The sequence below is a fragment of the Coptis chinensis genome, chromosome 4 (assembly GCF_015680905.1).
Source record: "Coptis chinensis isolate HL-2020 chromosome 4, ASM1568090v1, whole genome shotgun sequence".
NCBI classification, from domain to species: domain Eukaryota; kingdom Viridiplantae; phylum Streptophyta; class Magnoliopsida; order Ranunculales; family Ranunculaceae; genus Coptis; species Coptis chinensis.
Genome location: NC_141459.1, coordinates 58,274,041 through 58,346,129, shown reverse-complemented (window position 1 = coordinate 58,346,129; position 72,089 = coordinate 58,274,041). Strand labels below are relative to the sequence as shown.

Sequence of the window (72,089 nt, the reverse complement as noted above, 5' to 3'; positions counted from 1 at the left end):
GAAGGTAGCATTCGCAGCCAGAGAATTGAGGTCAAAATTAGGTAGGCGGAGACTCAATGCACTATTAGCAGCATCAAGAATCTCATCCAAAGGCATTGTACCACAACTCCTAAGAATGTGGTCCTGAAGCTCAGAAGTTTGAAAACGGGATGCCACAAGAGCAAATGTAGAGACATCAATGGCACAATAAGTGCTGAGCTCGGAGACCATCACGGCCACAAGAAGTGCCTTTCGGAAACAACCTAATGCATAACAAAAGGGTGTCTCTCTCTACCAATAAAGGGGGCTCAACAAAGGGAACAATTGGTCTCACAGGTGGTTGTCGCATTGGGTGTTTCTCCTCTAATGCTTGAATAGTCTCCGCCGAGTTAAGGGCAACTCCTGATGATGACTATTTTTACCGCTGCCGTAAAATGCCCATCAGCAACCTTTTGTAAGCATCGACGCACATTCTGAGTAGAAACAGATTGCTGGGGTGGCTGGATTGAAGGAGGCTCTACTGCAGACTCTAAGAGGGCCCATCAGCAATCTTAAAAATTAGATTATTACAAAAATAAATAAATAAAAACACACACACACTGTTCACGTGAATAGTGTTCTTTTTATTATTTTTCATTAAAGAATTAATTTTTAAGATTAATTAAAAATTCTTTTAAAAAAAATCACGTAAATAGTGAAAACACTGTTCACGTGAATAGTGAAAACACTGTTAACGTGAATAGTGTTTTTGTTTTTTTTTTCCAAAATTTGTTTTTTTGGAAAAAAATATTATTCACGTGAATAATGTTGTGTGAATAGTACTAACGTGAATAGTTCTAACGCCGTTAGTGAAATTGAAGGGAAAATTAACTGATGTACTAAATTGAAATAAATTGAAACTTCGTGGTACGAATAGGCGAGAAACAAAGTTTGGGTACTATTTAGTAAAAAAAAACGAAAGTTCGTGGTACTAAACGGTTATTTTCTCTTTTCCCCTATTCTTTATAGGGACTTTTTCTCGAGCCTGCAAAGCAAATCATAGCTATTTGGGGAGTGGGTGAGAGAGAAGGGGGAGGGTGCTTTATGTCATTTGGCACATTGTTCATAAGCATAGTAAGCTTGGGTATATAAGATTTCTAGAAACCCACTTGAGTGTGGAGTGAAATAAATAATGACACTGATCCCATGCTGCCAATGGAGATGGTATTTTGGGAAGTTATTTCATAAAAAAGAAGAACATGCGCAGTCATCGTGTCTAGAGTGCCGACTGGCACAGAGATTCACTAGTATATATATAGGGGAGGGATACCGGATACGCCCACTCCCAATTTCACCCACTCCAACCCACTCCAAATCTTGCGCGCTCATCTCGCCCACTCCATCTCCAGATCTAACGGCTCAAATTAAAACAAAAACAAAAACCCTCAAACCTATCGTCTCGCCCACCAGCAAAAACCAAAACCAAATTTATACAAAACAAAAACAAATCTCCAGTCTCACCCACTCAAAATTTTATCAAACCAAATTTTCATTTCTCTACAAATCGAAACTAAATTCTCAATCCAAATTTTCAAACGAAATTCTCTCCCTAGACCCGCCGTGAGATATCTTCTGCACTACTCAAATAGAGTTCAAGCTGTTTCAGGCAAGTAAAAAAAATTTGTTTTCTTCTACATAGCCTGCATTGCTATAGTTTTTGTTGTTTTTTTTTGTTATTTTGTTTATCCCAATTGTTCTTGTGGCCTGTTTCATTATGTATTGAAGTTTGTGGTTATTCAAAGTGATTGTCTAGTTATCATTTCCTACATTACTACCATGAGAATGTTTCGATGGAGAACCTTTGCAGGCTTCATGGATAGGGAATTCGTGAGTCTCCACGGTGTGTCTTTGATGCTGTGTTGTTCAGCAATGAGGTTGACATACTTACAGTTCGATGGAATGAGTTGTACCCTTACATTACACAATTTGTTCTCCTTGAATCAAATTCTACTTTCACTGGGTTGCATAAGCCGCTTGTGTTTTCCGCTCATCGAGATGATTTCAAATTCATTGATTCGAGATTGACTTATGGCACTATTGGAGGGAGGTCTAGGAAAGGATAGAATCCATTTGTTGAAGAGGCATATCAACGTGTAGCCTTGGATCACCTTCTCAGAATAGCAGGTATAACTGATGATGATTTGTTGATAATGTCTGATGTTGACGAGATTCCAAGCAGCCATACAATTAATCTTTTGAGATGGTGCGATGAAATCCCTCAAGTCCTCCATCTCCGGCTGAATAATTACTTGTACTCTTTTGAGTTTCTCCTGGACAATAAAAGCTGGAGAGCTTCTGTTCATAGATATCAGACGGGTAAGATAAGGTATGCACATTATCAGCAGACTGATTACATTTTATCAGATGTGGGATGGCATTGCAGCTTTTGCTTCCGCCGTTGTAGTGAGTTCATTTTTAAGATGAAAGCATATAGTCATTTTGATATGGTAAGGTTCTTGCACTTTTTAAATCCCCAAAGGATTCAGGATGTAATCTGCAAAGGGGCTGACCTATTTGACATGCTTCCTGAGGAGTACACATTCCAGGAGATTATTGGGAAGATGGGACTGATTCCTCATTCTTTTTCAGTTGTTCACCTGCCGACATTTCTTTTGAATAATGTTGAAAAGTATAAATTTCTCTTGCCATGCAATTGCAAAAGGGAAAGTGAATAAGTCTTATAAAGATTGGAGTGTTTACATTGTAAATTTAGACACAAATGCTTAATGCAGTTGGGTCATTGCGGTAGGTGATGAACTTTAAGGTGGCCGTGGTATTGGATTTGGTAGACCAGAGATCCAGTTAGATGTAGACCATTCTTTTGAAACAAGGTTGGAGAGATTTGGATGTCTTCTACACTTCGGAGGTGACATTGTACATTGTCTTAGCCCTTTTTGTTTTGTTTCCTCAAAGGTGGAGCGGCCATCCATTTATGTTAAACAAGAAGCTTGCTTGTTGGTGTTAGGGGGGATGAGGCCCAGCTATACTTCTGAGGATACCTTGCACATAGTGCCTGTTGGTATACACATAATCCTTTGAATGTGAAACAAAACAACATTTTTATGCCCGATTTTTTGTTTTCATTGAGACTAATTATTCAAACATTCTTACAACTCATTTAGGCATTGTCTTCTACTCGTTTTTGTACATTTTTATTGCTACAGACATCTTCATGATAATGCCATTTATTCTTTATACATATGTCTGTTGATGGTGAAGTGGTTATGTTTGTATTTGGAGTGGTTATGTTTTTATTTGGAGTGGTTATATTTGTTTGTTCTTCGATTTGGAGTGGTTATATTTGTTTGTTCTTCGATTTGGAGTGGTTATGTTCGTTTTTGTTTGTTGTCATTTTCCGAAGACAACAACTATTTTTTAAATTACCTTGTTACTAATACTTGTTTATTACTATTTTTTGTAGTAATAATGGCTCCTCGATCAAAGAATGTGAAGAATGTAACGAAAACCATCTATCACAGTCTTGAAGAAATTGCTTAGTGGCGTGAGTAGTAGTTGGTCATCTTGACCCTTTGAAAAAAAAAGGAAGAAGGCCCCGCGTCGGCATCCGCTTGAGATTCCCGAGGAAGCAAGGAGATCGTTCCACGAAGCGGAAAACTTGACCCGGTGCAAATTTATTGGTGGGTGGTACCGTCGTGATCGTGTTTAAATTTGGAGCTTTGAAGTTGGATTAGGGTTTTGTTGGATTAGGGTTTGGTTAGGGATTAGGGTTTGGCTAGGGTTTGGTTGGAATTTGAAGTTTGAATTTATATGTTTGAAGTTATTAGTTATGAATTTCGAATTTGAAGTGATGTATATGAATTTGAATATGAAAATGTGTGTTTGAATTTGAAGTTGAATTTGAGTTTGAGTTGGAATATGGTTTGATATATATGAATATGATTTGATTTTGAACGTGAATTTGAGTTTAAATTTGAATATGATTGTATGTATATGAATATGAAGTTGATATTATGTGCATATATGAATTTGGTTTGGATATGAAATGAACTAAATCAAATAGTAAATTTGCTTTGATTTTGGTCCAAACGACCCACCCAGGTCGTACAACACCATAGAAAACGACCCCCACATATTGTTCACAGATGAAACTGACCTTAACGACCTCTTCAGATCGCTGGTCTATAGAGTCAAACGATCTGATGGGTCGTTTAGGTCAACATGAAGCGGTCTGAAGAGGTCGTTTAGAGTGACTCCGAGCGGTCTGCCAAGATCGTTTAGAGTGATTCTGAACAGTCTGCCAAGATCGTTTAGAGTGAAATTTAAATTCAAATTCAAAATGTCAAATGTCAAATTCAAATTCAAATATGAAATTCAAATTCAACATCAAATTCAAATTCAAATTCAAATGTCAAAGTCAAATTCAAATGTGAAATTCAACGTCAAATTCAAATTCAAATGTCAAATTCAACGTCAAATGTCAAATTCAAATTCAACGTCAAAATATGTAATCAGCACTAATTCACATACATCAAAACATGCATAAATCAACATTAGATAACATTACGCAACAAAATACGTACAAGCACTAATTACAAAACACATTAGATCTTGAGATAATCTCGCAAGGTGATGGGGTCATCTAAGGCAAATGTATACATGGCAGGGTCGCTTGGCTGAATACCTAAACGATCTGATGGGGTCATTTAGGTCTAAAGCCAAGCGGTCTGCGTGGGTCGTCAAGGGCAAATATCTCTGGAAACGATTTCTTTAGATCGTTTTGAACACTTCTATGTAGGGGTGGGAATTTGGCCCTAACGACCAACCCTACCCCGACCCTAACCGACCCGACCCTAAGCCCTATAAAACCCTCACAACTAAAAGCCTCACAGAGTTTAGGGGGCCGCCCAAACCCCTAATGCCTTCTAGGGCGGGGCTAGGGCTAAGATTCTAAAACATAGGCCCGACCCTAATTCAAATTTCTCATTAGCCCGAATACTAACCAAGCCCTAACCGCCCCGTTTCACACTTTCACTATAAATACACATACCATAATTGTTCAACTCTTTTGTTAAATATTTTCAATTAAAATAACATTGTCCTTTGTAATTTATCACTTACACCCAAGGGTACTTCCAATAACTTGTCTTATATAACAAAAACTTGTCAACTTAATGACCATGAAGAACAATGAGCACTAGCCTAATAAAAATAAGACTTTATTCCTTTGATCATCAAGTCAAAGTCCATAATTTATTATTCTCAATTTCTTTTCTCACTTATTTCTTATAAATTATATTTTTATTCACATCCAAGCCAAGTCTAAAACTAAAGATTTCCTTCCACACCATTAAAGCAAAATACAGAGCAGACATTTGTAACATAGAAACCAAAAAACAACCTTTGTCAGAAAAATGACATTTGTAATTTCAAACCTTTCTCCATCACTTGTTCAAAAGCCAATATTTTCATTTCCATATACAAAGCTTGAATCACTTTTAAATTAGAAGAAAGGTAATATTATATTTGTTTGAATCTATTATAGAAATAATTTATGATATTACAAATAGTTTAACAACTTCCATGACCCTTAACCAAAACTATTATGTTTCTTCTTTATATCTATTACTTCTTCCTTTTAAAATGATAATATAATTATTTGTCTATGTATTTCAATTTAAAATGTAATTTTAGTGAGGTTTGAGTACAAGGAAGAACAAATTCGAACTCTCGATGTACTTGATTTCATTAGATTGTGGATGTGCATTTTAAATTTTTGGACTTATACTGATTATTACTAGATTGGTGGGACTTTGAGTTTGTAGATTATTGTACATTTTTGTAATATAAATGAGTTTTAAAACTGATGTAGTAAATATGTATATATATATATATATATATATATATATATATATATATATATATATATATATATATATATATATATATATCCGCCCCTAAAGCCCGGCCCTAAAGCCTTTAAAGAGGGCTTAGGGTAAGGTAAGGGCTTGAGGTTTAGACTTGTGACCCGCCCGACCCGACTCTATGCTGACTTTAGGGCCGGGCCGACCCGGCTCTAATATTTGAAGGGCTTTAAATGTTTAGGGACGGGCTAGCCCGACCCGGCCCATTGCCCACCCCTACTTCTATGCAACCTGACTGGGTTGTTTGGAGCAAAAACTTGCAATTTTCAACTTCAACTCAAATGAATATGGATTGATGTATATGAATATGAATTTGAACGTGAATTTGAATATGGTTTGATGTATATGAATATGAAACCATCAAACCATATTCACATTCAAATTCATAACCAAATTCCAAATTCATATGGGGCCCCAATTCATATACATAACTTCAAATTCCAAATTTTTATTAAAATAACTTCAAATTCCATACATTCGTATACATCAAATTTACACCCATACATTTGTATACATTACTCTAATCACCTACACCTACTACATTACTCTAATCGGCATAATCCGCTTGTCGTGTCGATCCCCTCTACGGACATATGCCGAGGTTCCTCTTCCTTTTTTTTTCTCAGGCGGGTCACCTCGACCTGAGCTACTACTCCCGCCACTAAACAATTTCTTCGCACCTATATCGATTGTTTTCGCTACAAAAAAAAATCATAAACAAGTATTAGTAACCAAAAGTTTCAATATAATAATATGAAAACAAGCTTCATCAATAAAACGAATACGAAAACGAAACATAATCAATTAGAGAGAGTTTCAAATATTACCAAGGATGACGAAACAAAACAAGACGGGTTTCAATGAAACTTAATATTAAGAGCATCACCAATGGGATTGTGTAAAACATTTTAAGTGTAAATCTAACATCCTACACTTTTAGTTTAAAAATGTGTAAACATTGCCTTGTAAGACAAATCCAACTTTGATTGAATGGCATTAGCCAAAAGTTGAATTCCAAATTTGCATGTCAAAGTTCGTGGCAATTTGAAAACTATTACAATGAAGAATCATACCTTTCACCCCCAATTCCGACCATTCCAATCACCTATCACTAAGTTCAAAGCAAAGCCTTCAAGACCACCAGTATCCGAGTTCCTACTTCCTTCTCTATCTCTATGCTCATTAGACTTCATAAATGATGCAGCTCCCTTTCCATTGCTCAACAAAAGGACTTGGCTCTCCTCCAATTACATTCTCCACCTCAGCATTCTTAGACCCATCCTTAATTTCCTTCAATTCAATATTATCAACTGAACCGAAAGGTATCAGCTCTACATTTTCAACAGTCTTATTCCAATGACAAACCAACTCAAAACTACCGCCATTTGGCAGCTTTAAAACTCAATTATCACCTCTTTCCCAATTCAAATTCTTGTCACTCTTTACAACAACAAATTTAAACTCAACAGGGACACCTCCTCTTGATTCCACTTCACAAACCCACCCATTCTCAGTCCAATTCATCTTAAAACTTTTCTTCCATGATCCTAACTCCTTTAAAGACCCAAACATTGCCACGGTCTCACCAAACTTAACTGGGTGATTCAAATGAACCTTAATCATAACTTTCCCACTTCCTTGTTTTGACATATTTTCTCTATTAACATATTTTAGTCATTTGTCATTAGTTATACACAAAACTATCAAAAGGGGTTAGGCAAAATTGAGGAAATGAATGAAATATATACTTTGAAGTACCTATTAGCGAAGGAAACACCAGTGCAAGTTGATAAAATGAAATGAAAATTTGGTTTGATAAAATTTTGAGTGGGCGAAACTGGAGATTTGTTTTTGTTTTGTATAAATTTGGTTTTCGTTTTTGCTGGTGGGCGAGACAAAGGGTTTGAGTGGATGAAAAGTTTTCATTTTTTCTGTTTGTTTACTTCAGTTCTGTTTTGTTTTAATTTCGACCTTAGATTTTTGAGATGATCTCGCGTTTTTGAGTGGGTGAGATTGGGAGTGGGCTGGAGTGGGCGTATCCCTCCCCATATATATATATATAAAGGGATAGTGCCACATTATTATGTGCACATTATAGCCACATTTTCGACATACAAATGCATTAAGACTTGATTTTTTGTGGAGATGATCTCCCCACCAGGTAACCTCTCAAAACTCCTTTCTATTTCATTCGTTTAATGAACTTTTTTTATGTTTCAATTTGATACACTTATTATATTCTCCGTTATTCACGGTTAAGTTCGATTTAAATGACGTGTCATTTGTTACTATATATATGGGGAGGGATAGAGCCACATTCACTGTAGCCACATTGTAAACGAATTCAAACAAATTTGTGGACTTAAAAAGTTAAAAGTTGAATGAAGTGTTGAATATTTGTAGATAGGATCTCCCCACCTTGGAGAACATGCTCACAAAAATGTAGCTCATTCAAAGAACTTTAACCTTAGGACATGCTCACAAAATTTTTGGAGCATTTTGAGAGAGTGAAGAGGCACAACTGACTACTGAGCTCAAGCCTCAAGATGTGTTCACCGATCTTACTATATTAGAAAAATATGGGGTAGGAAGAATAGTGTTTTGGTGTCACATTTGTGTCCGTCACAGGGGCAAAATGGTAATTATCTGATTTTCAAAGACTTAAAAAAAACAAAATTGATGGAATAATGGTAAATATTTGAATGTTTAAGTCTTAAAGATAAAAACAGTGGGCCAAGAATAATAGTGTTCACACTTTTTTTTTTTTTTTTGTCATTTTTGGTTTTTTTTTATCTCTTCTGTAGACTAGGGGTGTGCATCGTACCCAATTACCCAAACTGGAACCGAAACCGTTTATAGCAGTTTTGGGTCCTAAAATGTTAGAACCATTTAAAGTGGGTCTTCAAGAACCGAACCGATAAAGAACCGAAATCGTTAGAACCGAATAGTAAAAAACCGATGGGTACCCGAACCGAAATCGGAACCGATTAGTATGATTTTGATATATAGAATTTAGTATTATATTACACTAAATAAAGGCAAACCCAAATATTATTATTATATATAGTCTATATTTGTTAGGTGTAAAATTATACTAAATACATATAATATTTTGCATAATAGTGAATTTGTGTTATTAAATGCATTTTTTATAATATTACATTAAATATGTGTATTATAAATATTAATAATAATGTTTACGTGTCTACGTCTACACGTATAGTCGTATACTATGAATTAACTAATGCACTGTCTATATTAACTAATACATAAACATGTACGTGCTTGATATATTGCATGTATATATATTGGATAACGAATACCTGCAATGCTAACTGACAATTGTAGTACATGTGGTATTTATTCTATATATGACGCATTACGGGATTTAAAATATATACATACGTATAATATATAATGTATGAGAATGTATTTAAAATTTTTAGATAACTTTCAAATACTATTATTGAATTTAGGACCATTACTTCTTATGAGAGGACAAAAATATCGATGACAAGTGTTATAGTCGCCGTAAACCAATTTTTATATCGGTTATATAACTAAAAATAATAATTTTAACAATAAAAATGTATAACCCGAGATGGAACCGAAACCCGAACCGGAACTGACTTAATTAATGGGTATGGGTTTGGGTTTTCAAAATATAAGAAAAAACCCAAAAGAACAGAACCCAATGGGAACTGCTAAAAATAGACACCCCTACTATAGACCCTACTAGAATAAAATAATTAAAAAATATAAAAAGAGAGGGAGACTGTTTTTTCTCTCTCTAGCTGTGATATTTGCTAGTATATTGAAAATATTAGTTTGATATTTCAGACTGAAATATTGAGGTCTATCAATCTATGATAGTTTGAAAATATTGGATCCATTCCACATTATACCAGCCAATAAATCAAGCATATTGAATGTTTTTGGATCACGCACCAGTCTTATGCAACGGATTGACCAGAGACCAACTACATTACCAAAGAAAAAATATTTTTTGCCTCATTTTAGTTTGAAGTTTTTTCATGACTTCTCTTCCTTTCACATGTACAACTACGTAAATATACCACTGCTAATATATGACACAGCGAAAAAGTGTGTTACATCTCTGACTAAGTTCTTTTATTCAAAGAACTTCTTATTCTCTCGGCATTGCTCAACTCCATCGGTGACTGTTTGTTCCTCTATGCAGTGTTTTAAACATGAAGAGGAGACTGACTCACAACCATTTTTCTCTATATGAATAACTAACAATGTCTTGGCAACACCACCTTCAAGGCTAACTGTGGCATGAAGGTCGGGCCATGCAAAGCAAGTGAGCATTTCTACTACTATTACATTCGATACAAGGACAAAGATACTTTCAGAATGAACAAGAGAAGGATGATGACTCAGAGGCCACAAAGTCCACACCATCTTGAATTCCTCGACCTCACAACCCAATTTTTGCTTTCCATGAGAATGAGAATAGGCCTTGTAAGAAATTGGAAATAGGGCTCTCTTTGACTTCATCAACTGCCATACTTCCTCAATATTTTGGAAGCAGTGATTCTTCCCAACAATCTCAAGACATTTTAAAGAATGGTACAGGTAAAAAGCTTCCTCCAAACTCAACTCATACCATTGATTATCTTCATTGTCTGTGATAATGGGATGACCAAAACACGCTCTATTAAGTAGATCAGCTTGTTCAAGCCCCACTTGAAGAAGTACAGCAAAGCCTGCAAGCAATCCACATGCCTTTGACTGGGATAGAGAAGATTGAAGTTGTGCAACAATTTTTGACATAGGATTTGCAAAAGCAATAGCTTTTGAACCCTTCCCCTTCCATCTTGTGTTTAAATCCACCATCATTGGAGATGGGGAAGTAAGAGTTAGATTCTGACAAACTGAGAACTTGTTGAAATGATAATGAGGAGACCTTTGGACATGATGGATAGCATCACAGAAGGTCCTGTCCCAAAAATAGATTAGAACAGACATAAGGAAGATGCACCATAGTTATTTGATTTAAAAATCATAGACTTCCAGGAATTGTTTTACTTGATAATTGATATAAAGTTTCCTATACTGACAGAAAACTAGCAGAAATTATTTTCTAAATTACAGTACTTACTCAATTCCATTATCCGAAGTTGTATGTTCCTCGTGACATTGCTCCGGATTCCATCTAGCAATTATTTGTTCCTCGACAGTGTAATGCTCGAAACATGAAGGTGAGACCCTATTGTGAACATTATTGATGTGAAGAAGCAACAATGTTTTGGCAACACCATCTTCAAGTCGTAACGTGGCATGAAGAGAAGGCCAAGCCATCAAGCGTGTTATATCCTCATTGCCTTTCAGTACAATCACCGCATATTCAGAGTGAACCAGAGAAGGATGATGATGGTACGCCACAAAATCCACGCCATATTTAATTTCAGATTTCACAACCCAGTTTTTCGCTCTAAGATGAGAATAGGCCTTGTAGAAAATCGGAAACAGTTTTCTCCTTGATGTCATAAACTCCCATAGTTCATCATTCTCGAGACATTTATCTCTCCATACAACCTCAAGACACTTTAAAGAATGGCAAAGGTAAAAAGCTTCCTCCAAACTCAGCTCATAGTGTTTCTTATCCTTACGGTGTGGACAATGTGACAACCAAAGCAGGCTTGATCAAGTAAATTAGCTTGTTCAAGCTCAACTTCGAGATGTACAGCACAATATCGATCACAGTGCACAACACGATCCAGGAGCAATCCAAATGCTTTTGATTCAGTTAGAGAATTTTGAAGCCTTGAAACTATTTTTGACATGGGATTTGACAGAGCAAAAGCTTCAGAACCTTTTCCCTTCCATCTTGTCCCAAATACAACCATCGTAAAAGATAAAAATGACGACGGTAATAATGGTGTTAATATATGACAAGAATTATTCCTGGGGAAAAAAAAACAAGCAGGGTCAAAAGGTTTCCCAATACAATTTCCACTAAATACTGAGGTTCAACATCATAGTTTTCAATAATATTCATTTGATTCTCCACCCAATGTTTTCATTGAAGGATTTGTACGTACGTTATACAAAATTGGATACAATCAATTACTGAACTCAAATGTGTAAATTTTCACTCCAAGAAAAGAACTTTTTTGTAATAGCAATTACGTCATCTTTGGTATTAGGAATGTGTATAGTTCAATTAATTTGGGAAAGAGAGAGAGTACCTGTTCCTTAATAACTGATTCCACTTCAAACACGTTTTCCATTATTGCTTTCAAGTAGTTGAGACTTGTTGACGCGAAAGAGTGGCGAGAGAAGGAAGTTTGAAAGCGGAGGTAATTTTTTCGCGTTTTCTTGTTAAGTTAGGTAACTCTTATTTTCTCTACGCACGTGCCGGAGCAGTCTATCTGATGGTCCAGGGTCACAATCGCTGCTTGTTGATTGACTTAAAAGTTAAAATTATATATCTTTGTGGCAAAATGTCTAAAAATGCATATGGTCTAGAGCGAGTCTAAACTCTATAATAGCATCTCCAATGGGGGGTGTAAACCGTATAAAGTGGAAAATTTATAGTCCAAATGTCAAAAAACTCTTTCCAATGGAGCTGTAAACATTTTTATTAAATAAAGAAAGAAAGAAACATTTGTTTTTGGCTTTTATGTTTCTAAATTACTATGAAAAAAAAATATAAACTATAAAACTACTAAGAAAAATCACTATGACGAAAGTGATCCGCCCAATAGAAGGTGCTTAAAATTTAGTTATTCTAATTGTGAACCATCTCATGGTTTGGCCTCCCTAGATCCCCCACCTCTTGTTTTGCAAGTAGGCAAATCTAGTGAAGATGACTAGTTCTATTTCTAGATAATCTAGTCTCTCCTCTTATACTCTCTAGTTAGCCCTAGTTAAAGCCATTCCAACCAGAGAGAAAGACGAAACTAGAAACAATTAGAAATCACCCATAGAAGGAAAAAGTTTTTGAAATCAAGGGCTTCCAGCTGCTAACTATCCCACGGTATGACATGCCTATGGAAGACGAAACATGCTAAACAACCATGAGAGACAACCATAAGACACCTTCACTCAATCTCCATCGCCCTATGCTTTGTTTCACATATCTTCTTTATAGAGGAAAGACTACTCAGCGTCAAAGGTGAGATTGAAAGAAAAATGCTTATGTAAGACATAAAATGTAAAAACAGAAAGCAGGGATATTAAAATAAAAATAGGAGTTGTAAATGACAGGAATTTTAAAGCTATTCTAAAAAGAAGTGTAAAATAAAGAAAAGAAAATTTGTATACTTGCTCCATAAGGGTACACTACTCAAATGACAAGTAAAAGTGCAAACGTGGAATGCGCAAGATATACTGTGGACTTAAGGCTTTGACACTTACAACCACACCCTCAAAGTGGAGAGGTCCGGTTACCTTATTGATGTATCCCCTCAAAGGAAAAGATGGAATGGAATGGGAAAGGAATACATCGGAAAAGAGGAGTCAATCCTAGTAGATGGGATGATTAAGAAAGAGTTTTAGCGCTCCAGCTTTGTTCACATCGCTTGTTGCTTCAAAGGCTGTGTTTGTTGGTTTATGATTAGGAATAGCTTGACCTAGGAACACACCTTTCTGGGTTTTATCTTGGGCTAAAAAGTTCAGAGATTGTTGCATGGATGCTAGGATTTGGGTTTGTTGTTGCATGACAAATAGCATTATTTTGGTAGGCTTATCTGTTTGGACACTAGTTGATGGTGTAATGGGAACTAGGTCTCTTTGGTTGTTGATAGGTGGGTTTTGATAGTTCTGGTTAAATTGGGATGGAACTAATGCTTTGTTCTGATTGTTATAGGTACATTGTCCTTGTCCTTGTCTGAATGTATTTGTTGGTTTGTTGAAACCTGGTGGTGTTTGGTTTTGTGGAATGTTGGTCCATGCGAAATTTGGATGTTGTCTCCATGGTGCATTTGGTACATTGAAAGCACGTACTTCTTCTAGCTGAAGTGATGATAGGTTTGTGATCAAGGGACAAGTGACATCTATATGATTTAAGCTTAGACAGAAATTGCATGGTGAGGTATTTACGTTCATGACAGGATGAGGGGTTTGGTTTTTTTTGTTTGGTTGTGAGGGCATCTATCTTTCTTGTGAGGGTTTCGATTAAGGTTTCGATTAAGGTTTCGATTTCAGGATCTAATTTCACCTCAAAAATACCACTAGCTTTAGATGTACTGGGTTGGGTTGTTCTGGAATTGTTTATGTCGCCCCAATGGGTACTCTTTTTGACTTGGTTTTCAAGAAAGGTTAAGGCTTCAGTTGCACCTCTATCCAAAAAATTACCATTACTCATAATGTTGAAGGTTACTTTGTGTTATGGGAGAAGGCCTTTGAAGAAACATTGGACAAGAGTGGATTTTTCTAGTTTATGGTGAGGACATGAATGGAGTAGGTTGGAGAATCTATCCCATGCTTCGGAAAATGTCTCACCCGGACTCTGTTTGAATAATTGTATCTTGCTTCTTATCTCTTCTATTTTCTTCGGCGGCGGATAGTACTTCTTCATGAAGGACAACACAACCTTTTCCTATGTATCGAAAGAGTCGGCCTTCTATGAAATAAGCCAAGCGTGACTCTTACCAGCCAGAGTGAAAGGAAACACTCGTAGCTTAACCTGATCGTCGGTGACGCCCGGATGATGAAAGGTATTACATACTTCATGTATCCAGCGTAAATGCTCGTACGGTAATTCGTGTTCTAACCCATGGAAGATGGGTAGAAGATTGAACACGTTCGGTGGAATGCAAAAATCACTCATGAGTGGTGTGAGTCGTATACAAGATGGAGGCCCATCTTACAACGGTGTGTAGAAGTTGGAGAGAGGCTTTTTAGCTTGCATTACTTCGTCAGCCATCTTATGAGATGGAGGACTAGAAACAGGAGATTGTCTAAGGTGATGAACTCTCCTACGTGAGTAAGTTTTATTCTTACTAATACTAGAAGTGCCTGAATGCAGTATCATACGCTTTTAGCAAGACCCCAAAACTATCCTAACATGCGCAAACGGTGCAATGTATGCTCAAGAATTCAAAATTTATTTTTGCAAGTACGGAGTTTTGAAAACTTTGGTTTTGGTCTATATTTTACTATGCCCTGTTCAGAGGAACAATTAGGCGCGAGACTAGTATGGCTCTACTACACGTCTCAGAAGAGTATGTAGTCACTTCACTAAGTGGTGTGCTACCAAGAATCTCACTCCCGATGAATCTAGGGGAGGGGAGTGAGGAAGGTAGTTGGTCCACCGGAATCTAGTAACTAATTACTTTAGCTAAATTCTCGTGGCTATATTTTTGTCCTTTTCTGGAGGAGCGTGACTACTTTGGGCTCTAGTTGATTGATTTTAATTAATTTATTTTTTTGGTCTAGGGCTTTTAAGAATCAAGCAATGCCCAATTTACCTACATTGGGTAATGACTTCCCAATAGTTATCATGTGGCTCGGGTTCAGCCTTATGTGCGAATGTAAATTGCAGTGCGGAAAGTAAATTTCAAACAATCATGTAAGCATGCTTGAACACACAAGTTATCCTCTTACTTAGGCTTTGAGAAAGTTTAGAATTTACCTCTCAAGCCGTGCCTACACGCTGCTTGAGGAGAAGGCGACGTCGGTTGTCACGTGATATGAGAATCAGGTCCAACCTTTCGAGCTTTACCCTGTTTTAAGTTACAATAAAGGCCCACTTAAAAAGCCCACAAGTTGGGTTTTTGACAATTTATACAACTTTACCTTCAAGGGCCCAAACTTAAAACTAAACTAATATTATACTAATCTAATTAACTTGTTTTATATAGATAATTTAGATTAACTAAAGTCAAATGGACTTAGAGTGTTGATTACCAAGTTGATTCATAGTGTGTGAGCTACGATCCACAACTTGTCTCACACACTTGAACTTCCCAAGGCAATTAAAACTCTAATCCCTTGGTATGTATATAACTTAAACCAAGTTTAACTCATGTTCATCATACAGAATCAATAAAAAACCAATTTTTCCTAATTTTTTTCGTTTTTCTTTTTATCTCTAACTATTACAAGCAAGTTCCACTGACTTCTCCTACTCTATTACCTACTCTATTACAAAATCTGGGCTCAGAGTACAACTATTCATCAAAAACCAACTAAGATGCCAAAAAATTGGACCCACGTCTCTGGAGGTGACTAGGTAGTGGCCCTTAGCCCATTCGCGGTCGCCCGCCAGCGCTGATGAACTTTAGTCGTCTTTTGGCTTTGTCTTCAGCTCCTTTCCAACTTTGTTGTCCCACAACCTGATTTGTAAGAAGGTAGATCAGTACTGAGAAACAATAAAATAAAATGATGAAAAATTGAAAAAAATAGAAATGGAGGGATGAGAATAATGCTCCCTTCTTAGATTCTCCACCAATCACTCTCACTCCTTCAATCCATGACGGTGGCGCCATTTGAAGTTTTAGATAGTGGTGGTAACTTCAAAAGAGTTTGTTTTAGAAGTGAGGTTCATCCTAAATTATTTAGAGTTTGAGTAAGGGAGATGTGAAGAAGAAAGGTAGACTCTTGTATGGATTAGAATGGTTTTAAGCTAATGAAAACATTGAAAGCTTTAGTTATTGGTATTGAAATGCCTTGAAAACATGGAAGGAAAGATTGATTAAAACTTGAAATAAGAACAACAAAATGAGATTGAAGATTGAAACAAGAACAAGTAAATAACAAGTGAATATAGAAATACGACCAAGTAAATAACAAGTTTTGATTAAAAGAAAATAAAACAACAATAAAGTAAAAATATGAATTGAAAAACTAGACAAGAAATTAAACAAACCAAATGGCTTGGATTCTAAGACAATGTATGGTTTCTCTCTCCCTTACTTTTGGGTTATATACCTATACTTTTGCCTTTTACAGATTTGCACTTCTCCATTGCAAATTAGACACCTCACATTTCACTTTTTCTTTTGCTTTTTGGTTTCTTCTTGACCAAGGTAGGTTTTAGGAGAATGTCATATTTTGAGATAAAGGCCTCCATCTCTGGTTTTATGAATTAAGGGATTTAACCTTTGACTTTGATCGTTGACTTTGACTTTTTCAGCACTTTTCCATAGCAGCTTCTGGTCTTCATAATAATCGTAATTAAGGTTTATTTTGGTGCTAAGATGCAGCTTTTATGATAAGTGGTCTGAAATATTCCTTACCCTGAAAAAAGTAATAAAAACTATGAGTTGTCTTTTCGTTAAGCGAAAGAAAGGTTGTAATGCAGCAATATATGGATAATAAAATGCACATTTGGGAGCTGACCATTTAGCATCCGTCAGTTAAGTGATGATGTGTCTATTTTTTTTTTAATTTCGTTTTATTTGTATTTTCCACTCAGCATACCACCTCAGCACCCGAAACTTACCCATATAACCCGTTTTCATCATCTCTTTCATCCATTTTCAAACCCATTTACATATATGATATGGCAATTAGGTTATATAACTCAAGTAATATGCGTATGTCTATATTCTAAGGATGTACATAATAAGTTACATCTAATGAATCTCTACTTTTGTACTGCACCAGGGATCAGTCTCCCAATTACTACGCCGATTAGTATAGCCCAAAGTCTTAATAGGTGAAGACGTGGCATAACTAAAAGGTGACCTCTGATTAAATAACTTGCGATCATAATCAGCTCTTTTCTGTGGATCTGATAAGCGTAGAATAAGCGGCGTGGATCTTGATAAACTTATCGGCTGACGTGTCTTTTTGATCCATTGAAACAACATCTGGATGACAAACTCGAGCTAATTTTTGATACGCGATCAGCTCCCAAATGTGCGTTTTATTACCTGTATATTACTGCATTACAGTCCTCTCTTACGCTTAACGAAAAGACAACTCATAGCTTTTACTGCCTTTTTCAGGTTAAGGAGTATTTCAGACCACTTATCATAAAAGTTGCATCTGAGCACCAAAATGAGCCTTAATCATGCTTATTATGGAGATCAGTAGCTGCTGTGGAAAAGTGTTGAAAAAGTAAAGTCAAATAGTCAAAGTTAACGGTCAAAGTCAACAGTCAAAGAACTCAAATCAGAAGACCAAAGATGGAGGCTCTTATCTCAAATTATGAAGACTTATCCCTAAACCTATCTTGGTCAAGAAGGCATCCATAATGCAAAAGCAAAAGCAAAAGTGAAAGGGGTAAGGTGTCTAGTTTAGAATGGATGAGGGCAAATCTATAAATGGCAAAAGAAGGGGTAAATAAGCAAAAAGCAAAAGAGAGAGAACTCATCCATTGTCTTAGGATCCAAACTATTTGGTTTGTTTATTTTCTTGTCTTATTTTTCAATTATTGTTTTAAATTTCTTGTTATTTCATTTCCTTTATTTCAATCAACTTGTTATTTCATTTCCTTTATTTCAATCAACTTGTTATTGTTCTTTGTTTCAATCTTCATCTTGTTTGCTTGTTTTATTTCAATGTTTTAATCAATCTTCCTTTCATGTTTTCAAGTCATTTTAAACAACAATCAAAGCTTTCAAGTTCATTAGCTTAGAAGCATTCTAATATTCAAAAGTCTATATTTCTTATTCTATCTTCCTCACTCAAACTCTAAACAATTTAGGATGAATCTTAACTTCTATCTAAACTCCTTTGAACTATACTTCCACCAATACTAAAGCTTCAAATGGTAAAACGGTAAAACGAGTTTAAAACATATAATACGTAAAAGAAATGGTAAAAACCGATGATAAAGAATACAACAGATAAGGAGTTTGATTTTTTATAAGAGTGGAAAAAAGAATAGGCACATAAAATATAAAAAAAAATAATACAAATGAAAGAAAATTCAAATATATAAAGGTATCAAATTATCAATTACTCATCCAAATACTAAAAGTTTTATATTCAATACCAAAACACGACCCTAAATAAGATACTACTAATTACCAACCATAATGGCATAATCAAGTACTGCAAAGAAGTGAATAACTTTAAAATTTCCAAGTATTAATAGTCCAAAGCAAAATAGAACTGTCTCAATAAGTCAATCTAACACCCACTCTTCGAAAAGGTAAACTCTAAAATACCTTTTTCTTCTCGCGCTTTCTCTTAGATAAAAAAATAATAATAAATTTTTAAACTGGAGATTTTCAAAATCTCAAGTTTTAAACATTTTTTAAGTTTAAAACGCGTTTAAAACACGATATTTTGAAAAACTCAGGTTTTAAACTGATACAAGACGTCTTACCAATTTAACGGGTTTTAAACACATTTTTTTTTAATAAAACGCCGAACTTGGTGACAATGCATGTGAAATGGCTAGGGCTAGGTATAGTGTGCAGCGGCTGTGCTGGTTGGTGATGGATATCGCTAGAGAATGTTTGGCATTTGACGCATCGCTGAGCATACTCGCGAGCGTCGTTCTTCATGTAAGGCCAGAAGTATCATTGCTGAATAACTTTGTGGGTCAGGGATCTGCCGCTTGCGTGGTTGCAACATTTGCTTCAGAACCATTAACTGAGGGATCAGGATGTGTGGCTATGAATGCATCATATTACTCTTGGAGTGATCGTTGCTAGTTCAGCGGTGGTGGGTGGGGGAGGTAGATCAACGACCATTTTTGAAGCTTGAGTGAAGGAGGAGGTGGATCGCGGGAGAAGAAAGTTGTGTGAGTTATCGGATTTTCAAGAAATCTACCACAGACGCCGCCAAATGTAAATGTTTATTTTTATCCCGGAGGATTAATAGGATATCACACTGAGTATTTATGACTTAGCTCTGATTTAGATGAAGAAAAGGGATGGTTTTGGTTGATGAAAGTGGCTGCTCTTCATGAGTAAGAAAATGCTTACGTATCCAACATTGTGTGAGTGAGACTAGAATCAAGCCAACATAGTTTTGGGGTTGGCTTTTATAGGGTCGTAAACAAGCAACTGGTAGGACACGTGTAGTGATATGGACAGGTGTGCTGCTAGGATGTGTGACACATCCTAACTAGTTGAATGCGTGTGGTGACTCTGGGCACTAGACTATTTGAGTTGGTATAGGGGGAGAGTAGGGTTAAGGGTGTAATGATGGTGATAGTATGGCTAAGGTTGTAATGATGGTACTGATTTGAGTATTACGGCGGGTAAAGGCTTGACGCTAATTATATCAATAATGAGAGTGGCAATTGATGATGTCACGAGATGAATTGGCCTCCCCTGAGAATGGAGAAGACACCTTCTTTTATAGGCATAGATCCCCCTTTTGCACTGTCTTGATGATTGCTTTTACTCTTTCCATTACGAAGTAATGATCTCTTATTAATAATGTTGTTGACTAGCTTGCAGCGGTTACGTTTCCTAGCTAGGTCATTTAGACGACCTGACATTAGGTCGTATGCACGACTTGCTTGTAGCCTGAACATGTGGTCTGCCATGAGTGTTTGAGAGTGGAGGGTACTGACATAGCCCCCTTTCTTTATATCACTATTTGTAGAATAGTAGTGTAAAGAAAGATAATAAAGGAGACAGCGTGTCTTACTTGGTTGAAAATTGAGATTGTTGCGAATTAAATTTTATGTGTTTGTAGGCTGGATGTCGTTTGTTTCTTAAAGCTTTGTTGTGAGTTGATGTGGTAGGTCCTACGTCGTAGTGCGCAAATTGTAGCTCGTAGTGCGTAGATCGTAAATCGTATGTTGTAGTGCGTAGATTGGATTTGACTGATAATTAGCCTTTGAGTGGTAATTACAGTTGAATCAAGCTTAACTCAGCCTATTAGAGGCCTTAAGTTGATTTGTGGTCCTTTTGGGGCCTTGGGGGGTACCGTGGATTGGATTTGACTGATAATTAGCCTTTGAGTGGTAATTACAGTTGAATCAAGCTTAACCCTAGCGTTGGTATTAAATTGATTTGTACTCTTTTTGGGGGCATTTTTGTTGATAGTTAGCATTTTGGGAGACGTCACTATGGTTGATAGCTAGCCTTTTGGGGGCGTCACTATGGTTATTAGTCTTGAATTGACTGTATGTTGCTATGCCAAGTTTTGGAGCTTTGAGCGACCAGGTCGGAGATGGTTGTAGCTAGCCCCCAGTTCGTAGTAGAACCAGCCCTTTGTGGGTGTTAATATTGTTTAGCCCCAGTGTTGGAGCTTGACTGACATGTTTAGATGGCAATAACTTGTCCTAGTTCGGAGATGGCTATGGCTAGCCCCCCAGCTTGATTGGCTTGCAATAAACTGCAAGGGAGTGAACTTCCATTTTGCAATTAGAGCAACTCACTGGTTTGTAGTATATGGGAACTGTCGAGGAGGGAGTTGCGTGCTTTGAATTGTTATATCTGATTCAGGAACACTTAGATGCTTCTCGGTTTGGAATTATTGATTCCTTGATTCGACAAAGTATTGCTTCCCCTTGATTTGCTATTTTAATTGATGATAGATATGCTAACAACCTTTTGTGTGTGGTATAACTCCATGGCGAGCTAACTTTTTAGATTGATTGACATCATTGACGCGAGCTTTGTGGTGTGGTCAGTCTGGGACGACTTGGAATATTGATGTTCGTTCAAGCTCCAGTGAACTGATAACAACCTGTGTACAAGCTGAACTGATAGTGATTGTGTTCGAGTTGAACTGATAGTTGGAATATTAGTTGCTTCTTCTAGGTTGTAGACCTGCTCTGACCTGACTTGAGGATTACTTGATCTGAGGATGACCTGAGATGAGGACGACCTGATAAGAGAATGAGCTGATCTGAGGATGAGCTGATCTATGGATGATCTGATCTGAGGACGACCTGACTTGATGATTAGCTGATCTAAGGATGACCTGCTCTGACCTGACTTGAGGATGACTTGATTTGAGGATGACCTGAGCTGAGGATGACATGATCAGATGATGAGCTGATTTGAAGATGAGCTGATCTGAGGATGACCTGAGCCAAGGATAACCTAACTTGAGGATGAGCTGATATGAGGATAACCTGATTTGAGGATGACCTGATTTGAGGACAACCTGACTTGATGATTGCGCTGATCTGATGGACGACCTGACTTGATGATTGCGTTGATCTGATGGACGACCTGGCTGAGTGATGCAGGAGGATTTGAGTCAGATGATGCTGAGTTGTCAGATTGCACATTGATGGTACTAAAGTATCATGAGTTAGCGGATCAGCACAAAGATGGCAAGTAATCATGATCTTTAGCTAATTGGAGTAAGTTTGGATGTGTTTTGGTATTTTGGCCATAACTTTGGCTACAGCTGTCAGAATCACGCGTGTGATCCCAATTCAGAAAGATCTCGGCGGCGCGCACGTTGTCACTACTAAGCTTGAGTTATATACTCTATGGTGACCATTTTCTAGGTCAAAATCCACTGTTTTCTCTTGCAAATTCACTTTTTATGTTTTTGTCCGACTTGAGCTGATGATGCACTGATCTGATAGATGACCTAGCTGAGGACGACCTGGTGGATGATGACATGGCAAAGGATGACTTGGAGGAGGACGACCTGGCTGAGGACGACATGACTGATGACGACCTGGTTGATAGAAGGTTGATGGACGACCTGGCGGAGGTGTTTGCATGAGATCTGGCTGAGGTTTTGATATAGCTCTGTGATGAGTTGTGTTGGTGTGCGCTTTTCCTCATTGATATAGGTCCATAGTTTAAGATGCTCTGAAATTTCTGTTTGAGATTAGTTGAACCAACACCTTAGTTGACCTGGTAAGGAGCGACCTGTAAGCTGGATTTCTGGTTCTGTATTGTCACCGATTCGCCGTAAAGGAACGTATGCCATGGTGGTAGTTGTAGCCTTCGGGTCGGTACTGGATCGACTACAAGTGATTTGTAAGTAAGAAGTATATCTTGCAACATAGAAGTGTGCACAGATTATCTGAACTGATCTAAAGATTAAATATTAGTATAAATGAAGGATAGTTGAATGTAGACTTATCTCTTAGAATGCTAACTTTTCGCTTGTCGCCATTGATAATCCACATCAGCGTCATGGAAACTTTAATGACGTGCTTGCCGTAAAAGAATATTGGAGAGTTTTCATTTGATCGGCTAAAGCTTTGAGTTGTCCTTCCATGGTGGTTTTACCAAGTTTCGTGGGCTTAAGAAAATGGTATGAATGTTTTTTCTCAAGAAAACGAACCGGCAGACGGCGCTAATGTAGAGGTAGTATTTGTTCGACTGAACTCGGTTATGTCAAGATGCCTACATATCGAGTTCTTTAGTGAACTCGAATCAAGTCGGACGTAGTTCAAGCTTTTGATTGGTTGATTGGAAGGGAGATGGAGATAAATGATCGAGAAGATGGAGAATTGGCCTCCCTTGAGAATAGAGAAGACGCCTTCTTTTATAGGCGTAGATCCCCCCAAGGAGGGAACAACTTAAAGAGAGAGAGAGAGAGAGAGAGAGAGAGAGAGAGAGAGAGAGAGAGAGAGAGAGAGAGAGAGAGAGAGAGAGAGAGAGAGAGAGTGCCAACGATTAGATTGATGCATCAAAACAACTTACTGAGTTACAATTTTTATGTTGGACGAGTTGTTGCTCAAAGCTCGAGATTCTTTTCTGATCATACAAGCAATCAACATTAGCCATGCGTACAACAGTACAAAAGCCAATTGTGGTCTTTCATTTTTTTTTTTTCTTTGGTTATTAAATGTAGTCCATTTGTTCCTAAGAATAGTATATGCAATTGATGGTCAGAAAAACTATGCAATTATTGGTGCCATGAATCCATGATAATCTCTACATCATCAATTTGGTAGAAAAATCAATAAAAGGTTAGGTACTAAACAAAATTTTCCTATATGAATGGTTATTGGGCCTTGGCTTCAAGACTGATGATGTGAAGTGTTTAAGATGAACTGGTGAAAGCCAAGTCGTTAGGCCTACTACAAAAGTAGGCTCACACATAAATGATCTTTTTTTTTATTGGCAAACTTGTTTTAAATGAGATGCTGGCGGAATTCGATATCATCACCCAAAGGTTTTACCGACTTTGCTAGCCGACACCTTTCTGATAATGATATCCCCATTGCAAGATCCAACAGCCTACTGAGATGATATTTTTTTTTAAGATGAAGAAATCTGGCAGTTGGATCTTACAAATGGGGGGGGGGGGGGTGGTAACACTAATTGCAATTATTAATAGAGGGGTAAGTCTAACTAACCCTAATTTAAATCAATAAGCACAAACATCGTCCATTATTCTAGTCATACAAAGGATTTCTGATAATGGATGTTGCAGACCATAATAACATTCCCAATGCAGGGTCACTTTGGATGTAACTTGGTGGAAGTGACCCTCGAGCTGAGCCAAAAACAGTTTCCAATACAAGGATCACTTTAGATGTAATTCCAAATAATGTAACAATGCTACATTGTTGTGAAGACCGGCACGAATCTAATAGTCTGCCTCGCTTGTTTGTGCATTTCTCGTCGATATTTAGTGTGTTTTCGATTTCATGTTTTTTATGTATTTTTTTTGGATAGTCGTGTGTGTTTTCGACATTTTGCATGACAAACGGGATGTTTCCATCCATCTTGCGTGATTTTTTATTTCTTTTGAACAAGAACTTAGTATCCATCTGGTTTTCATAGTTACATTTGCATTGGACAAATACAAAACAAGGCAATTTTGAGGGCAACTTATCCCATGTGGCACCTATGTGGAAGTTACCTATGCATTGATAATGCTCTAAGAATATTAACATAAGAGGTTGGAGAATATCCCCTAATTCAGGTCTACTTCTCATAAAGATACTCCACACATTTTTTACCCGAGTTCGAATTTGTTCACCAACATATTTGCTGGTGAAATCTACCAACGCTATAAGGAGACCACGTGTATTACTAAAACTAACCTATTTATTTTTCTCTTTCTTTTTTTCTTTTTTTAGAGAAACTAAATAAAGAATATATCCAGAAAACCAAAAAGGATGCCAAGATTTTCTCCCCAAAACATGGCGTACTTCTTTCTCCACTTCCCTCCAACGAGTTTCTTCTTCCTCTATCTGTGTCCTTCTCAACTCGTTCTATCCTTCCTTATATAAATAAAATATCCAAACAAATAAATAAAAATTATAATCTAAATAGAATAGAGAGTACACATGTGTTTGAGGAGAAAATACTTATTAGACCAGAGAGACGTCGTTATATTGATTCTCATTTAATGAGCATTGTATTTGGAGTCAACAACTTCAAAGTGTCATTATAACAAGACTTCAAAAAAAAAATTAAAAAAATACAGAGAAGAAGAGACGTTCATTGAAGTTTTGAAGTGAGGCTATACTGCTATGACAATAGTACTCTAAAATTTTCAGCATGCCACACGAATATAAATGATAAATGATAAAACTAATGTAATTTGATAATACAAGAAGAAATCCCCTATTTAATTTTGGTTATAGTATTTTTTGGTATCATACCTAAGTAGGATTTACTAAAAAAAATTATATGAAAAAAAAAAGATAAAAGAGTAGAGAAGACTAGGGCTGGTCATCGAGCTACTCGTGTCGAGTACTAGGGTGCTCAAGCTCGGCTAGTGCATCTCTCGAGTCGAGTGTGTCGAGCTCAATTTTTGTTCGAGCTTTATTTCGTGCTCAAGCTCGACTCATCGAGTATTCAAGTAGCTCAATGTGTCTAGATTCCTATTCTTCTAGACTACAAATTTGAATTCGATCATAGGCTCCAGAGTTTGATTTGACTTGTATTATGTATAGGCTTGACTTCAACCACAAGCTAGAGATAATTGAGCACAAAGCCACAAATAGACTCAAAATTTTACCTCAAGACCAAAATAACTTGCTAAACTCATCTAAATAAAATACTAAAATGCAATTACAATTTACTAATACCACAATAACCACTATCAAACAACTATTTCAAGGTGTGCACATTATAAATACAATCAATATGTGTTGAGTAATTATAATCCAACACACTAATTAACATAAATATATAATTATCCCAAATAAGCGTTAACATAACTATGTAAAGTGCAAACTGCGAGTAGTTCACGAGCATCTCGAGTTTTAAAATGTGCTCAAACTCGACTCATATTATTGAATGAGTGAGTTTGAGTCGAGCCTTCGATGAGCTAAGCTCGAGTTACTCACAAACAGCTCGACTTGATGACCAGCCCAAGAGAAGACTAGGGATGGGGGAGAGAACGGAAGTTGGAGAGAGACGTGTTTTGGGGAGAAAATCTTTGCAGAAATCGTTATTTCCTTTTTTGATTTTTTGAATATATTGTTTTATTTAGTTTTTCTAAAAAAAAAAAAAAAAAAAAAAAAAAAAAGTTTTAGTTATACACGTGGGCTCCTTGTAGCGCTGGTAGATTTCACCAGCCAAGTATGCTGGTGAACAAATCTAGACTCTTTTTTACCCCTTAGTAATCCACATATATTATGCTATATATACGGCTTGATCATTCAAATCCAAATCTGTGCAAAAACATGAAGTTGCAACATGATATATCACAAGTTGTAGGTAACCATTAAAATTCAACATGCCAAAAGCTAAATATCTAATAACCACATAAAGCGAGGGTTGCCTTCTCTTCAGTAACCATAGCATCATCTGCATTCCCGTTGCCCTTATTGCAGTATTGGAAATGGAATAATGATATATAAACCCATTTTTATTTTACTAGCATCATGCATGTGCTAGAGCACGTGTACCAGACAGAAATAAAACATATTGAGAAGTTAACAAATATATTGTCATAGCAGTTATACACTTATACATGTCCGTGACGATTAACAACTTTATTTTGTATGTAGATATGCTAATCAAACTTGTTTATGGGGGAAGCCAAGTTTTTTTATTACATCAGGAATTATACTTAAAAAGAGTATACAAAGCCCCAGGTTTAATACCAACATAAGGTAAAAACATAAAGAAGCTTCAAAAACTTGCACATTTTATATTAAAGGGCGGAGAGCCTTACTACAATATGCATTCTCTCATCCAATGATTTAATAGCTACATTACACATGGTTTACACATAGGTTACCTATATAGAAGTTTGCAACCGTATTAAAACTTGCAACTTTGACCCTTGAATAACTCTTTAGCTTCCTATCATAGACTGATAACAAACGCACTTCAGGAGCTCATAATGAAATGTACATAACTTCCAATATCTCCATGGCGTTTATGGGGATTTAGATGGGCATTGGTTCTGAAAACAGGAACTCCCAGCATTTTCTACAGCATGGATCAATACCACAACCCTCAAAATGCGAAAGTTATCAAATCACAAACCTTAAACCCTTTAATAGATCAATACCCATATCTAAAATCATGAAAAAACCCTAGATCCGAATCAATACTCAAATACCCAACATTCCAAATCAACCAACAAATAAGTTCAAAATGATATGATACCATATATCAATAAACAAAATGAACAATTAATAACTGATTACTAATACTAAGATAATAAATAAAAGCATTTGAAAGATAAGAATGGGAAAAGAGAATATACCCTTTGGAAATCTCTAGGCGCAACACCAGGTAGGTAGAAGGAATGTGTTGAAGGGGTGTGAAGAAGAAGAGCAGAGAAGAAGAAGAGGGTTGTGATCGAGATCGAGAGAGAGAGAGAGAGAGAGAGAAACATCAATACAAAGAGAGAGAACTACTCAAAACATCAATATTGACATTTCATTGAAAGGTAGACATGAAACTAAAAACAGTTTCCAAAAGCTCTTCTCACCATTTGGGATAAGCTCTATATGGTGATGATGGAGAGTTGTATTGGGTTCCTCCTAAGCGGTGATAAGGTTTATGTAGTTGGGAAGGACCAAAGAACTAACACTTCGCCACCTACGTACTACGAAAAATGAATCCTTACCAACCTTAGCAGTGGGGATTCCGTACTCATATCACTTCTTCATGAAGTCCTTTGAGGACCCCCTCCCCTCCCCACTAGATGTCATAAAATGATATGACAATCAGATGCAAAGAATCACACAAAAATATGGAAGAGAAAAGCTACATTCATTTTGATTTCACAGTCTAGTATCGCTTTTATTACATCATCCTCTTCTTCTTTCCCTATTTATAAATTGTAAATAACTATGAAACGAACTATATAAAAAATAAATACAATATAAATAGAGGAACAATGCTAGAACATTGATTTAAAAAAAAATCTCACTTTCAAGCTCAAGTCCAAACTGTTGTAAATCAACTTAAAATTGCTAAATAGCGTTATCTTTAAAAAAAAAAAAAAAAAAAAAAAAAAAAAAAAAAACATGAACGTCATGAAAATAGTTAGTTGTTATAATTACCAGTACTTGTATGTGCTAGTTGAGATGGGTGTAAAAGGATTATTAGCCAGATCCATGGCTATGCCAGTCCTTCATAGACCCACATCCATTATTGTCATCCCTTGCGTAATATCCCCTTGCCTCTTGGTAACCATGTAAAAACCAAATGAGACACTAATAGACAAAGACTCGACTACTACCCAATTTTTGGGACTTATACTTGGGAAATATTTAATCTTAGCTTGTTTGCAATTCAAATTGCTAATCTTACCATTGTTCATCCTAACGTATTGAACAACTATGTCCAAATTCAGTCAACAATGTTATACCGTTAAATAAATTTCTATGAATTAACTCCACTGATTCGTTAGACTCTTACTGCGTTACTGAAGGCCATCAACAAAACTGTGACAATAAATTGAGGAAACTAAATATGCATGAGACCATACACATTCTACTAAAAATCAATTGAATAAAAGTTATAAAGGTCCCAATCCCTAGCAAATTACTAAGAACAAAATTGCAAGAAACTCCATAGAATAATATATAATTTTGTAGTTAAAAAGACCCGAACACACTAAATTAGAAAATGAATAATTTTTTTAAAAAAAATGGCTTTACAATCACCTACAATCAAGGATCAAAGCACTGTAGTTCATCAAACAACAGTCAAATATTTTTAAAAACTATCTACTTGTTTTCATATCTAAATGCTCTATATAATTAACTTACCCGGCACAAAGCAAATGACCACACTTACCTGACACAAAGCAAATGACTACAATACAAAAAAAAAAAAAAAAAAAAATCTTTATCATTATGAATAATAATAATAAAAAAAAAAGAGGATGTCAATCTGTCGATAAATACGTAAGCTGTTTTCAAGAATAGTTTCACCAAACAACAAAGAGTCTAGAATCTGAAGGAAGATGGCTATTTTCAATGATAAAAATTGCACAACAAACATTAACACTACTTGGCGGAAACTAATCAAAATAAGCAGGAACCTTAGCATAAATATTGTGTTTTCTCCTAAAATAAATAGATAGAAAATAATGCAAAGTGGAAAAAATATAGATTTAAGGAATTGATTTAATTCGAAAAATAAACCAAGTGATTATAGACAATCACAATTCTATGTCAAAGGCTTAAAATTTTGCTAATCTAAATAAATTAGGAATTTTAAATTAAAGAAGTAGATTAGAGAGAGAGATTTACATGTAAATCATTGTTTTTTGTTTATTAGATTATCACCAAAACCAAAATCAGAAGAGAACACAATAACAGCCGATTGTAGTACGCCCAGATTGAGAACGGGGAAATAAAACCCTAGGATTTTCAGTTTATATGTGAACAATACTCGAAGATTAAAGATAGAGCAAAAACAGAAGACGAAGAATGAGAATTTGCACACACAGAGTGAGAAGAATATTCGAGAATGTAGAGATAATACTAAAAACGCCAAAATACCCCCACAATAGAAAGAGAAAAGACTAAATTGCTCCTTTGACCTACGTGAAAAATCCTGTTCATCAAACCCAGATTTTTCTAATATAGAAAGATTTTTGATAATACCATCTCCCATAAACCCATTTGAATTCGGCCCATGGGCTAACTTATTGAGTCCAACAAATAAGGTCGTTGATACTAATCCTTAAACCCAAGAAAAACCCTTTCCAAGTTCAACACTCGCATTTCCAAAGTCCTGAAAAACATTTCTGCACTTGAACCTAAAACCATGAAAAGAGCCAAGGGAATTCTCACTTCACTCAGACTTGCTGACTCATCATTCCTTCTCACTCGGTCTCTTCATTCCAAGGTGACTCTCATTTCACCATTGCTTATTTCTTCTTCTACTACTACTACTTGTTTACTGCAAAAGAATGGTCTGAGGAGTTAAAACTAGAGTTAGAGAAGTCGCATTCGACGACACTGACCCATGAAACTGTTCTTTATGTTTTGAAGCAATTAGATAAATACCCACTCAAGGCTTCTGATTTTTTTAACTGGGTATGTGATAAAAGTGGGTTTAAGCCTAGTTTACCGGTTTACAGTCTTATGCTTAGAATTCTGGCTTGTAAGGAAACTATAGAGGAGTTTTCGGTTTTAGTCAAAAGAATGTCTGATGAAGGATGCTATATTGACGAAGACACTTATAGGAAGTTGAGGCATAATTTATGTAAGGATGAGTTGATTAGCGACGCTAACACTCTGAAAGAATTGTATACTAAGATGTCTGAAGAGAGTGCTTCGGATGCCAATGTGAAAGCGGATGCCAATGTGAAAGGTTTAGTTGATTTGGTATTAGAATTGGATTGGAATGACGGTCTGACAAAGAAATTGGGAGAGCTGGAGATTCAATTATCAGAAAATGTCTTATTAAGGATCTTTACGGTGCTTCACGGACACCCTTTAAAGGGTTTATACTTTTTCTGTTGGGTGGAGGAGCACATGGGTTATACACACAATGCTGTTACTTATAATAGCATGTTAAGGTTTCTTGGTAAGAAAGAATAAATTGTTTTGGAGTTTAACCAAGGAACTGAAGAGTGTGGGTCACGAAATAGATTGTGATACGTATATAAAGCTCTCAAGAACTTTTATAAGGAGCTTGATGTTGAAAGATGCAGTGGAGCTTTATGAGTTAATGATGGATGGCCCTTATTAACCCTCAGTTTCAAATTGCAGTTCACTTTTAGTTGCAATCTCACTGACCGACACCCCAGATTTGGATTTGGCCTTTAGAGTTTTCAATAAGTATGAAGCAACAGGGAAAATGCTCCTCAAGAGTGTATATGACAGGATCCATAGGTCTTTGACCGCTGCAGGGAAATTTGGTGAAGCCGAAAAGTTTTTGGAAACCATGGGAAATGCAGGTGATGAACCCGACAACATCACTTACATCCACATAGTGTTTGGGCTCGCTAAAGCAGGGAGGATGGAGGAGGCCTGTAAAATGTTGGGAGAGATGGAAGCTCGAGGATATGTTCTTGAGTTCAAGACCTGGGACATTATAATTCAGAGGCATTGCTTGGCTGGTGAAATTGACCAAGCATTAAACGTTTTCACCCAGATGTTGGAGAAGAACTTTGATGCTGATTCTGGTCTTTTAGAAGTCTTGGTAAATGGTTTGTGTAGTAAGCAAAGGGTGGATGATGCATACACTTTGGTCCTTGAGATGGTGGAGAAGGTCAAAATGAAGCCTCTACTAGATACGTACAAGAATTTGATTCAGAAATTACTGGGAGAACGTAAACTTAAAGAAGCATTGAATCTTCTTCGCCTACTGAGGAAAGACGAGCTTCCCTCTTATGAAGAACCATTTAACAATTATATATCCAAGTTTGGCACCGTGGATGATGCTAATGAATACTTGACAGCGTTGAAAGTAAAGAAATACCCACCTGTTTTAATATATTCTCATGCTGTAGAATCCTTTTGTAAGGAACGTAGAGAGTCTGATGCCCGAGATTTGCTTGACAAGTGTCCTCATATCTGCGGAGATGCTGGCATCTTGAAACTTGTTACTTCACCAAACCGTAAGATCTGTGCTAATTAATCCTTTTGTAGCATATGATTGCAATATGAACGATGAAGTATAATCTTTTATATTTTTCTTTGTTAGTATCTAACCATTTTGCTGCAATTCAGTGGGTACACAATCAGAAAAGAAGACGCGAAAAAAGAAATTGGGGAAGGGGAAAAAGGGAGGAAGTGGGAAGAAGAAAGAAGTGAGAGCAGGTGCTGAACGTGACTGCTGCGAGGGAGGAGAGGAGGGAACCCAACAAAAAGAAGTTGTCAAGACTGGCATTCACTAATTGTTCCTGATCCAAGTAAGAAGTCCCTCCAGTTGTAATTGAAATTCTAATTCACTTGTGCCGTTTCTGATTGCTTCAAAAATTAATGGTGATTAAGTGATCTTGTTTATGGATGTCTTAATTGTTTCTTCTTTCATTTTTTATTTTACAATGTCTTTTGCGTTTTCTTTGAACTTTGACTCTGACGCTCAAGTTTCCATCTTAGTATTTTTCTCAGTGGTTGGAACTAATGAGTTTCTTGGTGAATGGATGCATGTGGTCTGAGTCTGGCCACTTTGTTGTCTTTTACCCTTAGTAGAGAATTTCTGTTGTTCTACTTAATCTAATTAAATTTGAAAATAACATAAAACTGTTAGGGGTGATTATGATATGTGTGTAATGAGTATATATGTATAACTGTTAATTGGTTGAGGAGAACTAAAAACCAGGTCTGACCTTGTATCTTGAAGTTTAAATATCATCTCTTTGATTCTGGTAACACTATGCTTTTGTTTGATAATTAATTCACAAGATCGTACCTAAGTGGCTGAATGTAGCTCTTTTAGACTATGACGCTTCATTATGAGCATTTCCGTGCTATGGATATGCATGCCAAATCTCTAGCCAATAATTGTCTTTTATATCTAAGGGCATTGACAAGAGAGCATTCCAAACCCTTGGTTACAATGATTTTTGTGTTAACATAATACTGTGTACTGATGGTGCTGATATTACAATTATCTTCGGTGAAAAAAGGATAAAAGGTATGTATATCTGTCATGGATTGTGACTTCGTAATCAAAGCTCAACAGGAAGGTTATGTAGAAATTAGATATCTGCAAAAACAGACAGGTCCCATCTTTGTGCTGTGTTATTTTTATTTTATTTAATATTTATTTTCTGCATTTCCAGTATATAATGTACTGAAATTCTATATATTAGTTTAGAACAGAAACTAAATACTTAAAATTAGTAAACTTTAATCTAAAGAAAGTACTTAGAGTACATCCATTTGATAAGCTCCACTCCTCTCTAGAATTGGATTTGAGAATGAACGCCATAGAGTTTATTGATGGAAATAGGGTGATGAAGAAGTTGGAGTTGTGAGATGAGCAGGTACCTGATCAGAGAAGGAAAACAGCAAAGGAAAGGGCAAGGTAGCTGGGGAGACAAGCATGGAAGCTAGTAAAGGTGGTATAGGTACCAAGAGTGATTGTTTCCTTAGATTTGGAGACTGATGGGGAGTTGATACCTCAAAGAGTGGGGACAATATAATGAAGGAGGATTGACTGATTGAGAAGAAATGTTGGAGGATGCATGAATAGATGTAGAAAAATATTTGGGAGGTGTATCTGTAATCAAACCGACTCTTGGAAGCAGAGTAGGACTAACAAATGAAGTTCTTCTTTAGATCTTTCTACGGTGTAGTCTCTTTGGTTCTAATAGAGGTGGTAAGTGGTAACACTAAGTCCAAATTTTCCCTGTGAAGCTCTTGCTTGGAAGGTTCCTATTTCTCTAAATGAGCAAATGTCAAGTTTTTTCCTTTGGTCTGCATTGCTTGGGTGCGCTCTTAACTGCCTATTCACTTATCCATAGAGGTGTGAACATCTCCCACACTCTGTAGTCTGTCCTCTGTCACTATGTGTTATACACTCAATGAATGAATGCCATCCTAGAACTTTAGCCTATTATGATGTTACTAGTGGGCAACTACTTTACTCACCTGGCTGAAACCCTCTCTCTCTCTCTTGATGAATGATTATATAGGTGGCATAAACTTAGGGTGGGGTGGTGGGCTATTTGGAAGATGTGGAATAATAGGGTCTTCAAGTGAAGGCGGTTTCGGTAGAGAGTGTAGGTATGAAGCGAAGGCATTTCTGTGGTATTGACTCTCCACTTGACCTAGTAGGAGAAGGTTTCGGTTTAGAGACCCGGTTATGGACTGGCATCGACTTGCATTGTTTGTTTTGATCGCTGTTGCTTACGTTAGTTTGGGGTTCTGCAATATTTGCCAGTTTCAGCAGTAGTTAAGGACCTCCCCCACTAATCTTGTTACCATTGTTTGTTTTGAAAAAGAGAAAATGTATACATGTTATATCTATTTAGGGTATTTTTCATTACTGGGTTTAAACCTCTGATCATTCAAATTCAAACTGACTCAACCTTTATACGGGACTGTCTTCTTAGATCTACTGTCCTTGTATGCTTAGCTGAAATTTCAAAACACAGTACACTTTTCTAGATGACATATGGTGATTTTCATAGTACCAATATATTTCATATTATGTAGGATACCTAGCTTGACATATTGATGTTTTTTTGTACTGATCTAGATGATGTGGCTCCCTATCTAGCTTGATCTAGCTTCGACATATGAATTGTTTTTTACTGATCTAGCAAGCATAATATATATAGATCTATCATGTCTAGGGGCGGACCTAGCATTTCAACTCTCTCCGGGCTAAACAACGATAACCAGAGTCTCAAACAAAAAAAAAAAAATTGACACATTCCAAAGAAACAAATGAAACACCAGAATTCACAAGTAGCCAAATATATATACTAATTCATCAAAATATATATAGCAACATTGGATGTGTTGGGTGTTTCTTTTGGTTTAAAAAAAGAATCTATCTTTCGCACTCCCTTCGACATTGAACGTCTAAAAAAAAAAAAATCACACATTTATCTATAACTGTTTGATGAGAAGCCTAAATGAGAACTACATGGTTTCAATACACTTGCACAAAAAGATCCTACCCAGTATCCATGGGAGAGGCAGAAATGGTTTTGCAATTCATGAAATATCTTATTCACCCAATTCTAATTCAAACAACCATAACAAGATTATACTATAATCAGACCAACTCATGCAACTGAAATCTATCAAAAACAACAATTAAACCAATGTAACAAATGAACGACAAATCTAATTACCTACCAATAAGCCAATCTCGACAGCAAAATCACCACGAATAGTTCCAAGAGCAGACTCAGAAATGTTAGTTGCTCGTTGCTCCAATAATCTTTCGACCAGTAAGATAACTGTAACTCTGTAAGAGTAACAACAACATTCAAAATTCCAACGATATATATTGTAATAATAATAATAATAATAAGCGGAACATACCTTCGAAGTTTGAACGAGTCAATGTGTAAAAGCTTGAGCCTTATAATCAATATCTGATAATCATAAATCTGAATAGCATAATAGAAGAATCAAGATTCAAAAGACTGAAGAAAGAGAAAGAATGGGGTTCGTACTTCGTAGTCGTAGAGTCGGTAGAGAGAAAGAATTACATTCATTTTTTTTTTGTTCTTTGGGCTAAGGCTAATGGGCTTTTAAGTTTAGAGGCGATCAGCAATGCATACTAATTTTTTTTTAATGAAACGGACCCCGGGCTGACGCCTGGTGCAGCCCTCCCTGGGTCCACCCCTGATCCTGTCTAAGTGCCTGCTTCGGAACATGTGAAACACACTAGTGTTGAGGTTCAAGAAAGTTAAGTCACCAATCCTTCACCCAAAATCTCATTACCCAAGTAAATGAATAACAGATTCACAGCACAATAGCAACTCAAAGCAATAACTACGTTTTTTTACCTGATCATAACTTCTAACGGTATTTTGGCCACGTACCTGCAGGGCGTTTCTTACCCTAGGAAACTTTGGCAAGAGACTAAAGCCTCAAAATATAGTCCTTAGTTGGTTTAGTTTAATTTTGTTTTTTAAGAAACTTTTATGGTTATGATTCATGTTTTGTTCCCAAATTTTAGATAGATGAAGACGTTAACTTTTTGTTTTTCGATAATCTTACTTCCTATTACTTAATTGAAATTGAAGAGTTTACAGTCATCTCTAACAGGTTTAGCCATACTGGAACATGCTCCATTGCTTTAACCCTTTGTGCCGAGTGGGCTAGATCATGAACTTCCTCATTAAGCTCCTAGGTACCCAAAAAAATCAACCCTAGGACTACTTCTCTCCAGAGTCTGCAAAATGGCTGCGACCACATTGGTCATCCTCCAGTTTGCTTCTTCTGGCTTCCTGAGTGTTGTGATGATTCCTTGGTTATCTCCTACCAGGTGGACAGAAGTTCTCCCTTCCCTGGTTGCTAGCATTGCCCCAACCTCTGCTGCCAAGTAATCTGCATCTTTAGGTCTTTGAGCTCTGACTTCTTTGTATGCTTCTGCTAGAATTCCCCCTTCCGTGTCCTTCAGAATTGCTCCAGTTGCTCCTTTGTTAATTGTCCTGTCAAAGGATGCATCAAAGAAAACTTTAGTCCAACTGATACTCCCCTCTTCTGCAATTGAAGGTCTGTCAACTTTATGATGCTTTGATGTCTGCGACAAAAAGGCCTCATAAAATGTTTTCTGGCAACTAATGCACAAAACTACAAAATGCCTATTTTTAGACTTCGCCTCAGGCCCAATTTTGTCTCCCATGCACATTTGTAGACTACCACAGGGGTTTCAATGTTTAGAGGTTTAGGTATAAGCCTATAAATGATAACATTTGAAAGTATATGTAGGGCGTGTTTGATTTGTGGGAATTATTCCTAGACTCATTATAGGCTAAAATTCTATCGGTTAGTTCATATTTTATGCTGACTGGAAGTTTTTTTTTTTTGGTGGTTTTAGTGTTTTAACACGACTTGATCCCATAACCAAACTAGCCAATAGTTTACCACACTACCAGCAGATCATTGGGGTCGTGGTCTGACTGGAAGTTTTAAATGAGGGTTTCTTTTTTCTTTACCTTTTTCTCTCTTGGGTGTGTTGTAAGATCTAAATTAGACCATTACTATTGTTCAAGGTCATTTTCCTTACATTTGATCTAAGTCAGTATTTGCAAAATTACATCAATGACACATTGACACCATCCTGACAATTGCAATCCAAAGCGTTCTATCTTCCTTTCTTTTTGACTGATGATATTCATCATCAGGCAACGGTGTGGCATTGTGATTTGTGACAGCCACTGCTCGCAAGAGCACAATGATGCATGCATCTTGTAGGTTGTTGGAGGGAGGCAACACTCCATATGCTTAGCTTTTGCCATGTAGACCATGTTTGATATGTCATGTTGAAAGAAATTTGACATGCACCACATTGTTTGCAACTGAGCAACTCAATGTTTTTGCATAGATTTGGATTAGAATGATGAAGCCGTAAAGTCCAATATATGTGGACTTAGTGTTGTCACTTGGTTGCAACGTTGCAGTCTTGGAACACCGCCTCACTGAGGCAGACCCATCTATGGTTTGTCAAACGTGGGGATAGTTTTCCACAAGAAATTTGCAAACTCTCTAAGGTGGCTGTGAGAAAGGAACCAGAATTAAGGTATATTCTCCATCCTCTACTTCTGATTTTATGAGCACAAATTTCCACCCTTTCTTGCCAACTCTCACAAAGAAATTTCTAACCTTGCCTGCCAACTCTCACAAAATTGCTTCCAGCGAAAACTTTTTATGGTTGAATCTGCATCCATTTTTGGACACTATATATGCCTCAGGGTGACAAGTGATAGACGTGTTGGTTATCAGAACTTCGGATTCAGAAGTATTCAAGTGGAACACCGCCTCACTGAGGCCTGCATGTACCAGAACAAAACACAAATGTTAGACCATGCCATCTATTGGGAGGATGTCCCTTAATATCCAAGGGGTCTCTGAGGTTCTCCGTAGTTAGAAGTAAGTTGATGCATAGTTTTCCACAAGAAATTTGCAAACTCCGGAGTCATTGATGAATGATGATTCTAGTAGGTACAGTATTATGTAGTCGTGTAATAATTCTTTAAGGGGTGATTTACACATTTGCAAAATGAAAAGGAGCGTGGGATAATGAAGAAAAAGACTAGAATTACAACAATCATAAAAAACATGTCTACTGTAACGATGATTTTGTAGCGAACAATGAATGTAATTATGGAAGTTGGAGTAAAGAACAAACTCATTAAGGTTAACGAACGCGCCCCCAGATGGGAAATTAGAGTCTCCTCCCCAAATACACAAAAAAAAGAGCGATTCCTTAACCCAACTCATTGTACTTGACTCATGTATACGGTCTAGAAAGAGGAATGCTAGATAAAATACTTTAGTTTTGAAGTGAAAACTTACTTTTTTATACGTGAATTTAGGATGTCCCATAAGCAAAGTTGCGCTGTTTTTCCTCGGCTTTAATTCTGTTTAAACTGTACGTGAAACTTCTGCAGCACAACAGTAGTCCCATAAAAACCTCTCCAACACTAAACACTTCGTGCTGACAGGCCTGGGCTTCCTTCTATATGCTTCCTAGTTGACTTCGTCACTACAGTAAAAAATCTGAAGCGAAAGAGATGCAAATTCAGTGAAAACTTGGATGCATGACTGCGGTATAATCTTATTATCTTTTTGTAGAGGCTTTAGTGGTGAAACCTGGTACCACCGTACCAACTGCCTGAATCATACATATTCTCGTAACTATGATGCACGTTCGCTACACCAGAACTGGTGAAATGCGACCCCTGATTTGTGTACCGAATGACGCTCATCAATTGCCTACCACGTCGACAGACTCAGACGCCTAATCTAGCAGTTACCAATTGCTGACATGTCTACACGACCTCACCTAACCAACAATTATTCAAATTGTTACATATCAGCTCTGAGCTATCAGCTTTGGACGAATATGCAAACGTAGGCGTTTCATGCTTGTTTGAGCAATAGCAATAGCAAATTAGTAACGACATTTCCTGGGCTCCCCAATTGATTGGCCCGAGAAGTTTCAAAGCTTGGATAACACTTTGTAAATGTTTGAAGCACCTTTTTCTACCTAGAGGCGCTACTATAAGGCCGCTACTAGGCCTAGCTGCCTGGTTATACTCAAAAGGCATCGGCGCAACTCGCTATCTTTTCTGGAGTGTCTGATAGGTAGGTAAACATGCACATTTTGGACCCTGAAAATGATTAAACCAAAATTTAGTAAATCCTATTTTAAACCCCATTACACAAAGCTTCTTGAGGATAAATTACTACTTCAAATCATTCTCTATTTTTCTCCAATGCGATATCTATCAATAGTTCCTTACCAAGTTCACTTTCCTTCTTGCCATCAATAATGCCCCCTATACGTAGACTGACATCTACACAAGAACATTGGACACGGTCTGTAGAAACAATGCTGTATCAGTTTCAGGATTCTTTGCATTTCAGTCATTAATTATATCTCCTAGTATTTCAAAATAGTCCTTATCACCACCAAGGCATCAACCAAAAGGATTATAGTATACTTCCCCTTCTCCAAGAATACAATTACCCCTTTGAGATAGAATATGTGAAGAGTGTCATACTAGTCTCGCCATTATAGTAGGTCAGCATGTTATCTAAGCACACAATATCTTCATGTTGTTGCCGATCATCTTGACATCTTCAACCATTGCCAACTAGTACCACTAGCTTGGTCATCACAGATTGCTTCATCCCATTCATCCATGTTGGAGATATGGAGAATGGCATGTTTTATACATTCTCAACTGTTTCCTCACCTACGAAGTACAAAAGTTTGAAATCTATTACTAGCATTCAAATCTAGATTCAACATAACATAGATTCCAAAACATCGATAACGCTAATGAAAACAACAAAAGAAACCTACTACTATCCCTAATAGATCCAACCCTGAATTCCCGCTATCCACAAATCCCATGATTCCACGAGCATAACATGAAAGCGTACTAATCCAAAACACAGAAAAAAGGAGATGAGCATCCAAGAAGCCCAATGAGTTATTACAAAGAAAAATGTGTTGAATGTATAATAATACTATACCAACAATTAATATTTTCCTAATAAATATAAATGCACAAACCACGCACTTAAACATCAAAAATCCTATTCTAATTATGTGAACACCATGTCGACTTAACCGCTCCACACATGTTACCATAGGGTTGACTTTCACACCTGTTCAACCAAACATTCCTCGGGCGTGACATGGATCCAGTATTCCTTTTGGGTGTTTCACCCTAGGGATAACAACTCCCTTCTTACCCAAACTCGATAATTCCGTGTCACATATTAAGAATAAGGATAACGAGTTCCCAACAAAATTTTATAAATCATTTACATGTTCAAATTTAACAAGAAAAACAATTACACATGATCACACGTCCTTGTGAATTAATCATGGAACTCATAAGAAAAATCCATATGCATAATCCTTGTAAAATTTTGAAATAGCCTGTCGTGCCATAGTTTAATAAAACTAGTCTATGCATGATATTTACAACTCATTTAAACGAAATAACAACGGTTACCGACATGTTCTCACAAACAAAATCTGTTTCAATACTTCTTTGAATAAGTAATAGTCCATATAATCCCTCCTATTTTACTGAAAACATAATCCAAAAGTTTCTAGGAAGGAAAAACACCAATTTCAATATCGCAGACTAACATAGCCATAATACTTTCAAACTAAATATTCTTTCATGTCAGAAATTACATAGGGGATAATATTATCATACTAAAATCATCTAGTGACTACAACAAGAGAAGTACAACTCACCTCGCAGAACTAGATCAATAGGAATTCAATTGAAAGGATCACTTCAGTAAAGCTATGAATAATCGTGTCTACAAACTACAACTAAACTCCTTTAATCCAATACCCCCAGCAATTCGTTCAACACTCCAAGAGATTGATTTCTTTTTGAGTCAATGGAAAATCAACAGTATCAATCACCAAAAGCATTCACCTCCTTTTAATTGTTCTGCTCGCCTATATTTCCTCTAACCAACTGCCCTGTATGCATGACCCCATTGCCGTTATCCCATTTTTCAAGTTTAGTTCCAAGAGTCCCAAGTTACTAGGACTCTAGTCTTGACTAGTTCAAACTCTCTCTCTTTAACAACACTTCACTCAAGTGTCAACCTTTAATGTTTGCTTCAATTTGTTCTAACTTATAATACCCATACACCACCAGATATAACCATCTGTTCCTACCCACTCTCATCGGACCAACACCAAGTAATTGCTAACTAACTTAGTTCCTGACAACATGCTCACCTCAAGCAACTAAGTCTTGCCTTTTTTTAGTTTCTCACTGATTTCTCAAATAAACACAAGCAGTAACAATTCCTATGCTCCAATATCTATTAGAGTATTAGACTACGATAATACCAAAAGAAACACTATAAAAGAATGCATGTAGAATATAAAAATAAACAATGAATAACTATGGATTTAGAATTAATACTAATTATAATAACAATAAAGAAATAGCAACGACATTAAATATAAATAAATAATCCAAGATACTACATACTCAGATGGAAACTTGAGTGTCCAAGTTAGAGTTAAGAAAGCGTAGAAGACCTTGTAAAATCAAGACAGCAAGGAGAAACAATTTAGACATCCTTACACAAAATTGCTCAATAATCTTTAACTTTTGAAGCAATCAGAAATGGCATAAGCGAATTAGAAGTTCATACACAACAGGAGCAACTTCTTACTTTAATCAGGAACAAATAGTGAGCACTTGTCCGGTATCGACGATTCTTGTTGGGTTTCATCCTCTCCTACGCATCAGACACGTTCCTCGCCAGTTCTCTCTTCTTTCTCCTCCATATTTCATTTCTTCCCCCCCTTACCTGCTTTCTTCTTCCACCTCTTGTTTTTTGATTGTGTCCCCACTGCATTGCAGTAAAATAGTTAGAGAGTATCCAAGAAACACATCAAAGACAATACATAATAGTGCAGCACAGCTCTTACGTTTTGGTGAAGCAAAAACATTTCAAAATGCCAGCATCTCCACAGAGATGAGGACTGAAGGAGACTTGCAAGCAAATCTCGGACCTCAGACTGTCTACCTTCCTTGCGGAAGGATTCTATAGCAAGTCCAATAATCAGTTCTATCTGCTCCAAGTGGTTATCTTTTTTGAGACTCGATCGATGGAGTTCTATTCTGCCCATTCCTCTGATACAAGAATATGTTGAAACAGGTGAGTATTTCCTTATTCTCAATGCCGTCAAGTATTCATTGGCATTATCCACCGTCCCAAACTGTTGCAAGTTGGAGATAAGGAAACAAATTCATTATGTTTTCCATCTCTCTTCAGGTGCAGGTGTAACTTCTGATTCAGACATCTTGAGGCAATGGGGAGTTACTCAGATGCTATCAAGAGCTCCAACAACGAAGGAATGCAACTGGGGTGCCACACTGCCACCAGACCCAGGGGTAATCAAGGTAAATGTGGATGGATCAGCTCAAGCTAATATGGGCCTCTGGTTTTGAGGCAGTGTATAGTTCTTGTGTTTTCTGCATGTCACCTGCAAAAATATAGGAGAAAGTACCAGCTACATGACAGAGACACCCACTATTATAGAGTGTGGAAGAGGCTCTGAAGTCCTGAACAAAGGTTGGGATAGACTATGGGTAGAGTCGGATTCGGTTGCAACTGTGGCTGCATTTGGAACTTCTCAGTTGCTTTGGTATATCAAGCTAGATGGGAAAGGTGCAAACAAAAATTGAAGTATTGTCTAATGCCAAATACCTGGAGGGAAGGAAACTTTGGAGCGGGCAAGGCAGCCAAGCATGCCACCACCTTACACAGTCATGATCTTGTTGTTTTTGAGGGTAGACCACAATGGCTAAGTGCATGGGAGTCTCTGGATGTAATCTACTTTAGATTCTCTTAAGGTTAACTGGATACTATTCCAGTTAAGCCAACCTCTTGTAAAATTTTCAACTTTTTCTCTTAAAAAAAAAATACAACTGCTAACTTAGTAAGGACAAAAAAGGGGATCGAAAGGAGCAAGCAGATCTTTAAAGACATGTTAACCAAGTCACATTTAATGTTAAGTTGAGCACTATAAGAGTATTAAAGTATGTAATAATTCACTGGTCTATCCCCCTATCTAATCTGGTATCTTACATGTTTTATGTAGCACCCTCCCCCATGCATTCTAGGGTTTACAAATCCTCAATTTCAGTCCTAAATTAGTCGCTCTGTTAGTTAGTATTGAAGGACAGGTTGTTGAACCCTAAAAGCGACATTGATGAAGGAAATAGATTCCACGATCATTCTCTGTGCATTCGTGTACATTCCCCACACAAAAAAGAAATCTATTATAAGGTTCAAGGTCCGGGCCCCCTCAAGGTCCCCTTGTACTCAATCAAGTTGAATTCCAATCTTTAGGCAAATAAGTTACTTCCAAAGAGGCCTTGTCCTGTAACCTTTGAGCTCTAGCAATAGCTAGGGACAGGAAGGTGTTTGCATTTGGTAATCGGATCATTAAACTGAAGGTACAAGCAAGCACAAAGCCAAATAATGGTTTACCATAGAATGATGCAAGCTGAAATCTAGAGAACGGGAAAAGACCAGAGATATCCATAAGCATAAAATTGATTAAATATAACAGATATACGCCAATATGGAGTCTACCATAAAACACATATAAAGGGAAAAGACAGCAAACTGTATATCACAAAAAAGGAAAATTTAGGTATGATCTTTTGAATTATGATAGTGTTGCCAGAATCAAAGAGGCGCTGTTCAAAAGCATATCGTCAGACCTGGATTTTAGTTCTCTGAAGCAAATTTACAGATATATAGTTGTACTCATTACACGTCATATCATAATCCTTAATAAGACATTTTCCGATAACTTAACATCCAGCTCTCCCAATTTCTTCTCCACGTCGTCATTCCACTCCGATCCTAATACCAAATCAACAACACCTTTCACACTAACATCCAAAGCACTCTCTTGAGCCATCTTAGTATAGGATTGGGTCAGAGTCTTAGCATCGCTAGTCAACTCACCCTTCTTGAAATAAAACATCAACCTCTCATTTGTGTCTCCGTCAATATAACATCCCCGATTCAGAGACAACAGTTTACACTTTCTGAACTCCTTTGCTCTTTAAGGTTAACAATTACTACAGAAGAAACTTCACCAAAAAATAAACAAAGAAATGTGGGAACTACAAAGAGAAAACAAATATGTTTAACATCCATTGTCAAAGTGATTCACAACTGAAAGAAAATGCGAACTAGAATTGCGATGGACACAATTACAATGCATGGTAATAATGTAAAACTAGAACAACATGAAACATGCACATTCAGATGCATATTCAGTATTGTAGCAAGATCAACCTTGTGACATTGTATTTTCTTCAACCACAATAGAAACAGTTTTTTACCTTCCAAAAAATTAGCTGACAGCCTGACAGTACAAAGAAAAGTGATAGTATTGAACCCGCAAACTTAAGCTAGTTTAAGCTGTGTGACAGGCAATTAGTATTTTTCAACAAGTCTATTAGAATACCAGATGACGATTGCCATGACTCAGAAGTGTGATTTGAAAATCTGAAAAATTGCACTCAAAAGAACTTATTATAAGGTTTTTGGAAAGAAACATGAAAATCCAATATAAGGTTTGGAAGAAGTGAAGACTCTTACAAAAATTTTGCCAAGTGCTTCAGCTTGGGTCAAAGTACCAAGAATCAGAACAACGTAATATCAGATCTCAACAAATACGCGGTATCATTCACAAGTCACAACTTGAATTAAACCACAGAAAAAACACCAAAAGGCAGTTCACATTTGAACCTCACATTTGATTCTTCCCATCGAATCAGCATAAAAACCTTTGATACAGTGTGAAGATTGAACCAGTCCGCCAGCAAGTCAGCAACCACTCGAACTAACAAAAAAAAGATACAGAACGCGTTAGTTTTAAATCCTCAATCCTGCTCCCACTAGCACTACTGACAACAAAGATGCAGTATGGGAACGATTAAAAAATAAATGGATTGACTTCACTACGATTATAATGAAAACAGGATAAAATTTTAATAGATGGTAACAATCTTTAGGTCCTTAAAGGGGCAGACAGCCGTCTTAGTCCCAGTCTATGTAATAAAGTTGTTTTCTGCTTATCTCTGCCCAATTGGCTTCTCATTTTCTGGTTACCATTCTCATAGTAGACATTACAAATGAACATGATACTATTATAACTATAATAAGTGTGCTTAAAGATTCGCTAGTATGCTTGCTTCAGACTGCTAAAGCTACCCTATCCAAAACCAATACCAGACTTGTTTTAGAAAATAGTACAGGGGCTTAGCTTTTCCAATTGTGACCACTACTTAGACCTCGTATACCTGCCTACTGGCTTCTCATTTGTGGTCACCATCATTATAATCATTTTAAGTTTGCAAATACCTATTAATACACAAATGTTCATTTCGTTTTATGTACTTGATTGGTATTCTTGCTTCAGTTGCCAACAACCATACCCCACAGCACTACTAGATTTTTCTCGGATCACAACAGAGGGCGGGACTCGATGCAAAGATAAGCTTGCCCCTTTGTGTTCTTGAACTCTCGAGTTCAGTCACAGTAACCGTTTCTCCGCTTGCAGGGTAAGGCTGCATACATCTGACCAACCCAGACATGACGTACTAGCGGGAGCATTGTGCTCTAGGCTAACCATTCAGGATAGACTGAATAAACAGTTATAACCTAGATAAGATAGTAATACAAACAGGACAAAAACTAGTTAAGTAAAAAAAGGAGATAACACGAGATCTAGACGAGTTTAAAATATGAAGTACCTTCTTCGACCAAAATCAGCACTATCATCGTGTTTGCTTGTTTTTAGATGAAGAAGGAATCTTTCCGTACGCTGTGAGTCTCGAATGTGATAGTTTAAGCTCTGCTTGACGGCGCCTTCTCTTGCTCCACCTAGACATACCACCCACTTCACCATTGGATTCATCCACTTGGGTTTCCCCTTTCTCTGCAGAACCTGCTTCAGGACCATCACTTTTGCGTTTATGCTTGTTACCACTTTTCTTATCCTTCAGATCCTCAGCTTCCCCGCCTAAGTTATTCTTCATTTTCTGGCTGTACCTCTTACTACTGGGTACCTTCCACTCTTTTTCCCTGTAAGGAGCAAGCTTTTTCACAGACACATATTGATTCAACTCCTTCTCATCCGTCATTACCAGCTCAACAGGATTTAATCCAAATCTTCGAGAGGGAACAGAGGTGTACTTAAAACGTGTTTTAAGGTCTTCTATTGTGTCCTCGTAATCCAACTTGTAGTACTCCTCTAATTCCTTATCAAAAGCAACCTTCTCCTGAAAAGGGATTTTATGCTTCATCTTCCTTTTACTTTCCCCAGGAAGATCTTCCTCTCCTTGCTCATTGTTGACGGAAACGTCAACATCCTTCTTCTCCGCCTTAAGCTTTAAGACTTTTTCCCTTGCTGCCCAAAACCCATCACCAGAACCACCAACACCCCAGTCTTTCGAAAGTCCAAGTAATTCATCTTCTTTATCAAAATCAGGTTTTTCAATACCATCACCGTCTTTGTCATCATCACTGCCAAAACTAGGGTCTACTTCCTCCGCTTGATAGTAATCCACATCAAACGTCTCGTTCATCTTTCGATCATATTCCTCAGGATCAAAATCCTCTTCTAAATCATCTACATTCAGTTTACAAGTCCCATCCTCCGTTAAACCTGCAATAGCCCGAATCTTCTCAAGCTTCTCCTCAATTTCCTTCTTCTTCAAATTCTTCAAATGTTTCAACTCCTCTTTCCTCTGAAATTCCGCTTGAGCCATTCTCTCCTCCTTATTCTTCCTCTGCAATTTACGAGCATTATTCTTCTTCCTCACCGACCCTTCTGTAACCCGAGCATGACCTAATACCCTATCTCCAGCTCCCTCCTCAAACCGAAAATTAAACACAGCCTCATACCTCTCTTGCTTCTCAATCTCTTCTTCATCCTCCGACAATATAAGTAAATCCTCATTATAAGGCTTCTTCCCTTTATCCTTCTCAATCCATGACTTCTCCAACAAAAAATTATGCAAAAACTTCTCATTCTCATCCATCTCCTCACCATAACACTCCTTCACCTTCTTATTCAACTCAAACTTATAATCATCCTCATCCTCACCCTCATTTCTTTTCTTCTCCGTCAACAAATCCCCATCGTCCTCACTATCAAACACGCCTTTACTAGCATCTAAAAACGACTTCCGTAACTCCTCTTGCTCTTCATTATAACTCTTCTTCACACCCAATTTCTCCGACCCCCTTCATCATCCATATCAGGCCCATCTTCAATTAAATGCTTAGCAACTACATCTTTCAAATACATTGGCTTCTCTTTCTTCTTAGCCTTGGCATTCCCACCCTCTTCTTCATCAGATTGAAATAACTTGGCATCTTTATTATAAAAAATACTAGGATCCTTATTTCTAATCTTAATTAAATTATCATATAATTCTAAAACACTTTTACCTGACTTCAAATCTGACTCATCATCTGATTCTGACTCTGACTCATCTTCTGAACCACTACTAATAACTTGTTTCTTTTTCAACTCCTCATATCTATGCAAATCTTCTCTCTTCTTATTGTGTTCATATCTTTTTGCAAAGTCTTTGTTTGTTTCAATCTTTGAAATTTCCTCCACGTCATCTGAATCGTCAAATAAATTGATACCCATTGTTTGGAATTGAGAATTGAGTTACAAAGTTTCTGACTTTGGATTTTATTTCGAGAAATTAGGCTTGGGAATTTTTGGGACAATTGCAAAACCCTAAACCCTAAAATGTCACAAGTTTGGAAATTGCAACTAACTTAACCAAGTTTCGATGTTGTGAAACGTCGGTATAAACAAGGCTAAAAGGACTTAAAGTAGTCTGAACAAAATTCTGGTACATCAATGTACCTTCAGAACTCTTGATTTTTGTTTCTAGGGAGATTATAATATATTCATGTGTTCGTCCAATAACTACAAGTCTACAATTGATCTGAAATCGATTTTATTTGAACTCCACTTGTTTATGTGGAAGTTGAACAGTCTTAATGGCTATGACGGTACAAGGAGATTGAAATGATACAAGAAGGAATGTGTAAAATTTCATTACTCAATCTACATTAAAATTATTGGCTAAATCTATGGTGCGCCATTACATCTCGGCCACTCATACCAAGTGGTGCGTATGTATTTAATGGCAAAGTACTGATCCAAAGGCCCAATATTACCTGCGCACTGAAGACATGTTCAAAATTATTTTGTATACAAAAAAAGCTCTGTTGCATGGGTACGCTCTAATTTCCTCTGTATCTACCCGTGTTGTGCGGACACGGATACGGACACCCGGACACAAGCAAAACAGTACCCTAATTCTCAGATCTCGTCGTGTCCAAATCGTGGTACCCGTGTCCAAACCAGAAAAAAAAGACCCATGCAACACAGAAAAAAGTACCCGTACCCATGCAACACAGAAAAAAAGTATTCTTTGTAAAAAATCATTACTCAGTATACAGTTTTCTTATTTTTGTTATAATCATAAAAATGGAATGTGTTCATTGAAGCCGAAATATTGTTTAAAGTCAATTGCAACTTTGCAATTTATATATGCCGCAATTCATTACTGATGCTTGCTTGCAAAGATTCAAGTGCAATTATTGAACATTGCAACATAGATTGATATATATATATATATATATATATATATATATATATATATATATATATATATATATATATATAGGTTAAAAAGACTGCATTAGCATCTTATAATCTTCTATTCTTCCCAAATTTGACATCTTAACAATCCGTTCGTTCGCCTTCTAATGTCAATTGAAAAAATGTAAAGTTCATAACTACATGGGGAAGTAGTGATTGTAGGGGAGCGATATCTCATTATGCACACGTGCAACGTAAAGCGAAACTTCGAGCGCCCACCCTCAAGACCAAGCCGCGAGGAGCTCCTTCAGAACACCCGTCATAATGACCTCCAAGAGCGACCTACGAGAAAGGAGGACGAAGTTATTTCAGTACGAGCACATGGCAGAACACCTCGTGTAATGATAACCATCAGGGGTAATCACTCCGACCTCCAAGAGCGACCTCCACGAAAAGGAGGACGGTTATTTCAAGACGAAAGCACATGGCGTGAACGCCTCGTGTAATGATAACCATCAGGGGTAATCATTACCCATCTCCGGAAAATAGGGATAACCTCATCAGCACCCAATGAGTGCATGACTTATAATATAACCAGCTCGACACTCATTCACGATCTCGACCTTACACGTGTATCATAAACACACGTGTCTTCTAGATTGAGCCTTCCCTAAGCCTATAAATACCACCTGATTGAACTACGTCGGGCCTGATTCCTCTCTCCCACAAAAGAAAGAAAAGGAGAAAAACTAAGAAGAGGATACGTAGGCAGTTCGCTCAGAAGCGAACTCGGTCCCAATAAGAAATCCAAAACACCCCTTTACATTGGCGCCGTCTGTGGTTTCGATTACTTGAGAGCCACTTTAGATCAGTTCATCCATCTCTAACTCTCAAGCCCACGAAGCATGGTTAGCATAGAAGATCAAGTCCAAAGACCTTGCCCACCAACCGAATAACGAATGAAAGCATTTCCTTGCTCGGGAAGAAAATGCTACTTTACGTCTTTCAAAGCGGATAGTTACCAAAGAACAACAAGTCGGCAACGGAGCGTAGAACAAAGATCAATGACGTTAATCGCCAGATTAATGAGTTATCCCAAAAAGGATCGGCCGTAACGCCGCAAAGAAGGATTCGACAAAGGCCCTTGTGCACAAGATGCTTAAGACGTATCGCGATCTCCGTTCACCAACGCAGAGGTCCTCAATAAAGCCTATCCACAAGACTTTATCCATACACGCTTTCCCATGTTTTGTAATTGAATAGGCGGCGGCTAACTAGGCGCCTAGGGCCCCCGCGTCGGCCCCGGCAATAAACATCGTTATGTGGCTCGCTATATTCGAGTTTTCGCACTTTACTTTTACATGGTCACCGAAAGTTTGATCATCTCCAAAATGAAGCAGATTATTTCCAAAAATGCAAAGTTCCAACCCACCCAAGGATGGCGCTCGATTGGTTCTTTTTGTAATCGAATCGATTCTATAAAACCTTCGAACGGCTTATCGATTTGTTCGCCCAAGACGATCATCTCCACAACAAAGGAAGAAGGCGCATCTTGATTCTTTGTTTCGCTTATCATTCAAGGAGGACGAAACTATTCGCGGAATTCCTTTGACGGTTCAAGGCCGAATCGTTGTGCATGGAAAGTGGCTTGAAAGAATCTTTCGCCATTAATCGGCCTTTTCCAATGCTTGCCGAGTGCGAAACACCGACCTCGCTAGGTCGTTGATGAAGGAACACCTAGAGACATTGTCCGAGCTCTACGCTCGCGTGGACAAGTACATCAAGTTGCAGGAAACTTTAAAACTCCACGGTCTAGCGAGAAACCACGAGGTCGCAGCGGCCTCGGATCGGACCACCACGGGCAAAGAAGCGCTTAGGTCGCTTTGCACCAAAGGCCGCGACCCGCCGTAAAACAAGTAGAGAGTTCGCCATCCCGACGCTACCCCCCAGCTACATTCTGGGTAAAATTAAGCGAGCCCCATTCTTCCGCCCGGGCGAGGCAGCCCCGGTAGATCGCCTCTAACAAGCCATTTTGCGCATTTCACAACGCCAAATGCCATGAAATTGATGAGTGCTGGGGGCTTAAACACTATCTCCAGGATCTAGTGGAAGCCGGCCACATCAAACAGTACACTCGCATTCCTGACGGCGATCTGCGACACAAACTGATGGCTCGTCGAGTCCGTGAGTCGATCTCCATCTCGCCGCCACTCTCAAGAGTTTCAAAGTCGCCCACGCAGCAGGGACGCCCACGAGATCGTTTCACGCTTCCACGAAGCCGCAAAGACTCATCCGATCGTGACAATGATCGAACCATTCACGTGATTACTTTTCCGGATGATTCCGTCACCTCATCCAGAGAGAAAAGACGTCGTGTCGGCGCTCTTCAGGAAGTCTATCATTTCACCTCCCAGGCAGCTCACGCCCGGCGTTCGTTCAGTCGCAGCAGCGATATCACTTTTACGTTACGGGCCGATTTAAGCAAAGTCCGCCTTCCTCATAATGATGCATTGGTTGTCCATGTCAAAATTAGCGACCGGATAAATAAGCGCTTCTCGATCGAATTCCTGCAGCCTTCTGTGACATCTTGTTCTACCACACCATGCAAGAGATGAGCCTTCCCAAGTCCGGCCCTCGTCGAATCCGATCGCCCCTTTTATGGTTTCAATGGATCCGGGGCCGATCCCATTGGTGATATTATACTTCCAGTATCGGTGGGCTCTAGAGAGGACAAGATCACCTGCAATACACGGTTCTGCGTTCTAGACAGCAAGTCGCCATACAATGCCATCCTCGGACGACGGATTCATCGATGCGGTGCCGATCCACCACTTTACATCAAGTTCTCCGCTTCCCGGACCTCGAGGCATGATGGAACTTAGAAGCAATCAACTTGAAGCGTACCATTGTAACCAGGTCAAATCAACAGATGATACCGCTCGTGAATCGCTTCCCACCATACAGGAACCCTCCAGCTACACAATGGCACGTGACTTAGTCGCAGAAGTCCAACCCCGAACCGCCAAGCAAAACACCGGGGCTCTTACAAGCGAAGTTCTCCCATGCCGTGCCGCGCGCGACTCCCTCCCGAGTCCTCAATCGCGCCAAAGAAAGACCTCTAGCATTGATCCAATGACAAGAGGCCGCCGCGCTTAAAGTTTCGAGATCGTCCCACCATGTCGTCGCCATACGGCCAAAGCGCAGCCGCGACCGACAAATGTGCTTTTGCGCCAGATCCCACTCTCCGTGTCGCGGATACCCCGGCAAATAATTGCCGAACAGTCGCTCCACCCTCGGCCCGGTCAGTCCCCCACCAGTGTTTCGGACCTTCTCCGATAGCGAAGTCGCCAAGCAAAGGTTTCATGCATCGGGTTTGTAAAACCCCAAATGCGTAAGAAAAAGTGAATCTTGGCACCGAAGACGCACCCTGTTCAGATATGTAGGGCTAACCTAGACCCCACACTCGATCTCACCTTGTAAATTTCTTATCTATGAATAAAGATGTTTTGCTTGGTCAGATATCGATGTGCCTCGATAGATCCCGCAATGCATGCCATAAATTAAATGTTAATCCCCATGCTAGACCAATCATGCCAACGACTTCCGACTATCCCTCGCGTTTTCAAAAGCCATCAATGACGAGGTCGACAAACTCAAGCAAGTCGGTTTTATCCTAAAAGTAGACTATCCGAGTGGATCGCTAACATCGTGGGCCGCACCCAAAAAGAACGCGAATAAGCCATCGTCGATTTTACTTAATGTAAATCGCCACCCAAAAGACAGCTTTTCCCTACCTCGCATTGACCGGCTTTGTCGACCGCACTGTGGTCATGAGCTTCTCTCCTTCATGGACGCGTCATATGGGGTACAACCAAATCCCACTCGCAGAGGAGGATCAAGAGAAGACCTCTTTCATAACAGAGCAAGGGATCTATTGCTACTAACGTTCTCCCATTCGGCCCGAAAACGCCGAGCAACATATCAACGCCGGGTCACCGACATGTTCCAAGACATGTTAGGCGACACCATGGAGGTCTACATCGATGATATGGTCGTCAAGAGTAAGAAAGCCGGTGATCACCTCGCCCACCTTGAGCAAGCGTTCTCGACACGCCCGTGCGGGCATGAAACTCAATCCAGAGAAATGTCTTTTTGAGCCGCCCTCCCAAGTTTTTTAGGGTATCAAGTGTCTCAAATGAGGGATCGGGTTTAATCCGCATTCGATCCGAAGCGTTCCTAGACATGCCCGATCCGCGCAAAGAAACAAATACAGAAATTGTCGCATGGTCAGCCGTGACTCAACCGATTCATATCAAGGGCATCCGATAAGTGTAGACCGTTCTTGCAACTCCTTAAAAAAGGCGAGCAGTTCTCATGGAGCGATCAGTGTCATCAAGCATTCGCCACTTTCAAAGAGTACCTCACCACGCCCCCCGTCTTAGCTAAACCGGTAGATGGAGAGAGACGGGGCTCTATCCGGCAAGATCCGATTTCGCGAATCACCAGCTCTTCAAAGAGGAAAACAATTCAAAAAAACCGATCTACTTCACAAGCAAGACGCTCACGACAGCGGAAAAGAATTACTCCTTCCTGGAAAGAGCAGGACTTTGCTTTGTTATATTCGGCACGGAAATTCAGGCCTTACTTTCAGGCGCATCAAATCAAAGTTCTTACCGACCTCCCATTGAAGAAAATTCTCCAAAAGAAAACAAAACTACTCGAATGGCGGTTTGGGGTTTGAAGAACTCGGCGAACACCACCTGAATTGCATCACCTAATTTCCCGTGGCGGGACAGTCGCTGCCAACTTTTAGCGGATTTCCCCGTTGATGACCCCAATTGGGAACAAGAGACCGACCTCCCGTGATTTGAAGGAGCACATCAAATCCACCGGTCTCTCTTTGTAGATGGTTCTAGCAATCCGGGCGGCATTATTGGGGTTGTCTTAGTTTCACCCGATGGAACGGTGATGGAAAAGTCCGTTCGCATCGACTTTGCCACTTCGAACAATGAGGCGGAGTACGAGGGCGGGATCGTGGGATTCAGATATATACAAAATGCTTCGGTCGAAGAGATCCAAGTCTTTAGTGACTCGCAACTGGTCGTTCGCCAGGTTGCAAAAGAGTACACTACCCATGAAGGTAACCTTTCCAAGTATCTTCAGGTCGCTCATCAGTTATTGCCTTCTTTTAAGCAGGTACACATACATCATTTTTTTTTGCGAGGAGAACCGCCACGCAGACACGCTTTAGCTTACTTGGCTACCCGCACCCGAAATGCGTTCCCGACAAATTCTCATAGAAGTCGCCGATCGACCGCATACCAAGTCGACTACACCTTGATGATAAGCGACCTATTTCCTCTCTCCGCCACTCAGTTGAGTCAAGCATGGATGCAACCCATCATTGATTATATCCAGCACGGCACGCTCCCTGAGGAGCGTACCAAGGCTAAGCGGATCCCCTACCAAGCCCGACGTTATTGTTTGGTTCATAACAAATTGTTCAGAAAATCCGCTGGAGGCCCGCACTTACGGTGCATTACCCCAGAATAGGGTCAGTTGATTTTTGCAGAGATCCACGAAGGAGAATGTGGAAATCACGCCGGTGGTCGCTCGTTAGCCCACAAGGCCATCTCTCAAGGATATTTTTGGCCTCGGATGCAGATCGATGCCAAAGCATATGTCCTCAAATGTCTCAAATGCCAAACGTTTGGCCACAATATCATCCAACCTGCCCGCGAACTGATCAGCATAGCGAGCCCGTGGCCATTCCACATGTGGGGCATGGACATTATGGGCCCATTCATCCCACAGAAGAGTACTGGCTTTCGCTTTGTCCTAGCTGCAACCGACTACTTCACCAAGTGGGTTGAGGCTATTCCTTTAGCACACGTCAAAGAGTCACATGTCCGAAACTTCATCTGGACCCACATCATCACTAGATTTGGCTTGCCACACACACTAGTCATGGATAATGGGCCCCAGTTCAAAGGCAGAACGGTCAAAGAGTTTCTAGCCAAGTGGAAGATCATTCACGATTTTCTACTCCACATTACCGAGAGTAATGGTCGGTAAGCCGGTAACAAAAAGCAATCTTGGAAAACTTGAAGAAAAAGATTGAAAAGAATAAGAGCCAATGGCCAAATCAATTAGAGAATATTCTCGGGCTCACCGCACCTACGCCTAGATCCAAAGACGGGCGAATCACCATTCTCCTTATGCTATGGCACGTAGCCGTAATTCCCACCGAAGCTAACGATTACTACGACTGATCGTCGAACCGGGTCGAAGTCGACATAACGACTCGTTAGCACGAGAAGTCGACCTGTTGGAAGAAAAGCGGGACTTAGCTGCCATCAGAGTCGCATCTTATCAGCAAACTCTGAAGAACTCCTACAACAAGCGAGTTCATCCTAGGTCTTTTCAACCTGGAGACCTAGTGCTCAAAAAGACGCAAGACGATTCCAAGTTATCACCCACATGGGAAGGCCCCTACATCGTGGAACGCGTCGTCGGCAATGGAGCATACTGGCTAAGAACCCAAGAGGGGAAGATATTGCCTCGCCCTTGGAATACTTACCTACTGAAAAAAATTTACCAGTAGCGATATTCACGTTGTATAGCTTTATGTTCACATTAATGAAATCTACGTTTCTTGGGTTAGCTAGTAAGGTATAATCTACTTACTTGTAGTGACAAGTCAGCCAGTTTACACAGCATAGATAAACAACACGCTTACTGGGTCCACCATTCTCAACCAAGCAGCCGGTCGCGCTGCGAAGAACGCTCTCACGAGCATGAAGCATACAAAATCTCGAGCTTACAGCTCTACAGCCTTTCCAAGTCTTGTTACGTCGAGGACCTATATTTCTAGGATCGACTACACGAGAACGCTCTCCCCGAGCATACAGCTCTCTGGAGCTTACAGGCTCTACAGCCTTTCCAAGTCTTGTTACGTCGATGACCTATATTTCTAGGATCGACTACACGAGAACGCTTCCTCGCGAAAGCATACACTCTCTGAGCTTACGTGCTCTATAGCCTTTCCAAGTCTTGTTACGCCGAGGACCTATATTTCTAGGATCACTACGAGAACGCTTCTCCTCGAGCATACATACTCTCGAGCTTACAGTGCTCTACAGCCTTTACAGTGTCTTGTTATCATTTATGACTTATATGTCTACGATTGTTTACACCAGAACGCTCCCCACGAGCAGATCGCTCCCTGGAGCCCGCATGATCCATTGACCCCTCCAATCCCTGTCACGTCGACAACCTATACTTCTAGGGTGTCCACAAGACAGGACGCATATTACTAGATTCCTAAGCAGAGCGCTAATTACACACCAGTCCACGGCAATATACATACGGAACATATCCAATCAGATTATATAACCATGCATCATAATAGTTACATCCACCGATCTGCTGGGATTACCCAGGAAATCCGGATCGATGATCATTACAAAATTAACCAAGTGTGGAACCGCCACTTTCGTGGAAACCAGCCCTTTGAATAAAATGGCGAATTGCTTTCGGGCAAGCCCGAAAACACAAAAATGCTCTATTGTTGACTCTCGATAAAGAGAAAAAATGTGAACTAAACTTACAACTCAAGACCAGCAGAGTCAAATGAAGATCACCTTATCGATTCTCGATGACATGCTTATCTTCCGGTCGCGCTAGTCGAAGCGGTGTGCCGAAATGACCTCGGCATCACACGATCTCATTCCCTCCTTCATCGCCAAAGAACCGCTTTTCCTCATTGTCATACTTTTTCGGCCCCAAATACGCATAGGCTGATACAGCATTTTCGCCTTATCTCTTCGCTTCGCCGCCACCTTTTGACATTTTTTCGCGATAAGGTCACCACGCCTAGTTCCCTCTCTAACTCACTTACCGTCGGTCCACTAACGCTGCATTCTCCGCAGCATGAAGGCGCCCCGATACTTGGTCGCCATCAAATCCAAATTTCTCTTATGCGCCCCACGGCTTTCGCGATACATCCTAGCTCGACGTGAGGGTTGCCATTCATATCCGCGTTTTGTACAACATCTTTCAGCTTGTCATATCCTGCAAAAAACTGCATGAAGCAAGTTAACAAATCAGTTCGCCCTAGTAACTGACATAACAACTCAGTAGGTCTGGAGTTTACCAAACAAGCGGCCATATCCATCGTCCCCAGTAGAGTGTCCATGTCCTCATCCTTCACCTCTGCCTTGTCACCATCCAAGATTTCCCCTTCAGACACACTAGTCGCTATGGGTGCCGAGTGGAAGCTTCTGATCACCGAAGCGCTTTCACCATACGCTTCTTCCCGGGCCCTCCCCATAGGCAAATGTAGTAGAACTCCTCCCCCACATCACCACAAGCGGGGACGAAGCTCACACCAATGCCGATCGGGCGGCCTTTGCCCCAGTGTCGCTACACTTCAAAGCTGCGGATCGACTTTTATTACCAGTGTCGCTACCGTGGGCGACCTAAAAAAGACAATGCCGCCAGATGGGACGCCCCTCCTAGAACGCTTTTATGACTCTTCGCCTCTACAGCATCAGCTTTCCTCTTCCCGCGATCACCATGCACGTGCGGTTGAAACTCCATCTCTTCCATTATCAGCGGAGAAGTTTCCCTCTTCCTTCCCCTCGCATACGGACGACATCTCGCCATGATAACAACCTAGAGCACAAACGTATTGTCACACGAGCTATAGTTTTTTACCCCCACCTTTTATCAACAAGAGAATCCTCACAGAAGAGAATAAACGTACCTGGATAAGCGGCAATGGAGGAGAGGCACAGCAAATGAGCAGAGCAAGTAGGCAGACTGAAGCTTTGGGAAGAAGGCAAGCAAATACTTGTCTTGGTCTGTGATAAGCCGCTTTTATTCAAAAGAAAACGTCTTTTCCTAAGCGCCTCTTAATTACCTTGAGACGCCAAACGCCATCTGCCTGCCATCATTACGTTCCTTGAACCGCCAGATCCTCCCACGCGGTCGCACGCTGAGGGAACACCGCTGTTAGCGGCGAAACACGGGCGTTTTCGACTTGCATCACAGAAGCTGAAGCCAACGATCTGATCCCCACGTTACGACGCTCATGCAAACATCTCAGCCAGACGTCGAGAAGTTGTCATTACAACATACCTACCATTCTTCGCCACACGCGACCGCCACCCACACAAATTATAGTTGAGCAAGCGGTAATAAAGCAATAAGCAACAATCATGGCATAACGTTTTTAATGGATTTAGTTTACAAGCACCGATCTATATTAGCAAGATAGCAAAATAATATCGTTAACCGGTTTCCGAGATTACTCGAGAAATCCAACCCGGCTAAATAACCTTCGTTACCACCGAAAATACCCAAGAGGCGGAGCACCGGTGTCGTTTCTTCGTGACTTAAGCATACAGTAACAAGACGAATCTTCATTGCCCAGTTACCCCTGTGAAACCAAATCTATTGTATCACGGCTTATAAGCCGACAAAGACTAAAAAGCAACATTACAAATCGCCATCTCTCGGGCTCCATAATTAGTTCTCCGGCCGGCGATTCATCAATCTCAAAGATCCGTATTTGGTCATAGTCACTATCACGATACTCCATCCAAATTTAAACTCATCAATGCATCGTGCACGGTAGCATCGGGTTTTTATGATATCACAATTCGATCGCGGGCAAAACCTCTCAAGTAATAGAGCACCGCTAATTCCTCCCGCACCCGTTCTACCCCGAGGTAAGACGCAACGTGCATGATCTGTCTTCAAAGGCGGCGACCTTTCAGGTCACGCACACCATATTTTCAACAGTCCTCCTATAACGTTTAGCGTTGTAGTCGGCCTCCGTTCCACGAAATCTGCATCCGAACATCATAGGCTTTGGTAGCGTCCCGAGCAACCTTCTTGCGGTGTAAGGGCATAATCGTTCAACCTACCAATCTCCACGATCCGCCGCCGGGGACGTTCTCTTCACTCCACGTAGTTTTGCCTGCCTCTTCAAATTTCAAATGGTCCTTCAACATCTTGGCGGACTTCGGCTCTTGATGAGTTTTTTTCGACCTTCCAGCCTCGCGTTCCATCTTCGGCCCTCCGGGCGTTCTTCACCATCGACATGCCTTCACCACCACCGCCTCTCTATCTCGCCTCCGCTGAATCGCGCAATCTCCTTCAATTTTTTGAAACCCACTTACCACCTGCAAATACATACGTAAGGTTAATAGACACAACACAATAAATTGTCTATACGGAGACAGCTTACATCAAACAAAGATAGACACGATACCAAACATTGGGCAATTTCCATTCGCCTTCGACATCGGCCGGCCCTTTGTCATCCAGCCCTTTCGATTGCCATCCGAGCTATCCGTTCTAGTAGGCAACCCGATATCTTACTTGATCCGGCTACAAATCCGCTTTCACTTCACATTCGTTTGCACCCCATTCTCATCTAGGAACACGAATCGCCCTCTAAGTCGTCACTCACCATAACAGCTTTTCCACTTGCCTTACGTGGAGCTTTTCGCCCACGGATGGATCGGATTCACGCTTCGTCGGGCGACTAGACCCGCCCCCGGAAGTGGCAAGTCCATGACCTTTGCCAGTCGGTCGGCTCCACTCCGGCGAAACCATAGCCCGGGGCCACCATCCAATCCGCCCACGGCGCTTAGAGCTTTCCAAGAGCGTGCGCTACTTTTCGTGGTTTTTCGGCAATGTTTGCTTCGGTAAGCGTCGTCGGCGCGGCCTCTTCTCCGACCTGCTCTCGCCCGAGGATTGAAAGCCACCGTTTCCAACTCCATTGGGGTATCGATCGAACCTCCTTCGTATGAAGCTCGATCCTCCCGCCCGAGGGGACCACCTCTAGCAGGTCGCCTCGACCGCCATCGCCCGATGCCTCTTCTTCTCGCTTAGCTTAAGTCACTCGCTTCGCTTCCATCAGCCTCTTCCCTTATTTGACCTCGAGCTCGGTCTTTTTCGCCTTCCTTTTTCCCCGGATCGCAGCCCACCCTTTTCCACAAAAAGTGCTTCAACTTCAGCCTTCGCTTTGCTTTTCTTCACGAGTCAACCGCTAACCTCTCTATTTCCCCACGATCGGTTAAACTTCTTCACGTAAAAACTCTCGCGGACAAAGTAAAACAAGGTCCCGTTAGAGTAACTATCAAACGCTCTAACAAGAAACAACAGATAAATGTCCTACCCAATCGGATATGTTACAAATCCTAGTTTGCAAGATACACCCTTTCACACGAGTTTGCCAACTAGCAACAACGGCCTCTTAGTCCAGCCCTCATTGCTTACTCCATCGATCACGCGGCCAGAAACGCCGTCATGGTCTCGCAAGCTAAAGTTCATGTTCCCCGATCGCCGCATTACCACATAGTGTTCCACTATGTCGATACCCTTATGTCATATTCCCCACTCGCATTCAAGAAGTCAACACCTTAAATAATCGCCGTGTGTTACCTACTTAACCGACAGGAGAGACTTCCAACAAAGCGCCAAGAAGTCGATACCGGTTTGAAGAACGGTATGTGCATATGCGCTCTCGGTAACCCTCACAGATTATTATTCCACCATTCGGGCGGGTTGTACTTTCACTTCACTTAACATTTTCACTCAATCGTGGTTCGATATTTCCGTCGTCGGACGGTAATCCCATAGGCTGCCCTTCGGTTCGGGAACGAAGTTAGCAAAGACGACGGTTTACACTTCTAAAGGCCACATCGCTTGATGACGACATATCCCTCGACCGACGTCTCGGGCTACGTCACCTCCTGACCTAGATCGGGCATTACCCTCACCTATCCTATCCTCTTCTTCCAAATCGACCTCCACACCAACACTCACTGCTTCTTCATCCTCATACTCTCCACAACTCAAGGATATCTCTCGGACCTCCTCCGATCGAGTGTCATCAGAGTCAGACATTATGGCAAGTTTTCTTTTTTCTACCAATTACTCGAGCTGAAACCCTATACCTTTATGGTGACCTACCTATTTAGCAAAACGCACTGACAGGGAGGAAAGCAAATTGAAAATGGAAAGATAACAGCAGCAGAAACACTCACCTGAGGAACCCTAGCTTGCGTTTTTGTGGAAGAAGAAAACACGCAATGCCTTTTCAATGTCCCAAATTCGATTTTGTATAAACCGCCTGTTCAGTTACCAAAAAAGTTATGATTACAGCCTAGGCTATAGCCCACACACGTGTTTCAAGGTACTGTCTTTTCAACAGTTCCGAATAATGCGGCGACACGTTTCCCTCTCAACTACTACGATTCTGTCACGTGCATGCTACGACATAACTTCCCTTTCCCGCCAAAACATCAAAGATGCGTGAATTCGAAAGTCATGTCGCCCTAGTCGAAGTCGTCCACCACACTTCGCTCCACGCTTCCACCTCGTTCTTTCTCTCAAAGATAATGTTTCCTATGACATAAACACTATAATCGGGAGGGCTGTAGGGGGAGCGATATCTCATTATGCACACGTGCAACGTAAGCGAACTCAGAACGCCGACCCTCAAGACCAAGCTGTGAGGAGCTCCTTCAGGAACACCCCGGTACAGCGACCTCCAAGAGCAACCTACGAGAAAGGAGGACGAAGTTATTTCAGTACGAGCATATGGCAGAACGCCTCGTGTAATGATAACCATCAGGGGTAATCACTCCGACCTCCAAGAGCGACCTCCACGAAAGGAGGACGGTTATTTCGAGACGAGCACATGGCGGGGCGCCTGCGTGTAATGATAACCATCGGGGTAATCATTACCCATCTCCGAAAATAGGGATAACCTCATCAGCACCCAATGAGTGCATGACTTATAATATAACCACTCGACACTCATTCACGATCTCGACCTTTACACGTATCATAAACACACGTGTCTTCTAGATTGAGCCTTCCCTAAGCCTATAAATACCACCTTCGGACAACTACGCCGGGCCCGATTCCTCTCTCCCACAAAAGAAAGAAAAGGAGAAAAACTAAGAAGAGGATACGTAGGCAGTTCGCTCAGAAGCGAACTCGGTCCCAATAAGAAATCCAAAACACCCCTTTACAGTGATGTACACACAGGGCTACAGAACTAAAAGTTCTTTGGGGACTACTCGTTGATCCAAACACAACCAACCGCAGATGCTAAACAGATTCAAACACACTCGTATCCTCAGCCGGTTTATTTATTCTTTCTTATATGGATTGAAACCCTTAAACTGTATGACTATTGACTTGTTGAGTTTGCCTAACAAGTTGGAAGGTCGCTAGGAGGAGGTACAATTGATTCATTGGGGCCTTCCCATTGTCCACGACGAATGCCATCTTTAGTCCCCACGTTGTGTGCGATTCCAGATGACAGTTCATAAGCCAGACACCTACATTTGCAGATAAGTTCAATACAAAATGTTTCCGTAACCCAAGAATGCAGAAATCTCTGAACTTAGGAAGGGCAACTAGCCAACTAGTTATTTCTTAGGAAAAAGTAATGAAGAAGGGAAAAATATGTTGTTTCATGTTTTACCTGGATTATCAGCCTTGAATCTAATGGCAGTCCATCCGCCAGATGCTACTCCGATGATGCTCCTCTCGATGGGGTCATCAAGATTAAAGTTTTTGGGGTCCTTCTTAGAATTAAAATTGCCTAATCCTCTGTCAACTTGAAAGAAATGAAACCATGTAAATGGATAGGATAGTTTTCTGGGGCAACGATCCCTGTATCTTGCAGAATAACTTGCACAGTCGAGTTGAATCCTAACCTATAAAGCCTTGTCCCATTTTTTGTAGCCATGTTTTTTGGTGGAGCACCTGTATAATTAAAGGGGATAGGCGGCTATCCAGGGAAATCGTCAGTGAACACTCCACTTATATTGAAGAAATGTGCTTGCAGGAGCAAAGTCGTTGGCATGATAAAGCTAACGTTGTTTACACTTGCCACTACTCTGCTCCCATTAGAGCATGTAGAACAGGGGTTGATGCCAAGGCCAACGGCGAAGAAAAGGGAGTGATCCACGTTGAGGGGACCTTTGGCAGGATATTTCTTCGAATTTAGGCAACTGAGCGAGTTCATGAAATTTGTTGCAACTGAGGTGGCATTTTGAGGAGCGGGGTTGGTGAGGGTGGTTGGGGATGATTTAGCACGGGTGCCGGAGTATTGAACTGTGGCTGTAGCTGTCACATTGTCGGCAGCAATAGGAGAGTCCAGGAAAGAGTAGACAGTTACTAAATACTTGCCAGGACCACTGTTAGCAGTAAGAAGAACATTAGTGGTCTGGCCTGGAGCAATTAGTATGGCGTCAATCTTGAAGGGTTTAGTGTAGATTGCGTCTACTTCAACTACTGTTAATTTATGCCCGACGATCTTAAAGAAGAACTCTTCATTGAGTGCAGCGTTAATAACGCAAAACATGTATGTTTTACCAGTCTCTACTTGCAAAGAAAACCCCCCTACAATCGATTGAAACTTGCAAGAGTTGTTAAAATTAGAACTTTCATAAACGAGTTCCCAAAAGCGATTTTAGTACCAACTCCACCCAATAGTCAGGATATTTGTAGGGATCTTCACAATAGAAAATGATAGCTAGACATGTATGTCAAATTGGTACTATTTTGCCCCTATGTCTATCATTTTCTTAACCTTTACCTTCCTTACCCATAATTTGGTATTACTTTTTTCCTCCGTATTAAGGATGAAATGGTCTTTGTTTCACTGACTTCGCTTCTACTTACCAGTGTATAGTCATGTTGTACTCGACTTTATTCACCACCTTAACTGTCACTGTGTCATCCTCCCGCGCTTATAGGGTGGGTCCTGGGAACTTTCCATTGACGGTTACAATAGGCTTAGTTCCACATAGTCGTGCAGTGTTCCTCATTACCACCTGCATATTGTAGCCAAATGATGGTTAATTAAAGTGTACTAAACAGAGCATTCCACCTGGTTATGTGCTTACTCCCCTCAATTACATATATATTTTTTTTGGTTGGCAAGCAGGGGTTTTTAACGAGGTCCCCTACTCCTTTATTAAAAAATAAAGCTTAGAGTCAATTACATCTCATATACTGTTTTCCACTAGCATCCTCATGTACAATTTTCCTAATATCTTCTGAGAATGAACTAGGGATCAGTTCAATAAAACTCACATTGGGCACATTTGCCGCTAATGCATCAACTAATTTATTACTCTCCCTATACACAGGGGCGGATGTAGGATTCTCCACCAAGGGGGGCTACAGGAACTAATTCACACTGTTATTTTTTTAAAGATTTTTTTTAGGTATAAATTATGAACAGTTACCACTATAAAATTGGTTTTTGAACAAAGTCAGGGGCTACAGCCCAAGTCAGCCAACTCATAGATCCGCCCCTGCCTATACACATGTACTATTTCAAACTTTTCTAACTCTTACATACTTCCACATAGATTCACATTTTCTCGTGTATGTGCAAAATACTGATTTTAAAGTTTACCATCCACAGAACTATTATAGTTTCTTGACCCTAACGTACATCTTAACCACAATAGGAAGAAAAAAAAGGAAAAAACCTATATTCAATGTTTGCTTTTTCGATAACTTTTGGTATTAAGTGAACTACCAACGGAACTTGGATGGAAGTCAGACGGAGCTCGGGGTGTGGGGGGGGGGGGGGGGGGTTGTTTATTATAAAGTGGTGACAAAAGTGGGAGGTTTGGACAAATTTCCTCAAAAATCTTATATACGAGGAACTTCAACAAAAGTTGTTAAGAAAACATATCACAAAGGGTGCACAAAGATAGATGGAAAAAAAATATATTTATTATGTATTTTGGCAACGTTTTTCATTGACATGAAGAGAAAGGCCATACTTCTAGGGGTGGAACTTGGGTCGGGTTAGCCCAAGCGAGATGGACTAAAACCTTATTTTTGTTGGTCCAGGGCTAACATGTCATGTCTGTAGTCCGGGTTTGGTTTTGTAAAATCAAAACCCGACTCAGTTTTGGGTTGGGCTCGGGTTAGAATATTAAAAAACTGAAAAACCCGAGCCCGTGTGCATATATGTATGTATATATTTCAATCTTTCTATTATTGTAAAAAATAAGGTTGAATATTTCTATTTTAGAGAGAATAATGTTATCAACAAAGTTAGTTTCTCTTTCAAACAATCAAATCTCTTTGATTTTATTTAGAATATTTCAATTTCGGTGTTTTTTACCTCCTAATTCTAAAAAAACCCGAAAAACTTGACCAACCCGACATGACCCGACCCAACCCGAATTGGTCGAGCTAGGGCTTAGTCTGAAAATTTAAGGATTGACTAGGTTGGGCTCAGGTTATGCCCTCTCCAAGAAACCCTAAACCCCCAGCTTCTACCCCTACATACTTCTAGAAATGATTAGTACGTAGTGACTAGAGTGCTATTATATTTCTGTGACATATACATATATTTTCACTGAACAATGCCACTAATGCAGAAGATTAAGAATAATAGTTTCACTTGGCTAGTTATGTGAATGAGTATACAAATTAGATAAGTTTCTTGAATCTCCATTTCAGTATTTATATTTTAAACGCAAGCGCAACATGTTTAATGAACATAAATGCCATATCCTAAAGGTTGTATCGGTTGATGCACTTACATGGAATTTGTAGTTACGAACTCTATGCTGGAAATAAGCATGCCACAAGCACAAAGACTCTCACCCATGAATCCATTGCTTCTCTATTTTTTTCAGTTTCTTCCTTATGTTTAGGCTTTTCCTTTAGGTACTTAACTATGGCTGACCAATGCAAACTTATAAGGAAATGGGAGTTCATGAAGATGCTGGCAAAAGAATTGAATTTTCTAAAGCATCTCAGTCTTGATAACTTGTAATGTCTCTGTGGTCTTGAAATAAGTTTCTCATATGGTTCTATATATTGTCTGAAAGGTGAAAGCAAATGGGCAAGAGAGCAGGATGTGACCTGGTTTCCTCATGTTTATGAAATAAGCACGCATCTAGATGCCAAATTGAATTTCCTTGCATTGAGGCTGTCATGTGTATGCATGGCTCCTTGAAGAAATTTCCAACCTAGCCCTGCCGTTCTTAGCAGAACTTTTGATTTCCATGGGAATGTAGCCCATTCTGGCTTCACTCCTTGAGAACTGACTTTGCCACTTGTATATGGCCATGCATGAAATAAATTGGTATGCTATTTAGAACATGTCTTGCTAGCACTACTCTTCCTTGAAAGAAATCATCTTGTCTACCCAGCCTACTGCTCTATTTCCTATACTGTCAACTAGTGGAGCTAGTGTGAGTCTCCCTACCCACGCTACTAGTTTCTAAACATGTTTAGTTTCACTGTTGCTATCGTGTGCCTAGGTTTTTAAGCTTCTGTTGTACTATTAAACTGTGTCTGATGCGTGAATGAGTCTCTCACACTTGACATGTGCTTGTCACTACAACATCCATAATATCTTTAGTTCTTTACTCATCTAAAAAAAAGGAAAATCTGCCAAGAGAGATCCCGAGTCAATCCATTTAAACAAATTTAACTGGAGTGGAGATAGTATTCTCCTTGAGGTGTGAAATTGGGCATAGTACTACAATTATACTATGAAAACTCATAAAAAGATTCACCACATTGTTTTTAGCAAATAGATATACTACCTACCAAGTTTAGCATGTATGTATAGGGCACGATACGATGGAATATAGCATGAAGTCCACTATGCTATCAATATCGGTTATATCGGCCGATTAATCACGTATCGCTTGTAACCCGATTAGTTTTTACCGATATTTAAACTTGTCTCATGATAAGAGCCCTGTTACAACCTATTCACTTAAGAGGCACTTCTCTACCCCTTACCCACTATTCTCTCCGTCAACTTTTTTCTTCTCTCTTCTCTTAGGTCCCTCTCACCCTTTAGGTTAATGAATCCACCTCCTCCTCTCTCTCTCACCCACTATTCCCCTTTATACCTTTCTTTCCATCCATCATGGCCCTCCACCTGTCCCTCCATCTCGCGGTCCTATTAGCTCCATGTGTAGGGTTTCCGTACCGCGACCCCATGCTGTCAGCCTGATCTGGTGGATCGCGGACTTCGAAGCTACGCTGCTTCGGCCCAACTCACTACTCCTATTCAGTTGATACATACTGCCACTACAGATGCCCCCTCTCGAGTCCGCGATGGTATGTCGATCGGGGAGTCGAGAGCCCCCTACATTAATCTTTTCCCCGTAGCCTTCCATCTTCCTTTCACCGCTGGATTCACGAGTTCCCATGTGACTACAGCTGACGCCCCCTCGATTCTTGTGCATCCACGCGTCCTTCATTGGCTGGATCCTTTTGGTGTCCCCTCGATTTCAGCTCCCCTCAAATTACCTTTTTACCCCCTCCTCTTATAAAAATCCCGCTCGATTTTTCTTCTCTCACTTTGCCTTTCTCTTGCCTTTCAGTTTCTTTCAACCTCCCCTTCTACCTTTCTTCTTATTTTTCAACACTGGTTGCTCTTGTGGTCGTCGTTTCTCCGGTTTCCTCCGTGGGAATTCTTACTCCGGCTGCTTTTCTCCTACCTCAGGTTGGTTTTCTCTTCTCTCTAGCTCCCTTTACTTGCTATATTGCGCATTTCTCCTTGGTTCTTGGCGTTAGAGTCTGTTCATTTTCCCTTCCTTCTCCTCCGCCTTTGTTGTAATCGTGTCTTCCACCACTCGACCACGATGTCGACAAAGAAGATCCGCCACCTCTTCCTCTTCCCCAATCCCGTAGCCGTGCTTCCCCTCTCCCCGACCGACCGAGGCCCCTTCAACCTCGGACAAGCTTTTGCCCTTCCTCCCGCCTCCTCGGCAAGCGTGACCTAACCTTGAAGCTGTTAAAGCGGCTTATGGAATACCCACTGACGTCATCCTAGAGCATGTGCCTAACCTAACTCACTTCCCCCACCTAGTTCCCTACAGGCCGGGGTGCCTTGTGGCCACGGTAGGACAAATTGTTGCCGGCCTGCGATTGCCCCTCACCCGCCTCGATGTCGAGGTGTGCAATCACTTTAACATCCCCCCTTGCCAAGGCATCGGCAACTTCTGGAGGGTCATGTATGCCGCGAACCACTACAACCGTTCCGAAGTACCCAAGATAACGGTTCGCGACATGACCGCTCACTTCTTCATCAAAAAGAGCACCAAGGAGGTCGGTGTCGGCTATCACTCCTTCTGTGTCCGTCCTAAGAAGCGTCACTTTATTCTTCGTATCACTTCCTCTGACAAACTGTGGCACCACTACCCTCTTTATATCTCAGGCAACTTCCTCTCCGCAGATCTTCCCTCTGAACTGAACCTTAAACACTTGGCTTTTCTTCCTAGTGGTGAGTCTCTCTCTTTATCTTTGCGCCCCTAGATGCATATCTTTTGTTTTCTCAACTGACTTGTCGGCTCTCTTTTTCAGGTTGGTGCCCCGACTCAAAGTCGCGACCTTACGACAACATTTCCTCCACCACATTTCAAAAGCTCCACTGACCCGGACTGCTTTCAGCCGTGATACTTTGATTGACCACGCCACCGCCACCCCGCTATTGGCCGATCCCGCGATCCATAGGGAAATATCTGGCGCCCCTTTTTCCGTCCCCTCCTCCCAAAGAAAGAAAACCACGTAACAATCCCCCACCAGGGAAAACGCCATCCACGAAAACCCCACTCCGCCCCAAGTCCGCTCATAAGAACCCTTTCTCCCGGCCGCGCCTCTACTCCCTATCGATCCCCTCGACCACCGGGAGGACCAATACTCATCCTCTCATTCTCCTTCCACCGCCTCTCAAGACTCGGATATGGGTGCCCACAAACGTAAGCTCTTTGACAGACTTCGGATGATGACGATGTCGCCCCATTATCGCCCCCCCTTGCTGCTGCTCCTCCTCTCCTTCCACCGCCTCCAAACGCGTTCACGGCCCTCGGCTCTGAAGAGGGTCCCCATACCAATGCCCCTCCGCTTACCGCGACTTCCTCAGCGGCAATACAGTCTCGAAAAGGCGGCGGCGTCCGGATCGAGAAGGGGGCCGCAGCGTCCGCCGCCCCATACGCCCCCACTTTCAAACTTCGTAACCGCCACCTAACCATCAATGACTTTGCCTTGGAAAATCCAGCGGTGGCTTCCTCCCTATTCTTCGGGTCTCATCTCCCCAAAGACATGGCATATGCTGAGGGTGGCAACTTCGAGTCTCATCGGACCTCATTCTACACTGGCTGGGAGAAGGTAACCCTCTCTTTTCATTCTAGTGTCTCCCTTCCCTTTCTTTGAGTATTCTAACTTCTATTCTCTTCCACAGATGAGTTTGGACATCTCCTTCATGATCCGCGACCTCTTTGGTGCCCGGGCGCGGATCGATGAACTGGACAAGGAGGTCGCCCCGTGGAAAAGGATAAGTCCGCCAGCGAAATGGATGGACACACCGAGGGCCCGTGATGAGCTGAAAGTTGCGTAAACCGCCCACCTTGCTTACATGGACAAGGTTAATGACCACTTGAGTAATCGGTGCCAGACCCTCCAAGCGACGCGATGCCGCCGCTTCCGATGCCCTCTCCCGTAAGCATTAAGAAGGTGGTGTCGGCTCTTCAATCAACACGGAAGCCGATATGGACGAAGCTCCGGATAGCTTTCGGGTCCAGCCGAAAAGAGGGTGGCCAAGAAGGTCAAGGAGGAATTTGACCGCTCACCAAAGAGGGTCGCTCTCCTTCCCGAAGCCCTGCCCGCGCTCCCCTACCCGAGGTCTCCGTGCCCATCCCGGACTCCCCTCCTGCCATGCAAGATGCCGCTGCGCTGGTCTCTGAGGCGATAAATGAGGCGGCGGATGTAATCATAGCCGAGGCCGCCGAGTCCGTGGTCCGTGAAAGCACTGCAGATGGAAATTAGCTTGTTTTTGGCCCTGGCTAGGCTTCCCTTGACACTATTTTGTAACACTACTTTTGCTACAATTTTTTCTGTCTTTCAACCCCCTCTTGTTGGGATGTTTATATTATGTTATGTTTGATTGTCTGGGGTGTTTCTTCTACTACTCTTACTCATGTGTGAACAATAGCAAGACCCTATTAGTGTATTCGACCACATTGGTAGGGAATGTTTGATTTGCTTGCCCCATGCCCAGACCAGGCCTCCGCCACTTTCTCTAACTCTGGCAGGCACTCTGCCTACGGCGTGTGGAAGCCTCTTTGCTTCCGTTCGCCTTTATCCCATATAGGTCCGGGGCAACTCCTCTCACCCCGAAATCTGCGGGAACTTCATCTTCGCGAGGCACCTAATTGTGCCTCACTAAAGTTTGGACCTCTCGTCCTTGGAGGGCTCACCCCCTCCCTTCCCTTCACTCTAAGGGGCAAATAAAACTCAAGTAACAATGTTTAACTCAAAAGTGCTACAGTTTTATATATGTACAGATAGCTCAAACCATTCCCCCTTTCCCCAATTACATCTACTCGTGAAATTTTTTCAGCAACCTTACATTCCACGGCCTATCCACATCTGTGCCCTCCACAGTTTGTAACCTGTAAGTGCATGTTCCCCCCACCTCGATAACCACATATGGCCCTTCCCAGGTCGGACCCAATTTTCCTTCGCTGGCCTTCTTGGTGCTGGGTGTCACTCGCCTAAGCACCTTGTCTCCCACCACAAATTTCCTCACTCTCAATTTCTTGTTTTACTGCCTTTGCAAGCGGCGCTGATACTCTTCCAGTTTGACGCGAGCAGTGTCTCTCCTCTCTTCCGCTAGATTCATGTCTCTAGCCAGGATGCCCCAGTTTGATCCATCATTTACAGCCGCGGTCCTAGTGGTTGCTGCCACCATTTCCGTCGGTATCACGACCTCTACTCCATACACCAACGCAAAAGGGGTCTCCTTGGTCGAGGTCCGCGGGGTTGTCCGATACGCCCAAAGCACCCGATTTACCCGGCCGCCCAGCCCCCTTCTTGCCTTCCAATTTTCTCTTAAGATTGTTGAGTATGGTTTTCTTAGAGGACTCCGCTTGCCCGCTCCCCTCGTTGTAGGGGGCGAGAACCCCGCTTTGATATGATATGTTTGCAGAAAATTCTTAACCTTTGATCCCGTGAACTAGGTTCCATTATCCGCAATGATAGTGTAGGCACCCGAAACGGCATATGATGTTTTCCCCACAAGAACTTGATCACTTGCACCTCTTTTTTACCTGCTGCAATGGCACCGCTTCGATCCACTTCAGTAAAATAATCCGTCGCGCCAACAAGAATCTCCTTTTACCACGAGCCATGGGCAGCGGTCCCACTATGTCAAGGGCCCACATTGCGAACGCCACGGGGCTAGACACGCGCCAGGTAGCCGCTCTCTGCTGGGCCAATATTAACCGAGAAAACCTCGGCATTTCTCACATTTTTGGCGAATTCTACGGCGCTCTTTTCATGTGAGGCCGGTAGCCTTGTGTTAGCAACCTGTACCGTTGTCTTGCCTCGGCCGAAAGTGGCTCCCACAGTCCCCTTCGCGGTAACTCATCAGCACCTCTTGAGCCCGCTCCGGCCCCAAGCATCTTAACAAAGGTCCATTGAAGTTCCTCCGATATAATTCCCCTCCCACCAGTATGTATCTACGTGATGTCTGTTCCAGCTTTCGTCTTTCTCTGGGGCAAATCCCCTCACCCCCTGTCAAAAACCGTTTGATTGGCATTACCCATCCCTCGTCACACTCCACGGTGTTCATCACTCCCCATGCCTCCTCGACACTCGGCCTGTCCAACTTCTTCACTTGGAGGGTCCTTTCCTCGAATCCCGGCATGGCCGCCGCTACGTACGCCAGAGCGTCTGCGTGGCGATTCTCCCCTCGATTTAAATGTGCAAAGCGGATTCTTGTGAACCTCGACGCCCAGCTTCGCAAGACTCCCAAATATCTCGCCATCCTGGGGCACCTCGCTGTGAACCCTCCATTCGCCTGGCATACTACCAAATTAGAGTCGGAGTATACAACGAGTTCCTTCACCCCTAGGCCCTTGGCCATTCTCATGCCGGCGATTACTGCCTCATACTCCGCTTCGTTGTTGGATGCCGCGAAACCCAATTTCATTGTTAGCTTTAGCCTGTTGTTGTCCGGCGTGACCAATACTACCCCAATCCCGCTGCCCGCATCCGTCGCGGACCCATCCGCAAACACTCTCCAACCGTTTCGTTCGTCCCATGGGTTAAAGCTATCCGGCTCCTCTTCCCTCTCTGATTCCAAAACCATCTCCTCCCCCCATGTCGGATCCTCTGCGGGAAACTCTGCCAAGAACTCCGCCACCGCCTGAGCCTTCTCCGCTGTTCTCACCTGATATTGGATGTCATACGAACTTAGCATCACGGCCCATTTCAGCATTCTCCCCGACTTCTCTGCTCTCAAAGCCTGCTTCAGCGGCAAGTTCGCGGATTGACCGATATCGCGTGGGCTTCAAAGTAGGGCTTCAGCCTTTTTCAGAGCTGAAAATATCAAGGCGCGGGCGCATTTCTCCACCCGACCAGATCTGGTTTCTCGGCCCAACAACGCCTTTACTCGAAGTATACCGGCCTTTCTATCTTATCCACTATTCGAACGAGGACCGAAATGATTGCATAACTGAGACCCCCGTGTATAAATACAATTTTTTCTCCTCTTTCCCGCGACAACAAACGGCATATCTTCTAAATACCTTTTAAGATCCCGAAATGC

General features: G+C 40.3%; 2 protein-coding genes, 2 long non-coding RNA genes and 2 pseudogenes across 7 annotated transcripts; 3 read left to right on the top strand and 3 right to left on the bottom strand.

Annotated features, from left to right (window-relative positions):
• Window positions 1–1,061: 1,061 nt before the first annotated feature.
• Window positions 1,062–3,936, top strand: LOC147504167 (uncharacterized). Its single transcript, XR_015192996.1, has 2 exons — window positions 1,062–1,624; window positions 3,440–3,936. It is a non-coding gene; the product is annotated as an uncharacterized LOC147504167 (long non-coding RNA).
• LOC147504168 (uncharacterized) lies at window positions 1,779–3,409 on the top strand (annotated as a pseudogene).
• A 6,095-nt stretch (window positions 3,937–10,031) lies between the features above and the next one.
• LOC147504166 (uncharacterized) lies at window positions 10,032–12,257 on the bottom strand (annotated as a pseudogene). The gene is made up of 3 exons (XR_015220988.1): window positions 12,116–12,257; window positions 11,026–11,831; window positions 10,032–10,863 (listed from the first exon to the last, which is right to left on the bottom strand). The product of XR_015220988.1 is annotated as an uncharacterized LOC147504166 (transcript).
• A 14,451-nt stretch (window positions 12,258–26,708) lies between these two features.
• Window positions 26,709–38,076, bottom strand: LOC147504164 (uncharacterized). Of its 3 annotated transcripts, none has more exons than XR_015192993.1 (4): window positions 37,916–38,076; window positions 35,098–36,215; window positions 34,909–35,020; window positions 26,709–27,106 (listed from the first exon to the last, which is right to left on the bottom strand). It is a non-coding gene; the product is annotated as an uncharacterized LOC147504164 (long non-coding RNA). The 3 variants fall into 3 exon arrangements; XR_015192994.1 differs by lacking the exon at window positions 37,916–38,076 and adding an exon at window positions 36,723–37,186; XR_015192995.1 differs by lacking the exon at window positions 37,916–38,076 and adding an exon at window positions 36,794–37,186.
• LOC147504165 (uncharacterized) lies at window positions 29,824–32,356 on the top strand. The gene is made up of 2 exons (XM_086557229.1): window positions 29,824–31,709; window positions 31,822–32,356. The coding sequence occupies exons 1-2, from the start codon at window positions 30,947–30,949 to the stop codon at window positions 31,986–31,988; spliced, it is 930 nt and encodes a 309-aa protein (XP_086413355.1). The 5' UTR covers window positions 29,824–30,946; the 3' UTR covers window positions 31,989–32,356.
• A 6,251-nt stretch (window positions 38,077–44,327) lies between the features above and the next one.
• Window positions 44,328–47,897, bottom strand: LOC147504163 (protein kri1-like). Its single transcript, XM_086557228.1, is given in 3 exon segments — window positions 44,328–44,656; window positions 45,570–47,063; window positions 47,066–47,897. Coding segments are annotated over 2 exon segments (1,884 nt in total). The 5' UTR covers window positions 47,480–47,897; the 3' UTR covers window positions 44,328–44,656; window positions 45,570–45,593.
• Window positions 47,898–72,089: the final 24,192 nt, after the last annotated feature.

Coding starts and splice junctions, on each gene's coding strand:
- LOC147504165 (XM_086557229.1), top strand. CDS start 30,947: ATGCTCCTCAAGAGTGTATATGACAGGATCCATAGGTCTTTGACCGCT. Junction 31,710..31,821: donor ACTTGTTACTTCACCAAACC/GTAAGATCTGTG, acceptor GCTGCAATTCAG/TGGGTACACAATCAGAAAAG.